Genomic DNA, 64,681 nt, shown 5'->3' with positions numbered 1-64,681 from the left:
AGGGAAGTGTCCATGACCACGACCCCACCACCTCTGCAGTTACACTATTCTGTGTATATATCAATTTTATTTTTTTATTTTTATTTTTATTTTATTTTTTGGGGGGGGAGGTTTCTTGTTGGAAGTGGTTTGTTAACGTGATGTGTTTTCCCTTAGGTTACTTCACAAATAAAAGTTGATTTTGCTTTTTAAATGTGTTTATTTAAAAAAAAAAAAAAAAAAAATCACAGACATAAACCAGAAAAACAAGACTTCACATTGCATACACATTAACATAAACACAATAAAATATATGGGTACAATTTAACTCCTTAAGGACCACAGGTTTTTTCATTTTTGCACTTTTTGTTTTTTCCTCTTCACCTTCTAAAAATCGTAACGATTTAAATTTTCCCCCTACAAACTCATATGAGGGTTTATTTTGGCGCCCTTAATTTTACTTTGTAATGACATCAATAATTTTACCACAAAATCTACAGAGAAACCAGAAATAAAATATTTATGGGGCTAAATTGAAGGGGAAAAAAATGCATTTTGTTTTGGTGGCTTCCGTTTCTACGCAGTGCACTTTTAGTTAAAAATGACACCTTATCTTTATTCTGTAGGTTCATATGATTAAAATTATACCCTACTTATATAGATTTGATTTTATTTTACTTCTGTTAAAAAATTATAACTTTTATGCACGAAAATTTGTAGCTTTAAAATTTCCTCTTCTGACCCTATAACTTTTTTTTTCCCCATATATATGGGACGGTATGAGGGCACAAGTTTTGCGCCATAATCTGATGTTTTCATAGGTGCTATTTTTGTTTTTGGGACTTTTTTTTTATCGGTTTTTATAAATTTTGAGTATACCAAGTGACCAAAAATACGCAATTTTGGGCTTTGGCATTTTTTTTTAAACGTATACACCATTGACCGTGCGGTTGAATTAGCATTATATTTTTATAGTTTTATAGTAGACATTAACGAATGCAGCGATACCACATGTTTTTTTTTAAATGTTTTTATATTTATTATATGGAATTTGGGTAAAAAAAGGGTGGTGATTTAAACTTTTAATAAGGAAGGGGTTAATGTGTGTGTGTGTGTGTGTTTTTATTAACTTTTATTAAACTTTTACACTTTTAGTTCCCTTAGGGAACTTTTAGGAGGAATCATTAGATTCCTCATACAGATCAATGTGGTTCCATAGAACCACATTGATCTGTGTGCTCTGCACTCATTTGATAAAGCCTGGTCCTTCAAGGCTTTATCATTCTCAGCACCACAGCCAGCATGGAAGGAGAGGTAAGCCCTCTGGCTACCTCAGCAGTGGATCCCCCCCCGTGATCATGCTGCGGGGGAGCGATCCACCCCACTGGACCACCAGGGAGCGTTTACAGGTTCCTTTAGACGCCGCTGTCAGCTTTGACAGTGGCGATCTAAAGAGTTAATAGCTGGCCACGACGGTCGCCCCATGTCGGCTGTTAATGCTGGCCCTCAGCTACAAGAATCAACAGAGGGTCGGCCGGTATGTTGGGGGTTCGAGTTGGGAGCCTGTGCCATACCCAGTTCATGGCACAAGGATGTGTAAACACGTCCTTGATCGTCAAGGGGTTAAAAAACAAACAAAACAAAAAAAAGCATTTTAAAATCAGATTTGGCCATTTTTGGTAACACCTACCTCTTCAACCAAAACCCATGATTCTCACTCGGAATTTTTTTTCTTTTTAGTATGTCCTAACCTGCGCCTACGAGACTCACCAATTTCTTGAGAGAGACCAGGTGTAGGAGAAGAAACATTCTGCGACATGATCTAATAATTAATATATTGAAATAATATCCTTACTATAAATGAAATAGCAAAACAGAGAGAAAGATCAAAGAACAATTATTTAAGCTGACTTAGGAAAAACCGACGTACCATTGAATAGAGCAAAATTATGCCTGATGAAACCGCGCAAGCGTGGTGAAACGTGTCGCATTGGATTAAAGCTGTTTGTTACCTACCTGGCTTCACTGGTCCCCTTCTTGATCAGCGCCTGTATTCCTGTACCCCTGAAGTTTTCGCCCTCACATCTCTATCGTTTCCAGGAAGGCTGCAGACCTAGTTCACTACAACAAAACGCATATCCTTGTTGTGTGGGAATTTGCACAACTTGGCAGGGTGAGCCTTCATTTTACCCTCCCTCCTCACACACCTGTGATCCCGTTGATTCTCCATAAGGGAGCGCCTGTTCTTCTTTTGTTTTACATATTGATGCAGGATAGACCTTTTTGACAATCTTGTGCATTATGGAAGAGTGGTTCAAGTTTGAAGTTTGCACCTAATTTATCATGAGGCTTGCACTAAAATGGTAAATTGCGCAAAATTTGCACACCTTGAAAATGTCCACAATATAGTCTAAAATACACCAACATTGATACATGTCCCCCACGGTGTATACACAAATTATATTTTTCTCATTTACCTATGTGGTAGAGGGTGTGAGATTCAGGGCAGATGAATTACCCTAGGGGCAGATGGCATTAATCCCTTGTATTTGTGACGCCAGGGCGTGGTTTCTCCTCAATACCACCCAAAGGTATACCGCTGGATCCTGGGCTAGGCACGGGGGCAATAATGACTCTGACGCCAAGTTACGGACAACAGTAGCTTCACTGAGGTTAGACAGGTGGAAAAGTCTATACAGTTCAGCCAGGACCCAAGGAGGTGAGCAGTGACTACAGAGACCATAAGGGCTTGCTGGGACTTGCAGTGGTTTTGGACAATTTAGTGCAGGCCACGTTGACTTGACAATAGATGACAGTGACTGACTTGACTGGAGACAGACTAAGCTGTGACTGTAGTTACTTGTAGACTTGTAGCTTGTGGCTGCAGACTTGACTTGAGGCTCCTATAACTCCAGACACACTCCTTGACGCGACTGCACCTCAGCAAAGCCTCCGGAACTAAGAGAGAGAAGAGACTCCTCCCAGGGCTTTTATGGTGGAGACTCTGGTGGAGTCCCATTGGTCACCCTTAAGTCACCTGGTCACTGATACCTCCTGGGTAACCATCACATGACAACTCACATGACAGCTGGTGATCACGTTAACCTTTCTTATAGATACAACATTCTTATATACATAACATAGGGGATAATATACAATTACAGTAGAACAGATACAGCCCAGGGGACACTGCAGGGAGGCTGCCTGACAGGACAGCAAGGGTATGGGGTAACCACTCCTGTACTGGGCCACCACACCTAAATAATTGATGTAAATAACAGTCAGCATAATACTCCATGTTATCAACTATTAAGAGTACAATTTACATTTTAATGAACAAACCTCCTAATAACAACAGTATTTTTTTTAAACATAATAAACTTACAATGCACTGTTCCAAATTACTTCACACATTGGCCCTTATTTACTAACAGGATCCCAACACTTTTTGTCGGGTTTTGCGCCAGAATTCTGTCTGCACCAGAATTTGCACCAGAATCTGGCGCACAACCCGACAAAATCAAAATCACTGAGTGAAAAAAAAAAAAAAAATACAAAAGGGGCGTTTTTCCCGACAAAAAGAGAAAAAACCCTCCGAGTGGGAAGAAAACTCACAGGAGTTTTGCTTCACAGAAACCTGACAGCTCAGAGCTGTCGGGAAATTACTCAAAATGGAGTAAATCCTGCTACCCCCAGCATGGAACAGGGTCTGTTCCATGTTGGGGTAGTAGTACAGGGGCTGAGGGATTGATCGCACCGGGTCTCACTTCTGAGACCCGATCAGATGTTATTAAGCAGGGGAGCGGGCGGCATGTTCCGATCCCCTACAATGTACTGTAAACTTTCATTTTTAAATTCCCCACCAGAGGCCCTGAATGGCCGGGACCGAGGAGCCAATCAGGGTTCCTGGCAGAGTTTTAATATAGAAGCGCTGTGGTGGGCAAAGATGTATAGAATCGCTGGGGAAGGGGGGGGGGGGGGTATATATCTGGCCCCTCCAGCGTTTCTATATATCTTTCCCCCTGCTGCGCTATATCAAACTTAGTGCCCGCTGCGCTTGAATAAATGTACTGCCCCCCAGCGCTATTATATATCTATACTGACCCCCGCTGCGCATATTTATACATATATATATATATATATATATATATATATATATATACTGCCCCCCCCCCCAAGCTGCGCATATTAATCTTCATGTTCTCCCTCCCCTGGCTGCCAATGAATGAAAACTCTATTAGCGGGAGAGCGGAGGGCTGCTACCCGCTCTCGCTGCTAAGAGTTTGTCATTCATAGCGCGCAGAAGCTGCATATCATGCTGTGGGGGTCAGACATATGGATATATGTCTGACCCTCACATCATACATATACAAATGCCGGCTCAACGCTATAAATGACAAGTAAGCTATTGGCAGCAGCAGCGCGATCCTCCGCTCCCTGCACTGCTTTACTTGTCAATCATAGCAGTGAGCCGGCACCTGTGTGTGTGTGTGTATGTGTGTGTATGTGTGTGTATGTATATATATATGTATATATATATATATATATATATATATATATATATATATATATATATATATATATATAAAATATATGCGGTAGGGGTCAGACATATGGATATATGTCTGACCCCCACAGCATGATATGCAGCTGCTGTCCGCTATGAATGACAAACTCTTAGCAGCGAGAGCGGGTAGCAGCCCTCCGCTCCCCCCGCTAATAGAGTTTTCATTCATTGGCAGCCAGGGGAGGGAGAACATGAAGATTAATATGCGCAGCTTGGGGGGGGGCGGGAGGCAGTATATATATAATATATAAATATGCGCAGCGGGGGTCAGTATAGATATATAATAGCGCTGGGGGGCAGTACATTTATTCAAGCGCAGCGGGCACTAAGTTTGATATAGCGCAGTAGGGGCAAAGATATATAGAGACGCTGGAGGGGCCAGATATTTACCCCCTCCCGAGCGATTCTATACATCTTTGCCCACCACAACGCTTCTATATTAAAACTCTGCCAGGAGCCCTGATTGGCTCCTCTGTCCCGGCCATTCAGGGCTCCTGGTGGACTGGTGGGGAATTTAAAAATGAAAGTTTACAGTACATTGCAGGGGATCGGAACATGCCGCCCGCTCCCCTGCTTAATAACATCTGATCGGGTCAGGTCTCAGAAGTGAGACCCGGTGCGATCAATGTTGAGACCTTGTTCCATGATGGGGGTAGTAGTACAAGCACTAATGTAGTCAGAATTTGCAGAGACTTTTTTCTGTCGCACAGAATACATTTTGTGCGACAGAAAAAAAACCTGCGACAGAAATAAAGGGAAATTGGGCGACAGATTCGTAAATCACTTGGAAAAAAAAGACGAGTACACTGAAAAAAAAAAACCTAACCAACACTCCAGTCTTTGTAAATGAGGGTCTGTGTTTCAAAACACTTTATTGTTTGTAAAGAACTGAAAATTGTAATTTGTTGTGTTTTCAGCTCATTTACTGAAATCAAAAGCTATTTCAATCAAACTTTTAACAACATTTTAACTTTTTAAACATTTCAACAGGTCACGTTACATTTTAACATCGGACCCCTTATTTGATAGCAGTTTCACAAGTCTTGCATCCATTGAACGTGTGAGTTTTTGGACCATTGCTGCTTAAATTTGCTTGCAAGATGTCAGAATAGCCTCCCAGAGCTGCTGTTTGGATGTAAACTGCCTCCCACCCTCATAGATCTTTTGCTGGAGGATGCTCCAAAGGTTCTCAATAGGATTGAGGTCAGGGGAGGATGGAGGCCACACCATGACTTTCTCTCCTTTTAACCCCATAGCAGCCATTGATGCAGAGATATTCTTTGCATTATGAGAGAGTGCATTGTCATGCATGAAGATGATTTTATTAAGGAAAACATAGCTCTTCCTTCTGTACCAGGGAAGAAAGTGGTCAGTCAGAAACTCCACATACTTTGCAGAGGTCATCTTTACACCTTCGGGGACCCCAAATGGGCTGACCAGCATTCTTCCCATGATTCCGGCCCAAAACATGACTCCACAAATCAGTGTTGTGCCTGCCCGCACAACACATTAAGGTGAGCGTAATTTACCTATACCTTACTAGCATCCCATATCATCTGGGATTAACCGCACTATAGCGCTGCTTCTTCTCTTTTTTTTCCCTCTCCCTTTTCTCTATTAATACCATACACCGACTGGATATATGTATATTACTATTAAGTTGTGGTAATGGGGTGTGTGTGTGTGTTTGAATGGAGTTAATCTAGATGTTTTTTGAAAAATGCTGAACGAACCTTTGTCATTTTTGTCAGCGGTGGTTTGTGCCTTGTAACTTTCCCATGGATTACCTTCTTCATGCACATTTTCCCCCATCTCATACACAGACTTAGGACCAAAGTCCAATCACAGGAAGTGCTGCCTGGAGTGCTGAGGGGGGTGTGTCCAGTCTCATCCAATCATAGCTCCTCTCACACTTAACTGCCATATGCTGTTGGTTGGACACACACCCTCAGCACTCCAGGCTGCACTTCCTGTATCAAGTTATTAAAAACGTATCGCCTATTTGCAGGATAGAGGTAAAGTGTCTGATCACAGGGGATCAGACTGCTGGATCTCCCCTACATCTTCAGAGCAGGGCCCAGTTCTCACCGTTGAGCGATCTGGCCCCTACTTTCCAAGATGTACTAGTCTTGGCAGTGTGGGCTCACTTGGCCAATCACCGGCTGAGGTGAGACAAGGAAAGTGGGGCCTTTAGATAGGAAATATGTTTTTAATAACTGAAAAACCCCTTCAATTGAGCAGGGCCGCCATGAGGGGGGTACAACTGGTACTCCAGTAAGGGGCCGGACCCCCAGGGTGGCCCGGCTGGTGGCCGGACCTGACACTTGCCCTAGCTATCACTATGCAAACATACAGTTAGTACTCTGTCCAGTCAGTCACAATATACGTCCTTAGGTTTCCTCTCATCTGGGGCTGGTGGGCTCTGCCACCCTAAAACAGCTGGTGGGCTCTGCCACCCTAAAACAGCAGTGGCCGCCGGGAGGTAAAGTAAAAAAAATAAATGTGCCACGCGCAGGCAAGTCCACTGTGCTATGCCCCAGATGCCTGATGTCACGCACCTCATAGCGGAGAAGAGGAGAGCGGCGTTGGCTGAGAATATGGGACTGGCTGCCAGTGCCTGACCGCAGGTAGTTAATAGTTAAAAATGTGTGACAGGGACAGAAGCATGATAATTAATAATTATACCTCCTTAATATTAACCTGTGGGACAGTCCTGCATTTCAGAGGTTGCCCGCTGTCCCGGGAGGTCTGCCTTAGGCCCCGCACACTGTGACTCAATTGTGGTGCTCCTCCCTTCCCGGCCTATGGCCTGTGGCCTGCTCCGCCCTAGGTGTCCGCTCCTTCATGAGCTCCGGCTGCTACATTACATAGCTCTGCACTCTGCAGATGACGGGTGAGGGGAGCAACAGATCGCACGGGAGTCGCTGTGTGTCGGAGCATAGTTAGTGACTAGTGTTGGGCGCAAATATTCGCATTTCGAATTCTTATCGCAAATTTGCGAATATTGCGAATGTATTCGCTATATATTTGAAATTGTGAATATTCCTTTTTCCACATATTCGCATATTCCTTCTTTTCACATGTGGGCCAATTAAAATGATGCAAATACACTTGTCAGAGGTTATCAACAACATCCCTAGCAACCAATAGTAAAGTTGCCCACCCCCTCACTGTTTTCTAACTCGAATATGCAAATATTCACATATGCGAATATTCGCGAATATAGGACGAATATTCGTTTATATATTCGAGAAATATCGCGAATTCGAATATGGCCAATGCCGCTCATCACTGTGATGGGAGGAGGTCACGGGGGAGCAGACACAGAAGAAGGGGAAACCTCAACCCGCCTGTAACACAAGCCCTAAATACAGTGGTCCCTCGACATACGATGGTAATCCGTTCCAAATGGACCATCGTTTGTTGAAACCATCGTATGTTGAGGGATCCGTGCAATGTAAAGTATAGGACAGTGGTCTACAACCTGCGGACCTCCAGATGTTGCAAAACTATAACACCCAGCATGCCCGGACAGCCAACGGCTGTCCGGGCATTCTGGGAGTTGTAGTTTTGCAACATCTGGAGGTTCGCAGGTTGAAGACCACTGGTAGAGGAAGTTGTACTCGCCTGTCCCTGCCGCTCCGGACCATCACCACTGCCCTGGATGTTGCCTTCCATCGCTGTCGCCGCGTCCCCGGGGTGTCCCCGATGCTCCGGCAAGGCCTCTGCTTCCCCGGCATCTCCTCTCTCCGTCGCCGCCATCACGTCGTTACGCACGCCGCTCCTATTGGATGACGGGACGGCATGCGCAGCAATGTGATGACGACGATGGAGAGCGCCGACGATGCAGAGGATCCCGAAGAGGACGCGCCGGAGCCCCGAGGACAGGTAAGTGATCGTCAGCGGACCACACGGGGCACCGTAAACGTTTATGCGATGGCCCCGACATACAAAAGCATCATATGTTGATGCTGCCTCTGAGAGGCCATCGTATGTTGAAATGATCGTATGTCGGGGCCATCGTAGCTCGGGGGGTCACTGTATGGGAGACCAGGAGACAGTGGAAGTCCTGGATTCTCCACAGATCTGTGACTCCTGGATCTGGGAATAGTTTACAGTGAGGTGCAGGAGAGAATCAGTGAGGGAAAAACAATCGTTCTAGTTTTCTGTGTTTTGGGCCTCTCAGCGGACACATTGGGGGTGATTTATAAAAACCTGTGAAGAAAAGTAGTGGAGTTGCCCAGAGCAACCAACTGGATCACTTCTTTCATTTGTTAAAAAAAATAAAAGCCGCCTACTTAGTTGCAATGGACAACTGCACTACTTTTCTTCTGCACGGGTTTTGATAAATCTTCCCATGTGATCATGGGGTATACTTACTTGTACATACATATTTGCTTTAATAGCCTGAACATAATTAAAGGGGTACTCCACTGGAATTATTATTATTTTTTTTTTTTATTCAACTGGTGCCAGAAAGTTAAACAAAATTGTAAATGTCTTCTATTTTAAAATCTGAACCCTTCCAGCTGCTGTATGTTCTTTTGGATTTCCTTTCTGTCTGACCACAGTGCTCTCTGCTGATCCCTCTGTCCATGTCAGGAACTGTCCAAAGTAGGAGCAAATCCCCATAGCAAACCTCTCCTGCTCCGGACAGTTCCTGACATGGACAGAGGTGTCAGCAGAGAGCACTGTGGTCGAACAGAAAGGAAATTTAAAAAGAAAAGAACTTCCTCTGTAGCATACAGCAGCTGATAAGTACTGGAAGGATTAATATTTTAAATAGAAGTAATTTACAATTCTGTTTTAACTTTATGGCACCAGTTGATTTTAAAAAGAAAAATGTTTTCCAGGGGAGTACCCCTTTAACCCCTTAAGGACCAAGCCCATTTTCACCTTTAAGGACCAGAGCAGTTTTTTGCACATCTGACCACTGTCACTTTAAGCATTAATAACTCTGGTATACTTTTACTTAGGAATTTCATTCTGAGATAGGTGAGGGCTATCACCAGAGGGCTTCAAAGTTCAGCAGCAATTTTCTAATTTTTCACAAAATTTTCAAAATTAAAATTTTTCAGGGACCAGTTCAGTTTTGAAGTGGATTTGAAGGGTCTTCATATTAGAAATGCCCCATAAATGACCCCATTATAAAAACTGCACCCCCAAAGTATTCAAAGTGACATTCAGTAAGTGTGTTAACCCTTTAGGTGTTACACAGGAATAGCAGCAAAGTGAAGGAGAAAATTAAAAATCTTCATTTTTTTACACTTACATGTTCTTGTAGACCCAGTTTTTTACAAGGGGTAATAGGAGAAAAAGCCCCCCAAAATTTGTTACCCAATTTCTCTCGAGTAAGGAAATACCTCATATGTGGATGTCAAGTGCTCTGTGGGTGCACTAGAGGGCACAGAAGGGAAGGAGCGACAATGGGATTTTGGAGAGTGAGTTTTTCTGAAATGGTTTTTGGGGGGCATGTCACATTTAGGAAGCCCCTATGGTGCCAGAACAGCACAACAACAACAACAAAAAAAGCACAAAAAAAAGCACATGGCATACTATTTTGGAAACTACACCCCTCAAGGCAATTTTTTTTATTTTTTTATTTTTTCACTAAAGTGCAGTTTATTTCCCGAATTTACCATTTTTACAAAAGGTGATGAGAGAAAATGCCCCCCAAAATTTGTAACTCAATCTCTTCAGTATGGAAATACCCCATGTTGGGACGTAAAATGCTCTGCGGGCAAACTACAATGCTCAGAAGAGGAGGAGTCACATTTGGCTTTTGGAAAGCAAATTTAGCTGAAATGGTTTTTGGGGGGGCATATCGCATTTAGGAAGCCCCTATGGTGCCACAACAGCAAAATAAAACAACATGGCATACTATTTTGGAAACTACACCCCTCAAGGCAACTTAACAAGTGGTCCAGTGAGCCTTAACACTTCACAGGGGTTTGACGACTTTTTGTTAAAGTCGGATGTGTAAATGAGAAAAAAGTTTCACTAAAATGCTGGTTTTTCCCCAAGTTTTACATTTTTACAATGGGTAATAGGAGAAAATTCCCCCCAAAATTTGTAACCCCATTTCTTCTGAGTATGGAAATACCCCATGTGTGGACATGAAGTGCTCTGCTGGCGAACTACAATGCTTAGAAGAGAAGGAGGGCCATTGAGCTTTTGGAGAGAGAATTTTTTTGGAATGGAAGTTGGGGGGCCATGTGCGTTTACAAAGTCCCCCGTGCTGCCAGAAGCGTGGACCCCCCCCCCCCCACCACATGTGAACCCATTTTGGAAGCTACACCCCTCACAGAATTTAATAAGGGGTGCAGTGAGTATTTACACCCACTGGCGTTTGACAGATCTTTGGAAAAGTGGGCTGTGCAAATTAAAAATTTTCATTTTTCATTTTGACGGACCCCTGTTCAAAAAATCTTTCAGACACCTGTGGGGTGTAAATGCTTACTGCCCTTATTACATTACATGAGGGGTGTAGTTTCCAAAATGGGGTCACATGTGTCGGGGGTCCATTGTTCTGGCACTATGGGGGCTTTGTAAACGCACGTGGCCTTCAATTTTGGACACATTTTCTCTTCAAAAGCCCAATGGCGCTCCTTCTCTTCTGAGCATTGTAGTTCGCCCGCGAGCACTTTACATCCACATATGGAGTATGTTCTTACTCAGAAGAAATGGGGTTACAAATATGGGGGGGCTTTTTTCCTATTGTCCCTTGTGAAAATGAAAAATTCGTCAAGCACCTGTGGGGTCTTAAGGTTCACTATACCCCTTGTTACGTTCCGTGAGGGGTGTAGTTTCCAAAATGGGGTCACACGTGGGTATTTACTTTTTTGCGTTTGTTAGAACCGCTGTAACGATCAGCCACCCCTGTGCAAATCACCAATTTAGGCCTCAAATGTACATGGTGCGCTCTCACTTTACACCCACATATGGGGTAGTTCTGTACTCAGGAGAAATTGTGTTACAAATTTTGGGGGTCTTTTCTTCCTTTTGCCTCTTGTGAAAATAAAAAGTATAGGGCAGCACCAGCATGTTAGTGTAAATTTTTTTTATTTTTTTACACTAACAGGCTGGTGTAGTCCCCAACTTTTACTTTTCATAAGGGGTAAAAGGAGAAAATGCCCCCTAAATTTGTAATGCAATTGCTTCCGAGTACGGAAATACCCCATATGTGGCCCTAAACTGTTTCCTTGAAATACGACAGTGAGAGAGCACATATGAGGACTAAATTTGGGATTGCATAGGGGTGGACATGAGGGTATTCTATGCCATTGATTCCCAAACAGGGTGCCTCCAGCTGTTGCTTAGTTTCCAGCATGCCTGGACAGTCAGTGGCTGTCCGGAAACGCAGGGAGTTTTTGTTTTGCAACAGCTGGAGGCTCCATTTTAGAAACACTGCCGTACGATACGTTTCTTTTTTTATTGGGGGGGGGAGGGGACAGTGTAAGGGGGTGTATATGTAGTGTTTTACCCTTTATTATGTGTAGTGTAGTGTAGTGTTTTTAGGGTACATTCACACTGGCTTGGAGTTTGAACTGCGGCGGAAATTTTGCCTCAGCTCAAACTTGAAGCAGGAAACTCACTGTAAAACCCGCCCATGTGAATGTACCTTGTACATTCCTATGGAGGGCAAACTTCCAGCTGTTTCAAAACTATAACTCCCAGCATGCACTGCCAGACCGTGCATGCTGGGAGTTGTACTTTTGCAACAGCTGGAGGCACACTGGTTGAAAAACCTTCAGTTTGGAAAATACTGAGTTAGGTAACAGAACCAAACTGAAGGTTTTTCAACCAGTGTGCCTCCAGCTGTCGCAAAACTACAACTCCCAGCATGTACTGTCCACAGAAGGGCATGCTGGGAGATGAAGGTATGCAACAGCTGAAGGTACGCAACTACAACTCCCTAGTATGCCGAGACAGCCGTTTTCTGTTCGTGCATGCTGGAAGTTGTAGTTTTGCAAGATCTGAAGGGCCACAGTTTAGAGAACGCTGCACAGTGATCTCCAAACTGTGGCCCTCCAGATGTTGCAAAACTAAAAATCACATCTTGCCCAGACAGCAAACTGCTGTGTGGGCATGCTGGGAGTTGTAGTTTTGCAAGATCTAGAGGGCCACAGTTTAGAGACCACCGGTAAGTGACCCTCCAGCGTCTATCACATCAGGATTCCCCTGCTCTGCCCGGACTACTTAAACCCCCATCTGCTATTGGTCGGTCGCTTCCGAACGACCAATAGCAGGGATAGGAGGGGTGGCACCCCTGCCACCTCACTCCTATCCCCCTTATTTTCCAGGTCACTGGAAACCTGTATGACCCGGAATCGCCGCAGATTGCCAGTCTGAATTTACATGGTGGCGTCCCCCCCCCCCCCCCCCCCCCCCCCCAGGCATTAGCACGGGGTGAATGCTGAATGATTTCAGCAGGTATTATGGTCCGGTCCCCACATGGTGAGCGGTGGGGAACAGAATATGCCCTTGGATTCTTAAGTACCAGGGAGCAAGGGCGTACCTGTACACCCTTGGTCCCCAAGTGGTTCAATTTCGGTCATTTCCTGCATGACAAAAGATACTTTTGAGTTCCATTAAATATACGTATGTGGGAAATGATCCAAATGTACTCACTAGTTAGTCACTAGTTGAGTACATCCTGGCCATTAGAGTCAATAGGAACCGTGCCAGTACACGCATGTATACATCATGATCACATTTTGACCGTCTGCCAGCATATACATGTAGCATATAGAAGAATTATGCCTCCCAACTGTCCTGGATTTTTAAGTGATGTCACACTGTCGCAGGACTTCCCCTACTTGTCTTGCATCTCACCCACAGTGCTAGCTGCACATTGAACTGTAAATGCATCCGAACGTCATTAATGGTTATAACTGCACTGCAATCACTTATTTAGCTTGACGAGGTAATGATAGTGGTTATGGTGTGGCTGTATTATTAAGGGGTATCACTGGATATAAATTTACTGTATTCACTCATATGATCTGTGGTGGTAATGAAAGTGATTGTTGTTAGTCTCTCAGTGTAGACTGGATCCGTATTTTACGCTGCAGATCCGCCAGTGACCCGACCCATGTTGTGCCTCCAGCTGTTGCCACCACCGTTCCCCCGCCTGCTCTCAGTGGCAATCCGCTGCTACAAGCAGCCACACAGGGGGCCTACGAGTCGGTGAGTCCATTTAGACATCACGGAGCAGGTGCGATTTCTGAGTACACTGCACAAGCACAGTATGCTCAGACATTGTGGCTGCTCTGCGATGTCCGAGTGCACTCGCCGACTCGCTGGCACCCTGTGTGGCTGCTCGTAGCGGCGGATTGCCACTGAGAGCAGGCGGGGGAACGGTGGTGGCAACAGCTGGAGGCACAAAATGGGTCGGGTTACCGGAGGATCTGCAGTATAAACTAAGCTGCAGATCTGTTACATGTGACCCTACCCTAGGAGGTCCTATTTACATGTACAGTACTCTGTGCATATTTGATGTTGCAGATTTCAAGCTGTGTTCAGGCATTTAGTTTACATCTGCAGCATCAACTACGTGCAGGTCACTGCACATGTGAATACACCCTGAAGGCCTGAAGGGGTATTCCCACAATTTTAAATAACTAGGTGATTGGTGGTGGTCTGATTGCTGGGACCCCGCCAATTATTAGAATGGAGATGAAATGTCCCTTAAAATAAAGGAAGTGGATCAGCGATCCATTTCTTATCTATAGAGAGAGGCATTGCCCAATAAACAATGAATGTAGTGTTGGCCGCACTTGAGCAATGTGTTATAAACAGCAGTGGGAAAATTATTGAATATTTGAAAAAGGAGATCTGGTGAATTTGGGTATGGTTGAGAATTCCACCGTTCCGGGGCTGCAGTCGGGATTAGGAACGAAGGGGAGTGATTGCAGCCCTGTGCACGGTGACTACTTGTTAACACTGCACCGCCCAGGGGACTACTTAATGAGAATTTACTTACAGTGCAGGACATTTATAAAGCTTAATTTCTCAAGATTACAGTTGTCATTCCAGGACATAAACATGGTAGAAACACTTATGTACAGCTACAGAATGTGTTGCTATTGGTTACAGGTTCCCTTTAACAGAGGGGCCTACACAAACTATATGGGGGGGGGGGGGTTCAGGCCTTGAGCTGTGTAAGGGTCCCCAATATTTCTGATGGCAGCCCTGCAAAGGATAGAGAAAAAGATGTCTGTTGGAGGGGATACCACCGCTGGGGCCCCCCGCGATCTCCAGGCCGGCAGCAGCAGCATTTGGAACACAGAAGCTTGAAGCTTTCACATTTGTGATGTCACACCACACCCCCTCCATTCATGTCTATGGGAGGGGGCCTGGCAGCTGTGTTCGACAGCCATCGGGTAGGGGTGCCAAAGTGGAGATCGCAGGGGTACCTTAGGATAGGGAAGACGTTTTCAGCGGAGTACCCCTTTAAGCCTCTGACAGTGTCTTGCTGGCAACTCAGAGCCTTAAAGTCTATTCACACGGCAGAATTTCCGCTCATCCGCCCTAATTCTGCTTCTGCTTTTGTGGATTTTGTATGGAATTGGTGTGGAATCAAAGTGGAAATTCTGTAGAAGTGTGTATGGGAGTGTGGATTCCTATAGAAGAGTATGGGGCTCATATTTGAGGAGGAATTCCTCAATCCGAATTCTGCTTGAGGAAATTCTGCCTTGTGAATAGACCCTTAGGCTAGATTTCCACTTGCTTTTTTGCCTGCGTTTTTTGGCCATAAAAACACACGAAAAAGATGCTACCACTGCATTTTCCTGCATTCTTGTTTTATTTTTTTTTGTTTTTTTCTAGCGTTTTTACTCTTGTGTGGAAATTGTGTTTTTTATCCTTTTTGGCAGCTTTTACTGTTCCTGTGTCCCTCCCATTTTTTTTAACTGTTAATTGAAAATAAGATGCAAAATGACAGAAAAAAACACCAATGCAAAACCTACAAAGACAAAGACACCACATGGGTAGGGCATTTTATAAATCCCTATTGACTAATAGCTAACTTCTGACTGCCACGTTTTTTCACCAGAAAAAAATGTCATGCGCCTAGGAAAAAAACAAGTGTAAACTTTAGTCTTAGCAATGTAAGACTTTCCAGACTGGAATATTATATCTGTATTTGGTTCTCTTTAATCTCTTTTATGGCATAATGTGAGCTTTTTGATAACCCATAGCTGCTTCACATTACCAGACAGGTTCTATTGAAGTAATGTTCCGATCCAACAAGTCGGACAGTGATCAGACCTTATAACTACTTTTCACATAGGGGGAGTAGAGCTGAACAGCATTTTCCATTAAAAATAATAATTTTAAACCTGATTTTTGTTGTTAATTTAGTTATATTTATCTATAATAAAAAGTAGTTGGTTCTTTTTTATTGTATTATATTTTATGTATTAAATATTTTTATAAACCTACAAATAAAAAGTTAGATAAGGACATTTTCAAGTAGGACAAATAAGCAAAAAATAGGAAGTAAATGAAAATTTTTTTTTTTTTAAACAGCACTGTATGTTAACGTTTTAGATCCGTGATAAAATTAACAAATTCTGTTGTCAACTGCAATTGGTAGGTTTGTAACCTGCACTGGAAATCCCACTGGACGCCCATAACACGCAGCCTGTAATGTTATCAATGTCAGCCAGCTGGGGCAAGGGTGTTCCCTCCATCAACTCCTCCTGCAACATTATCAAATGCAATGAAATGGTTCTCATATAGTTATTTACTTCGTTACATGTTTATAATGTAGATATATCTAACTCCTCCTATTACTCCATATAGCCCACCTATATCTCCTCCTATTACTCCATATAACCTCCCCTATATCCCCTCCTATTACTCCATATAACCTCCCTATATATCCTCCTATTACTCCATATAACCTCCCCATATCTCCTCCTATTACTCCATATAACCTCCTCTATATCTCCTCCTATTACTCCATATAACCTCTCCTATATCTCCTCCTATTACTCCATATAACCTCCTCTATATCTCCTCCTATTACTCCATATAATCTACCCTATATCTCCTCCTATTACTCCATATAACATCCCCTATATCTCCTCCTATTACTCCATATAACCTCCTCTATATCTCCTCCTATTACTCCATATAATCTACCCTATATCTCCTCCTATTACTCCATATAACCTCTCCTATATCTCCTCCTATTACTCCATATAACATCCCCTATATCTCCTCCTATTACTCCATATAACCTCCTCTATATCTCCTCCTATTACTCCATATAACCTCCCTATATCTCCTCCTATTACTCCATATAACCTCCTCTATATCTCCTCCTATTACTCCATATAACCTCCTCTATATCTCCTCCTATTACTCCATATAACCTCCTCTATATCTCCTCCTATTACTCCATATAACCTCCCCTATATATCCTCCTATTACTCCATATAACCTCCTCTATATCTCCTCCTATTTCTCCATATGATCTCTCCTATATCTCCTCCTATTACTCCATATAACCTCCCCTATATCTCCTCCTATTACTCCATATAACCTCCCCTATATCTCCTCCTATTACTCCATATAACCTCCTCTATATCTCCTCCTATTACTCCATATAACCTCCTCTATATCTCCTCCTATTACTCCATATAACCTCCCCTATATATCCTCCTATTACTCCATATAACCTCCCCTATATATCCTCCTATTACTCCATATGACCTCCTCTATATCTCCTCCTATTTCTCCATATAGCCTCTCCTATATCTCCTCCTATTTCTCCATATAACCTCCCTATATATCTTCTCCTATATCTCCTCCTATTACTCCATATAACCTCCTCTATATCTCCTCCTATTACTCCATATAACCTCCTCTATATCTCCTCCTATTACTCCATATAACCTCCCCTATATATCCTCCTATTACTCCATATAATCTCCTCCTATTTCTCCATATGATCTCTCCTATATCTCCTCCTATTACTCCATATAGCCTCTCCTATATCTCCTCCTATTACTCCATATAACCTCCCTATATATCTTCTCCTATATCTCCTACTATTACTCCATATAACCTCTCCTATATCTCCTCCTATTAATCCATATAACCTCCCTTATATCTCCTCCTATTACTTCATATAACTTCTCCTATATCTCCTCCTATTACTCCATATAATCCCCCCTATATCTCCTCCTATTACTCCATATAACCTCCCTATATATCTTCTCCTATATCTCCTCCTATTACTCCATATAACCTACCCTATATCTCCTCCTATTACTCCATATAACCTCTCATAACCTCTCCTATATCTCCTCCTATTACTCCATATAACCTCCCAATATCTCCTCCTATTACTCCATATAACCTCCCCTATATCTCCTCCTATTACTCCATATAACCTCCCCTATATCTCCTCCTATTACTCCATATAACCCCTCCTATATCTCCTCCTATTACTCCATATAACCTCCTCTATATCTCCTCCTATTACTCCATATAACCTCCTCTATATCTCCTCCTATTACTCCATATAACCTCTCCTATATCTCCTCATATTACTCCATATAACCTCCCCTATATCTCCTCCTATTACTCCATATAACCTCCCCTATATCTCCTCCTATTACGCCATATAACCCACCTATATCTCCTCCTATTACTCCATATAACCTCCCCTATATCTCCTCCTATTACTTCATATATCCTCCCCTATAATTCCTCCTATTACTCCATATAACCTCCTCTATATCTCCTCCTATTACTCCATATAACCTCCCTATATCTCCTCCTATTACTCCATATAACCTCCCTATATCTCCTCCTATTACTCCATATAACCTCCCTATATCTCCTCCTATTACTCCATATAACCTCTCCTATATCTCCTCCTATTACTCCATATAACCTCCCTATATCTCCTCCTATTACTCCATATAACCTCCTCTATATCTCCTCCTATTACTCCATATAACCTCCTCTTTATCTCCTCCTATTACTTCATATAACCTCCTCTATATCTCCTCCTATTACTCCATATAACCTCTCCTATATCTCCTCCTATTACTCCATATAACCTCCCTATATCTCCTCCTATTACTCCATATAACCTCCCCTATATCTTCTCCTATTACTCCATATAACCTCCCCTCGATCTCCTCCTATTACGCCATATAACCTCCCCTCTATCCCCTCCTATTACTCCATATAACCTCCCCTCTATCTCCTCCTATTACTCCATATAACCTCCCTTATATCTCCTTCTATTACTCCATATAACCTCTCCTATATCTCCTCTTATTACTCCATATAACCTCCTCTATATCTCCTCCTATTACTCCATATAGCCTCCCCTATATCTCCTCCTATTACTCCATATAACCTCCCCTATATCTCCTCCTATTACTCCATATAACCTCCCCTCTATCTCCTCCTATTACTCCATATAACCTCCCCTCTATCTCCTCCTATTACTCCATATAACCTCCCCTATATCTCCTCCTATTACTCCATATAACCTCCCTATATCTCCTCCTATTACTCCATATAACCTCCCCTATATCTCCTCTTATTATTTCATATAACCTCCCCTATATCTCCTCCTATTACTCCATATAACCTCCCTATATCTCCTCCTATTACTCCATATAACCTCCCCTATATCTCCTCCTATTACTCCATATAACCTCCCCTATATCTCCTCCTATTACTCCATATAACCTCTCCTATATCTCCTCCTATTACTCCATATAACCTCCCCTATATCTCCTCCTATTACTCCATATAACCTCCCTATATCTCCTCCTATTACTCTATATAACCTCCCCTATATCTCCTCCTATTACTCCATATAACCTCTCCTCTATCTCCTCCTATTACTCCATATAACCTCCCCTCTATCTCCTCCTATTACTCCATATAACCTCCCCTCTATCTCCTCCTATTACTCCATATAACCTCCCTATATCTCCTCCTATTACTCCATATAACCTCCCCTATATCTTCTCCTATTACTCCATATAACCTCCCCTCTATCTCCTCCTATTACTCCATATAACCTCCCCTCTATCTCCTTCTATTACTCCATATAACCTCCCCTATATCTCCTCCTATTACTCCATATAACCTCCCCTATATCTCCTCCTATTACTCCATATAACCTCCCCTCTATCTCCTCCTATTACTCCATATAACCTCCCCTATATCTCCTCCTATTACTCCATATAACCTCCTCTATATCTCCTCCTGTTACTCCATATAACCTCCTCTATATCTCCTCCTATTACTCCATATAACCTCCCCTATATCTCCTCCTATTACTCCATATAACCTCTTCTATATCTCCTCCTATTACTCCATATAACCTCCCCTCTATCTCCACCTATTACTCCATATAACCTCCCCTATATCTCCTCCTATTACTCCATATAACCTCCCCTATATCTCCTCCTATTACTACATATAACCTCACCTATATCTCCTCCTATTACTCCATATAACCTCTCCTATATCTCCTCCTATTACTCCATATGACCTCCCCTATATCTCCTCCTATTACTCCATATAATTTCCCTATATATATATATCCTATTACCCTCTCCTCAGTCACTGAGATACACCATCCATCCTCCATCCTCCATCCAGCAGTAACACCCAGGTTCTGATCCATGATGTATAGATATGTAATCCTGTCTCTGCTTATATCTGTATGGCGGGCGTTCCTCTGTACTGGTCTCTGCTCTCTCATTGCTGGCTCCATTGTGCTGTCCTTCCCCTCCATCCCTATAACCTGGGCTCTTCCCTCCCCCTTCTATCTTCCCAGGCTCGGTGACGTCACTGGCTCAGCTTCAGCACCACGGAGAGCAGCCTCTCCCCATCCTTCTCAGCTCTGCTCCATCCATCCTGCTAGCCCATAGGAGGGGGCAGAGAGCCACAGGCCTGCAGGAGGAGGTGGGGAGGGGTCCTGGCTGGTAGGGAGAAGCCTGCAGGCCTGCCGGTGGTCGGGAGAAGTCCTTTGTGGGAATAGGAAGCCTGGTTCTTCAGCTTTTGCATGGAACCAAGCTTCATTCAGTCGGCCATGGCTTTAGGCTTGCCATCTAAGAAGGCTTCTTCAAGGAACATTGCTGTGGAGAGGAAGAACCTTCTCACTGTGTGCAGGTTAGAGCTGGGGCTCCTGTGGGTTCTGTTTTGGGTTAATGCTTTAATGCAATATATTGATGGAGAAAATGTTTTTGGGGGAAAAAGATGAAGGTGTCAAAGGTTAACAAAAATGGTTATTGGGATTCACAAGGCTGGACGGTGAATTGGCAGTAGGAAATGTGGGCGACTAATCAGAAGGTGAAAGGCAAGAGGAAGGGTCCGACATAGACCATCTCATATGTATTGAGGGGTTTTGATAGTAAAGGGTTAACACCGTGTGATTGCAATGATTTCCACAGGATATCATGATTGAAGGGAAGGCATGGGGGACGCGGTCTATGGGAATGCATGGATGATGGTAACAGGAAGTGATATCACAGCTAAAGATGAGGGACTGAGTCACAAGGTGTGTGGCTGGTTATAAAGTCTAAGGATATTTATGGAGTGTGAACAGCGTCATTAACCATTACAGTGCAGTATTGCAAATGCGTGCATACCACATACCTGTGACACCATGCTAACCGTCACCTTATGTTAAGAATAAGCAATTGCAATCATGGTGATGGTCGCATGTACTGCTGTTTAGAATCAATGCTTTATATACAGGAAAGGTTAACCAGAGGTTAACTTGCTTTAACACAAGACATATGAGTGACAACCAATTCCAATTGGCTATGCAATGCTGTAGATTTGCTGTTTAGGGGTCTGGAACAGCAGTGTGACTACTGGTATCCATTCATGAAGACCACCTTTTGGAAATCCAAGATTTATTAAGATATCCCAGAATCTGCTGTTTAGGATTGGGTATACGTTTATTTGGGGCATCTTAATGGGGCCCCTGGCACTCCAACTAATTGACATTGCACTCCCCTCTGTCTATCTCAGCCGGATCACAGGAGCAAAATACAGACCCCTTGAACTGTGGATAGGGGGATTTTAAAATGATCACTTAAAGGCCCCTAATGTCTTAGAAGTGCCCTGAAGATGCCCATATTGAAAGTGGCATAGTTTTGCAATTTAAGGGGGCATTTCTTTTTAATGGCTCTGCTCATGGCTTTTCTACCAGGAATAGATTTCTTTATGCAAGTTAATGGTCATAGTTTTTATGGACCATTACTTGATCTTTTGGGTGTACAGCGACAACTGCACCCCCAGGGATGGCATTTTTTGAGACTTTAGGTAATAGCGGTCATGCCAGGGACAGATTCCCTTGTATGACTTTGATATTGATGAAGTATCACTACGATATGACATCAATATCTAACTGCAGGGCACCCCTGCTGAGTCCTATAATAAGTTGTCCGTGTTGCTGGGTAACTGCTGTGCCCCTTTTGAAGGGACAGGGTCTTGAGCAAGAAGACCCCCTTAAAAATTTGACTCCTTCTTCTGAACTAATAATTCTGTTATTATCGCTGACTCCCCTAATATTTTATTCATGTTCCCCCAGGTTTTCGGTAAAGACCCTCCTGGAAAAATATACAGCAGAGCCTATTGATGATTCCTCAGAGGAGTTTGTGAATTTCGCTGCAATTTTGGAACATATCCTGAGTCACCGCTTCAAAGGTGAGGACTGAGGAAAAGGGAGTGAGATGGATTATCGGAAGCAAAGGGAAAAAGGAGTGAGATGGATAAAACTGTTGGCGGGGTGGACATACCATCTTTGTCACCAGCGCAGGGATCCTGTGGGTAAGGGAGCCCCAAGGCATAACTTTATAGTCGCTTGGAACCCAATGCTATATCTGTAACAGGCCCCCACCAACCATGTGCCAGTCATAATACTGGCGTAAAACAAAGGAAAGTGCTCCACAGTGTGATAACATAGGTGCAAATAAAGATGAACACAAATTAAAAGTGCTCACCTTCGGTGGTTGTACTGGACCAAGTACAACAATGGAAAAACATGTAAGTGATCAATCATGGATCCACTAGCCGCTCCTGGGATATACAGCAAACACAAAAGGACCTCCAAGACACTCAGGATCAAGTGGGGGCGCATGGAACTCAGATGAGGTAAGAAAGGTTTATTACCCACAATGCAACGCGTTTCGCGGAAAACCGCTTCATCAGGCATATGCCTGATGAAGCGGTTTTCCGCGAAACACGTTGCATTTTGGGTAATAAACCTTTCTTACCTCATCTGGGTTCAATGCGCCCTGCTTGATCCTGAGTGTCTTGGAGGTCCTTTTGTATATTACTGGCATGGCAGGGGAACAGATGCGACTGCTACCTCTGTACCCAATTTAGCTTTGCCACTGCTTAAAGGGGTATTTACTGGATAGGGGATAACAAGCTAACTAGTGAGCGTCAGTGCTCTATTTATTCATTCCTTAGGGCAGAGTTTCCCAACCAGGATGCCTCCAGCTAATGCAAAACTACAACTCCAACTCCAAGCATGCCCGGAGTTGTAGTTTTGCAACAACTGGAGCCATCCTGGTTGGGAAACACTGGCTTAGGGGTTTACAAACAATAGCTGTTAAGGCAGGATAGGAGTTGTAGTTATGCAACAGCTGGAAAGCCACAAATTAAGAAACCACTAGTTTAAAGGGATCGTGCAAAAAAGAAAAAGGTACTTTTTTCTGTTCCAAATTTTTTTTGTGTGTGTGTATATGTGTATGTATGTATGTATGTATGTATATGTGTGTGTATATAATATATAAATACAGCAACAGAAGAATGCAGCAGCACACTGTCAGCACAAGGATATAGGTGAGACATGAACATGCAGATAAAACATGGAGAGCTATACAGCTATGGTGTAATAGATGCAAATGTGAAACTATGAGATAGTGAGGCACTTAGCTTGCAAATTTGTCTCCGCTGGCGGTCAAATAGCTTGGACCGTCCCACCGCGATAAGGTGGCCTCATTGGGACGGACCCTACACTGTGAATATGCCTCTGTGTGAACAGTTCAGTAAGCATGGCAGGGTCTGGAACATCCAAGACACCTTATATACACACCTGATAGAGGTGGGTGGGGTGCAAGGCCAACATGGAGGTAGCCACTCCCCCGTATGTGCAATACAGACAAAGAATAAGTCAGCCAGCACTTTAGTTGATACCAAACTATTATATGGACATGGCCTGCAGGTGCACGCTACTAGGCTAAATATAGGCCACCTTATCGTGGTGGGACGGTCCAAGCTATTTGACCGCCGGCGGAGACAAATTTGCGAGATAAGTGCCTCACTATCTCGTAGTTTCACATTTGCATGTTTTATCTGCATGTTCATGTTTCACCTATATCCTTGTGCTGGCAGTGTGCTGTTGCATTCTTCTGTTGCTGTATATCTAGCCTAGTAGCGTGCACCTGCAGGCCAGGTCCATATAATAGTTTGGTATCAACTAAAGTGCTGGCGGACTTATTCTTTGTTTGTGTGTGTGTGTGTGTGTATATGTATGTATGTATATATATATATATATATCTATATCTCTCTCTAAAGGGCCCTCATCTCAGCCAAGCCACATCACCCTGCTCTGTACTGACGAGGGGCAAGAACCCCGAAACAGCTGTCTGCAGATGGGTAGAAACTTCCCTTTTGGGGAGTAAGTCTGACTTGGCATTAATCCCGATCAGCTTTTTATATTCCTTAACTGGAGCTAAGCTGACACCAGGGAACATTGCCTGAGAAGGTGATGTAATGAGCTGCTTTGCATATTCCCCTATATATATATATACATATATATAATGGAGATAGAGATATATATTAGATAGAGATTAGATATATATATATATATATACACACACACACATATATATATATATATATATATATATATATATATATATGTGTGTATGTATATATATGTATATATGTGTGTGTGTATATGTATATATATATATATATATATATATATATATATATATATATATATATACATATTAGTCTTAATGGAGGCTGACTATGCAAGTGAAAATCATTATTGCCTTTTGATACATAAACAAGTGTTTTATTTGTGACTGTATTTTTATTTTTTTATTCCACTATTTTACAGGCCATGTTAGCTGGTTTAGCACAGATGGCCAGAGAGGGTTTTGGGACTACATTCGCATTGCTTGCAGCAAAGTGCCCAATAACTGCATTAGCAGCATTGAGAATATGGAGAACATTAGCACATCAAGAGCAAAGGTCAGTAGTTGTGTAAAGGTGCATTACCACATTTTAGCGATCTGGCGGGGACATTTCAGAACCAACTGCAGCCATATTCCTGCCGAATCTTGTACATTTAAATGCGCCGACAAGAGTCAGATGGTGACCCCGGTCGGCTCATTTTTGCCCCGTATCCGGTTTTGTGGCCAGACTGGAAAAAAAATCATGGTATGCCACGGTTTTCAGTCCAGCCACAAAACCGGATATGGTGAAAAAATTAGCCGACCGGACTCACTATCTGACTCCGGTCGGCGCATATAAATGAATGAGATTTGGCGGGGGTACTGCTGCTACCGGTTTTGACATTTCCCCACCAGATCCGGCAACCGGATCGCTAAAACGTGCTATGAATGCACCCTAACAATGTCATTGGGTGGACTTGTAACCTTTTTGTGTAGATCAATGTGTCATTGAAGCCACTAGAGAGAGCTCTCTGCATACAACGTATGCATTGAACGCCATCATAAAACTGTATTCACTGAACTCCCAAGCTCCCCTAGTGGTTGCAGGCAGGCAGTATTTTATCACTTATAGAGGTTGTGCCACAGGATAGGGGATAAATATCTGCTTGTGGGGGTCCGATGGCTGGGACTTTTTGTTCGAATAGGATAGAAGACTGAATGTTGATTGGCTGGGGTCCCAGTGGTCAGACTCTCACTAATCCTCTTGCCTATGGATCCAAAAAATTGAGGAAAATTGTCCCCTAAATTAGGCACTCTGCAATGGTTGGAAGCCACATAATGAATTAATGGAGTGCTGGCTGCGCTAAGCTACATTTATTTGACTATTTTCCTCCATTTTTTGAATCATTGCTGATATGAGCGGTCAGACGCCTACTGTCCAGCTTCTTATCCTCTATCCTGTGGACAGACAACAACTTTGGGAGTTACCCCTATAAAGCTAAGCATGGAATCTGGAAACTAAATGATGATAAAAGTTGGGACATTTACTATCCGTAATTACTGTATTTTATATGCTGCGTTTTGTTGTAGGGCCGGGCCTGGATACGCCTTGCGCTCATGGAGAAGAGACTTTCGGAATACATAGTGACCGCATTAAGAGACACTAGGACCACCAGGTGAGCAACAAACTCCATTTTGGTCAATTTCAATTGGTGTATAATACAGATACATTTAGGTGTATAATACAGATACATTTAGGTGTATAATACAGATACATTTAGGTGTATAATACAGATACATTTAGGTGTATAATACAGATACATTTAGGTGTATAATACAGATACATTTAGGTGTATAATACAGATACATTTAGGTGTATAATACAGATACATTTAGGTGTATAACACAGATACATTTAGGTGTATAACACAGATACATTTAGGTGTATAATACAGATACATTTAGGTGTATAATACAGATACATTTAGGTGTTTAACCCCTTAAGGACTCAGGGTTTTTCCGTTTTTGCACTTTCGTTTTTTCCTCCTTACCTTTTAAAAATCATAACCCTTTCAATTTTCCACCTAAAAATCCATATTATGGCTTATTTTTTGCGTCGCCAATTCTACTTTGCAGTGACATTAGTCATTTAACCCAAAAATGCACGGCGAAACGGAAAAAAAAATCATTGTGCGACAAAATCGAAAAAAAAACGCCATTTTGTAACTTTTGGGGGCTTTCGTTTCTACGCAGTGCATATTTCGGTAAAAATTACACCTTATCATTATTCTGTAGGTCCATACGGTTAAAATGATCCCCTACTTATATAGGTTTGATTTTGTCGCACTTCTGGAAAAAATCATAACTACATGCAGGAAAATTTATACGTTTAAAAATGTCATCTTCTGACCCCTATAACTTTTTTATTTTTCCATGTATGGGGTGGTATGAGGACTCATTTTTTGCGCCGTGATCTGAAGTTTTTATCGGTATGATTTTTGTTTTGATCGGACTTTTTGATCACTTTTTATTCATTTTTTAATGATATAAAAAGTGACCAAAATACGCTTTTTTGGACTTTGGAATTTTTTTGCGCGTACGCCATTGACCGTACGGCTTAATTAATGATATATTTTTATAGTTCGGACATTTACGCACGCGGCGATACCACATATGTTTATTTTTAATTTTTTTTACACTGTTTTATTTTTTTTATGGGAAAAGGGGGGTGATTCAAACTTTTATTAGGGAAGGGGTTAAATGACCTTTATTAACACTTTTTTTTTACATTTTTTTTGCAGTGTTATAGGTCCCATAGGGACCTATAACACTGCACACACTGATCTCTAATGCTGATCACTGGCGTGCATTAACACGCCTGTGATCAGCATTATCGGCGCTTGACTGCTCCTGCCTGGATCTCAGGCACGGAGCAGTCATTCGTCGATCGGACACTGGGGAGGCAGGTAAGAGCCCTCCCGGTGTCCGATCAGCTGTTCGGGACGCCGCGATTTCACCGCGGCGGTCCCGAACAGCCCGACTGAGCAGCCGGGTCACTTTCACTTTCACTTTAGAAGCGGCGGTCAGCTTTGACCGCCGCTTCTAAAGGGTTAATACCGCACATCGCCGCGATCGGCGATGTGTGGTATTAGCCGCGGGTCCCGGCCGTTGATTAGCGCCGGGACCGACGCGATATGATGCGGGATCGCGGCGCGATCCCGCTTCATATCGCGGGAGCCGGCGCAGGACGTAAATATACGTCCTGCGTCGTTAAGGGGTTAACACAGATACATTTAGGTGTATAATACAGATACATTTAGGTGTATAATACAGATACATTTAGGTGTATAATACAGATACATTTAGGTGTATAATACAGATACATTTAGGTGTATAATACAGATACATTTAGGTGTATAATACAGATACATTTAGGTGTATAATACAGATACATTTAGGTGTATAATACAGATACATTTAGGTGTATAACACAGATACATTTAGGTGTATAATACAGATACATTTAGGTGTATAATACAGATACATTTAGGTGTATAACACAGATACATTTAGGTGTATAACACAGATACATTTAGGTGTATAACACAGATACATTTAGGTGTATAATACAGATACATTTAGGTGTATAATACAGATACATTTAGGTGTATAACACAGATACATTTAGGTGTATAATACAGATACATTTAGGTGTATAACACAGATACATTTAGGTGTATAACACAGATACATTTAGGTGTATAATACAGATACATTTTCGTCCCAACCTCTATCTGACTTTTGAGACTTTTGGGCCAGGATGTTTGACTGTATTATGCGTAACATAGAACAATGCATTTGTATTACACTTATCTGAAGGACTTTCTTTAGACCTCCTTTTTTTGTCTTAAATTTTTTTCGTAAAAATGCCATTTTCTTTTTCCGTTTCATGCAGCTAAAACGGTTACTGTCTAAAAATGCTAAACATTTATTTATTGGCTCAGGCTGTTTAATAAATTTGTTGCACGCACAGTTTATGGTTCATATATTCAATTTAAAGAGTACTAAGAACTAAGAGCTGTTGACAGGTACCGGCACAGCTCTCACAGGCTTCAGTGACGTTGCGCCGGCTGGGGAACTCCCACTTTCTCCTGACACAATGTGAGCAAGGGCAAAGGTACGAAACACCGCTTTTTAAAGTTCGGAAAAAAATTTGAGGGCAGGAGGGGTGTTAGGTGTAGTTAGGGAAAATAATCTGAGTTAGTTTAGAAAATATGGTTTGATGACAGGTACTCTTTAAAGAAAACTGCAGTTTTTAGGTTTTTTTTATGTTGTAAAAAGAATGGCAGAAATTTTCACCAGTTTTTCTGCCTTTTGGTTTGATTTTTGAGCATTTTTTTGTAATTTTTAAAACCTTAACTTTTTTTTTCTTGCCAAAGCAAATGCTGTTTTGCAGTTTGCGAACTAGCAGTTTTTTCTTAATGTGAAATTGGCCCTCAAACATATAAAAAAAAAAACAAAAAAAACAGTGCCCTCATTTTTATGGCGATATAATTACAGCTGTAACACTTTACGGAATGTGAATTCTATTAGGTATAGTAGAACAGAATTGAAAAACAGCCAATTTTTGAGGGGTGAAACGGCTGTTCTGCAGCTCAAAAAAATGGCTTAAATACTGTGAGTGCGAAGTAAATATGTCACTCCCTCACGACTCGTGCTCAAGTAGGAATCCCAATCCTTTTATACTTATTCAAGAAAGACTTGGCACTCCAATTTATGATGCAATGGGTCTTATTTACACAATCCTTAAATTAAATTAATGTTTCGGCCCTACCAGGACCTTCATCAGAATATTACAGGACTGGTGCGGAGAACAGAGAAGTCAGTCAAGAGCCGTGTAGTGAGGTAAGTAGTAGCGTGGCTACAAGCCACGAGAGTGGTGTCGCCGCTCTTGTGGCTTGTAGCCATGCTACTACTTACCTCCCTACATGGCTCTTGACTGACTTCTCTGTTCTCCGCACCAGTCCTGTAATATTCTGATGAAGGTCCTGGTAGGGCCGAAACGTTAAAGGGGTTATCCAGGAAAAAACTTTATTTTTTATTTTTTTTATATATCAACTGGCTCCAGAAAGTTAAACAAATTTGTAAATTACTTCTATTAACAAATCTTAATCCTTTCAGTACTTATGAGCTTCTGAAGTTTAGGTTGTTCTTTTCTGTCTAAGTAATCTCTGATGACACGTGTCTCGGGAACCGCCCAGTTTAGAAGAGGTTTGCTATGGGAATTTGCTTCTAAACTGGGCGGTTCCCGAGACACGTGTCATCAGAGATTACTTAGACAGAAAAGAACAACCTTAACTTCAGAAGCTCATAAGTACTGAAAGGATTAAGATTTTTTAATAGAAGTAATTTACAAATTTGTTTAACTTTCTGGAACCAGTTGATATATAAAAAAAAGTTTTTTTCCTGGAATACCCCTTTAATTTAATTTAAGGATTGTGTAAGTAAGACCCATTGCATCATAAATTGGAGTGCCAAGTCTTTCTTGATTAAATACTGTGAGAACATAGCCTGAGATTGGCTACGTTTAGACCACCTATTAGTTGGCTTACTTTACTCCAAAACGTTACGCCAAAGTTTTGGTTCATTGCGCCACAATCTTCCAGTGAAGCCACACCTCCCTTATCGAGCAAGTGTTTTGGACTCCTAATAAATGTGGTGCGAGTCACGTAAACCAGTTTTGTGTGGCTGCTTTCGCACCAGAATATTTGGCCCATTGGCAATAGTAAATCTGCTCCAGTGTGTTTTAAGCACATATGATTTTGGTGGTGGTTCCCTTCTGTGGTCATAGATCATGTGATGCAAAACGGCAAAAAAATAAATAAATAATGGAGCAAAAAAACTACAAACTAGCTACAGCCCCCAAAGTGATGAAAAACACCACAGAAAAAAGGCATTGGTCCATATTTATTAACCTGTCTGAAACAATAATGTGCCTGTGTTGCCCATAGCAACCAATCAAAGCTCAGCTTACATTTTACCACAACAGTATGATAAATGAAAGTTGAGCTGTGATTGGTTGCTATGGAAAAATTTGGGCACATTTTTGTCTTTATAAATATGGGTCAGGGTGTTTTTATAGCTCCCTATCTCCTACCTACCCAATGGTCTGGGACAGTGGTCTTCAACCTGCAGACCTCCAGATGTTGCAAAACTACAACTCCCAGCATGCCCGGACAGCCGTTGGCTGTCCGGGCATGCTGGGAGTTGTAGTTTTGCAACATCTGGAGGTCCGCAAGTTGAAGACCACTGGTCTAGGATATAGGCTGCTGTATGTGGGGGTGTCCTTACACCACTCTTTCCCAAACATTGTGCCTCCAGCTGTTGCAAATCTATAACTCCCATCATGCCCGGACAGCCGAAGGCTGTCCGGGCATGCTGGGTGTTGTAGTTTTGCAACAGCTGGAGGCACTCTGCTTGGAAAACACTATCTTACACTGTAGAGCTACCTATGCCTGTTGGTCATCATTGAAGGTTACCTCTAAATTTGGCGCATGAATGGGGTGCCATGCTCCCTGTCCTATAGAACTATGCATTATGATAAGGAGCTTTTTGCTCCATTTACACAGCACCCGTGATTAAAAAAAAAAAAAAAAAAAGACTATGTACCACATGTTTTCCCCCGCTGATCATTTGGGGTCTCACCACCCAGTGGTCGAACCCCCCCCACTGATGGACAGCGGATACATCTTCTGATGGAAACACCACTTTAAAGGGCTAATCCAGGTTTAGAAAAACAGAGATGGTTTCTTCACAAAACAGCACCACACGTGTCCTCAGGTTGTGTGTGGTATTGCAGCTCAGTTCCATTGTGGTGTTACAACTTGACTCCATTCACTTCACACAACCTGAGGACACGTGTGGTGCTATTTTTTGGAAATAAGCTTTGTTTTTCTAGTCCTGGATAACCCCTTTTAACCCCAAATTACAATGCCACTGCAGGTTAAAGGCGTCAAATCCTATGTGATTGACCTTGCAAATGTACAAAAAAAGTCCTTAGTAACCCACCTTCTATCTTAATGTCATGGTCAGAAACAGTGTCTGTAATTTAGCTCCTTAGGCCGGGTTCACACTACGGAATCAGAGTGTGGCCAGCACAGATTGAATCAGCCGGCACTAGGACCACGAAGACATTGCAGCCCTTAAATAGATGTGTGGTGTCCCGGTACCATATAGTATACCGTACCTTGTATGGTGGTCCCCAAAGCCAGAGTTACTTCATTCCAGTAGCATCCTCCTGGTGGGATACCCCCTAGTCACCTCTTCCTCCTTTAATTTTATGATGCTTACATGTAATTATATATTTAACGTTGTGTATAGTGTCGCAGGACCTTAGGTCATGTGACTAATGTTAATTCTATTAGAGTATGTTAAAGGACCTTCCTAGGTCACATGGGTGGTCACATGTCTAGACCATAATTCCTTGTAAAGTGATTGACAGATGGTATGGACCAATGAGCTCAAGGCCATATAAGGGAGCTGCCGGCCAATCCTCGCTCTCTTTGGTTCCGGACTAGCAGAGAGAAGTGATCCATGCAACTTACAAAGAAGAGACCAGGCCGAAGCCTGATAATACTAAACCGTGCGTTACAATACAACTCCCCGCTAAAGTTCGCGTGACTGCTGAACCTAAACTTAATCCCCTAAATCCAGCGTAACAGCGCATATAAATCTACTGAGCTTAAAACTCACAAGGTCCCAACCAACTGTCAGGATCCTCATAGACTCTGATTGTACAAAGACTGTTCCTGTTTGTTTCTGCATAAAACCTGCAGTAAAAGTTCCGACAGTTTTCTGAAACCTCCGGTTGTGGACAATCATTTATTATACCTCCCTATCGCTCTTGGGACGGGTGGCGATAGGACAAGTATATACAGAGGAGCCCTGACCATGGCGTCACGACAGTCAAGGGTTAAACAAGCACCCTTTAGTTACCGCACAGCTACACCCCATATACCCTACACCCCCAAGCTACCACAGATGGCAGATGGAATTTTTTTCAGGGGATTTTCTGGGTGGAAAGTCTGCCTGGAAAACTCCACACTGTGCAGTGGAATCCAATTGCCAGCAATGGGACTCTGCTGCACCGAAATTGTCGAGTGGAATCTCAAAATGAAATTCTGCTTGGTAATTCTGTAGTGTGAACCTGGCCGAAGTATGAGGAGGATCATGCTCATGGCACCTCAGATCTTACCTTCTCAGTTTAGTACATTTACCCTAAATATATGTAACTCTCCATAATAAAGACTGTGTGATCGTCCATGGCAGATGAGGGTCTTGACAATGATTCCTATGTTTTTGCAGGAGGTTTTATGATGATGGCGCCATCTTGCTGCGCGAGGAGTCGTCTGTACTCACGGGAATGCTGATAGGCTTAAGCGCCATTGACTTCAGGTAAAGATTACTGGGAGGACTTAACGCTGGTCATACATTCCTCCAGTACCTAACGCTGGGTCATACATGCCTCCAGTACCTAACGCCGGTCATACATGTCTCCAGTACCTAACGCCGGTCATACATGTCTCCAGTACCTAACGCTGGTCATACATGCCTCCAGTACCTAACGCTGGTCATACATGCCTCCAGTACCTAACGCTGGGTCATACATGCCTCCAGTACCTAACGCTGGTCATACATGCCTCCAGTACCTAACGCTGGTCATACATGCCTCCAGTACCTAACGCTGGTCATACATGCCTCCAGTACCTAACGCTGGTCATACATGCCTCCAGTACCTAACGCTGGTCATACATGCCTCCAGTACCTAACGCTGGTCATACGTGCCTCCAGTACCTAACGCTGGTCATACGTGCCTCCAGTACCTAACGCTGGTCATACGTGCCTCCAGTACCTAACGCTGGTCATACATGCCTCCAGTACCTAACGCTGGTCATACATGCCTCCAGTACCTAACGCTGGTCATACATGCCTCCAGTACCTAACGCTGGTCATACATGCCTCCAGTACCTAACGCTGGTCATACATGCCTCCAGTACCTAACGCTGGGTCATACATGCCTCCAGTACCTAACGCTGGGTCATACATGCCTCCAGTACCTAACGCTGGTCATACGTGCCTCCAGTACCTAACGCTGGTCATACGTGCCTCCAGTACCTAACGCTGGTCATACGTGCCTCCAGTACCTAACGCTGGTCATACATGCCTCCAGTACCTAACGCTGGTCATACATGCCTCCAGTACCTAACGCTGGTCATACATGCCTCCAGTACCTAACGCTGGTCATACATGCCTCCAGTACCTAACGCTGGGTCATACATGCCTCCAGTACCTAACGCTGGTCATACATGCCTCCAGTACCTAACGCTGGTCATACGTGCCTCCAGTACCTAACGCTGGTCATACGTGCCTCCAGTACCTAACGCTGGTCATACATGCCTCCAGTACCTAACGCTGGTCATACATGCCTCCAGTACCTAACGCTGGTCATACATGCCTCCAGTACCTAACGCTGGTCATACATGCCTCCAGTACCTACCGCTGGTCATACATGCCTCCAGTACCTAACGCTGGTCATACATGCCTCCAGTACCTAACGCTGGTCATACATGCCTCCAGTACCTAACGCTGGTCATACGTGCCTCCAGTACCTAACGCTGGTCATACGTGCCTCCAGTACCTAACGCCGGTCATACATGCCTCCAGTACCTAACGCTGGTCATACATGCCTCCAGTACCTAACGCTGGTCATACATGCCTCCAGTACCTAACGCTGGTCATACATGCCTCCAGTACCTAACGCTGGTCATACGTGCCTCCAGTACCTAACGCTGGTCATACGTGCCTCCAGTACCTAACGCTGGTCATACGTGCCTCCAGTACCTAACGCTGGTCATACATGCCTCCAGTACCTACCACTGGTCATACATGCCTCCAGTACCTAACGCTGGTCATACGTGCCTCCAGTACCTAACGCTGGTCATACGTGCCTCCAGTACCTAACGCTGGTCATACATGCCTCCAGTACCTAACGCTGGTCATACATGCCTCCAGTACCTAACGCTGGTCATACATTCCTCCAGTTCACTCCTCAGTCTTTTGGATTACATTGCCTTAATCTTATATTTTGCCTCTTTGCAGCTTTTGTTTGAAAGGGGAAGGCATTGACGGGAAGACCCCAGCGGTCATAGATTACACCCCATACTTGAAGTTCACCCAGAGGTGAGTATAAGAGTATTAGATTTGTTAGATGAAGTTGTAAGTATGTACTTCCTCCTGCTAACTTGTATGACTAAACAAAAAAACATGGCTGCTTTCTTTTAGCCAATTTTGTCTGTAGGCTATACAATGTATTGCAGCTAATCCGCTTTCATTTAAAGGGGTACTCCGGTCCTAAGACGTCTTATCCCCTATCCAAAGGATAGGGGATAAGATGCCTGATCGCGGGGGTCCCGCCGCTGGGGACCCCCGTGATCTTGCACCCCGTTATAATCAGTCCCCGAGCGTGTTCGCTCCGAGTCTGATTACTGGCGATCACGGTGATGGAGCGTTGTGACATCACGGCTCTGCCCCCACGGCTCAATGTAAGCCTATGTGAGGGGGCGTGGCAGCGAACACGCTCCAGGGACCGATTATAACGGGTGCTGTGTGCAAGATCACAGGGGTTCCCAGGGGCGGGACCCCCGTGATCAGGCATCTTATCCCCTATCCTTTGGATAGGGGATAAGATTTCTTGGCGCCGGAGTACCCCTTTAAGTGGGGCTTAGCTGCAATACCAGATACAGCCATTGGGAATGCAGTTTATAATTTTATACATTTTCGGCAGACACTCCAGAACACTACTACTTTGTTTACAGCAATATAACTGAGGCATGATGCACCTCATGCCTCCTAGCTCAGACATAGGAGTCTTATTATTATCTCCTTATTACATTGTAAATTAGACTGCGCGGTGTGTAAACACTGGCCCTTATTTAGTAAGGTTTTTCAGTGTAGATTTTGTAGGGTTTTTTGTGTCGCATCTGTCGTGCACAAGAGTTTCCCACTAAAAATCCACAAAAAAAAACCCTACTAGCTCTCCACTTTACTAATACAAATTTACTAATGTTCCCACATTAAAATGTGGTAGATTTTAGCTCTGGAAAAACTGACAGCTCAGAGCAAAAAAAAAAAAAAAAAAAATTAAAATTTTAAAAAGCCAAAATGTAAGGAAAAAAAAAATCACTAAATACAAGATATAATAGTAAATACCATGGAAAAATACAGCTCCACTTTTAGTAAATAAGGGCCAATGTTTCTTCTTTGTCCCACACCTACTATTCTCAGCTATGATTACCTGAGTGAGGAAGAAGATCGAGAGAGTGTGGGGGGCAGCAGCAGTGAAGACAGCTCCCCAGAGCACCCCTATCTGCCCCTTCTCACAGATGAGGAGAGCTGGTACAGCAAGTGGCGTAAGATGGAGCAGAAATTTCGCATTGTCTATGCACAAAAGGTAGGTGATATTTAATAATGCATAATGGTCAGCGACCAATTCCCCCCCCCCCAAAAAAAAAAGTGCTATAACACTAGGACCCTATGGGGCCTAACTAGGGTTGCCACCTGGCCAGTATTTTGCTGGCACAGCCGGTATTTGGCCACCCTGCCGGTATCTTTATACAGTGGTCCCTCAAGTTACAATATGAATTGGTTCCAGGACGACCATTGTATGTTGAAACCTTTGTATGTTGAGACCAGAACTCTATGGAAACCTGGTAATTGGTTCTAATGGCACCAAAATGTCATCCAAAAATAGGAAAAAAGTGAGGATTAAAGAAAAATAAATAGATAACTAATATAGATAAAGTCCTTACATAGAAAGTAAGAAAGATCTGCTGGGAGCTGTAAATCACTGTCGATGTCAGTGATTCCCAACCAGGGTGCATCCAGCTGTTGCAAAACTACAACTCCCAGCATGCCCGGACAGCCAAAGGATGTCCGGGCATGCTGGGAGTTGTAGTTTTGCAACAGCTGGAGGCACCCTGGTTGGGAAACGCTGGTCTATGTACAGGACAGGAGCTTCTTCGGGGTCCTGTACAGTACACACAATGTCCTAAAAAAGTAACATGGAGTCGCCCTCACCTGGTGTGCAAATGAGCAGCTAACCCTGGTACAGGTAAAGAGTACAGAACATGTAATACCTCCCTGTACTGTAGGGGGCACTACCAGACAGCCAGTCAGTGCATGCACTTCAGTAATACAGGGGTTTTACCAGTGAATGTCCATTCTGATTGGTCAGTTCTTCCAGCAATTGACAGGTTTCACAGATTTGGACTGACTGCATTGAACACACCTTCCCTCTACAAAACCTTTTGCCCTCCCCCCGCTCAGTAAATAACAACAGACACCGTGTTTCTCTTTTAGTGGGCTGAGGTGGTGGTCACAGCTCCAATTTATTAAGTAATGAACAGCACTATAGCGTGCAACTCTAAATCAACACTACATAGCAGTAACCATATAACAAAAAACGGTGATATTGACCTGTTCCACAGCCGTAGAGGAATGCCAACCGTCGGATCCCCGACGGGCATGACTGCCCACGGCATCTTCCATCTTCTAAGGTCATACCATTCCATGCCAGCTGTGACTAAAAGGAAGACAAAAAGAACAAGAAAAACACAATACAGAAATAAGTACAAGAAGCAGAAAAATCGTAAACACCACGGGAGTAGACAAGCCTACAGTACGGTCTCTGAAACGTAAATCACCTTTTTTTTTTTTTTTTTTTTTTATCAATATTTCAAATTATTATAATTTTTTATTTATTTTTTTTCCTTTTTTTTTTTTTTTTTTTTTTTTTTTTTTAAAAGGGGTGAACAAGCAAGCCCACACGCCGAACAACTGGAGCGTGGGCCAAAATAGACATAATTACAAGAAAACATTACAAATCATAACAAACCAAAAGGGGAGGGAGGGCGGGACGTCTCTCGTTGCTGGTGAGGTAAGAGGAGGGGAGGAAGCAGGAGAGTCTCCTATATCCCTTATGGGCGTAACTATACACCCAGTTCCCACCCCGACCTGTGGGAGGGCCCCAACCTTGTTCGGCACATGTTAACCCCCCAGTGTCCATACAGTCAGTGGGACCTATTCCTATTATCGGACAGGTCCCATACAGACTGCATTGAACACACCTTCCCTCTACAAAACCTTTTGCCCTCCCCCCGCTCAGTAAATAACAACAGACACCGTGTTTCTCTTTTAGTGGGCTGAGGTGGTGGTCACAGCTCCAATTTATTAAGTAATAAACAGCACTATAGCGTGCAACTCTAAATCAACACTGCATAGCAGTAACCATATAACAAAAAACGGTGATATTGACCTGTTCCACAGCCGTAGAGGAATGCCAACCGTCGGATCCCCGACGGGCATGACTGCCCACGGCATCTTCCATCTTCTAAGGTCATACCATTCCATGCCACTAGGAGCCCGTGTATCCCTACACGGAGCTCCGACCGCCACTTAACAGGAACAGGGCCTGCTCCAGACCATCCTGCAGGCCCGATAGAAAAATGTCCAGCCCAATATCATTGAGGTGGACCCCGTCTGCGATCATGAATCGTCTGTTGTCACCCTCCAGCTCGCGGTGACGGACCACCACCCCGCCCTTGGACCGGACAAAACGAGCCATCCTAGCATTGACCAGGCGGCGAGACCGCTCAATGGCCTCAGCATCCCTGGCCCCTTGCCACTTGACCCAAGGAACAATTTCCGACCATACCAAAACCAGCTCCGTAAAGAAGCCAGATAACCTCTCCACATCAACTTTCATGACGGTGATAAGCTCTGGAAAATGGGTAAAACAAAGGTCGTTCCCACCGGCATGAACGACCAAAATCACCGGAGAGCGAACCATACCGGCAATAACCACCGCTTCCGAAAGAATTTGGTGCCACCGCATGCCCGGAATCCCACGCCAGTGGGCATCAATGTTCGGAACCCCCAACGATCTTCCGCCAGGACGGCAACTCGCCCTTTGGGCTGCCCGGTGGATATATGAATGCCCCAAAAAGAACACGGAAGCCACCGGAGACTCTGAAACAGAAAAACAAGTTAAAGAAGCAGTTCTGGACGAACGTATCCCGCATAACATGCCGAGCGCCATCTCCCAATGCGCTGAATGTCCGCTACAGCCAGCCCGGCACGCGACGCCTCCGTAGCCGCACCAATCCGAAAGGAATGTGTGCCAAATTCAGCCACCGGGGCACCAAGGCACCGCTTAAAAACCGCCTGGAACTGATAGCGCGTCAGAGGGGAGCCGTCAGCATGCGCGAAAAAATGCTCACCACCCGCGCAAACCGCCAAATAACCCAAAAAGGCCCGAACAGGACACACCTCCCCGTCCACAGACCGCAAACTAACCCATGCCCCTTGGCCCATCTGATCCGTCTTGGACCTGCGTATACGTAACTGCAATACGCCGTTCGAGCAAACTACATCCTCAAACAACAAACCACCCACGCCCGACTTAGACGCGGGAACCATCTCACCGACCCGAAAAGCGCCAAAAAACGCGGCGCAAAAAGCAGCAGAAAAAAGCAACGACTCAAACTGAGAAGGACAACACTCCTCCGTAGCCGACAACAGAGCCACCAACAAAGTATAGGAAACCGGGCGCCTGCGCTCGCGCCTAACGTGGGTCTTCTGCCAACCCTTCATCGCCTGCTGAATTAAAAAACGCTTCGTCACATCTTCCCAACCCAAAAGTTTAAAGTAAAAACTCACACCCGCCAGCCTCCGGCGGGCCACCACAGCGGAAACAGCAGTTGCGCGCAAAGATAACAAACAGTCAATGGTTACCGATAAGCGGGACTCCCCACAGACTTCCACCGGGCGTCCAGCAACCATGCCCCACCAAGCAGCCCACGCCTTACCATGTCCTGTCCAAGTAGCAGCCGCTACCGATGATTGGATAAGGGGCATCAATCGACCGTCACCAAGTCCCACACCAACCGGGGGCAAGGAGTGCCCTCCTGGGCCGCGTCCGGACACATCTTCCGAAAGGCCTGAAACTGAAAACGGGACAAAGCATCAGCAATCCCATTGTCGACCCCAGGGACGTGGCGGGCCCGGAACCAAATATTCAGCTCCAGACAGCGAAGCACCAGATGACGAAGCAGAGACAACACAGGAAGCGAAGAGGACGTAAGACCGTTAACACAATGAACCACACTCACATTGTCAGACCAGAAAACAACCCGGCGGTTACTAAAAAGAGAGCCCCAAAGTTCCACCGCAACCACAATGGGAAAAAGTTCCCTCCAAACCAAAACATCAGCTCGCAGCTGCCGGAAAATGCGGATCCTGTGGTCTGGATACCGCGCCCCTCGCGTGGACAAAGACAGCCTCCGAGAAAAAACCCGCCCCATGGGCATAACTCTGCACGCAAAGACAAGGTGACCCAACAACACCTGCATTTGCCGCAACGTGACCTTCTTAACCTCACAAAAAACTTCCACCAAACCCAACAAAGATTCCAACTTCTCACTCGGCAGGCGAAAAACCATGGCAACCGAATCAATCTCAATGCCCAAGAACGACATCACAGTAGCAGGACCCTCCGTCTTATCCGCCGACAAAGGAACACCAAATTTACGCATAAAGAAACAAAAAGAATCCAACAAAAAACGACATCTGGAGGACCCGGCTGGGGCAACAAACAAAAAATCATCCAAGTAATGAATAATAGAGGAACTGCCTGTTTCCACCCGAACCACCCATTCCAAAAAGGAACTGAACAACTCAAAGTAGTGGCACGAGATGGAACAGCCCATAGGTAAACAGACATCAAAATAAAACAACCCGTCAACCCGACACCCCAGCAGGTGGTGACATTCCGGATGAACCGGCAACAACCTGAAAGCCGACTCAATGTCGGATTTCGCCATCAAGGCCCCAGCTCCCGCACTCCTAACCAGGGCAACTGCCCTATCAAAAGAAACATAGGACACAGACGCATCCTCCTTGGGAATTCCGTCATTCACCGAGGAACCCTTCGGGTACGATAGGTGATGGATGAGCCAGAACTTCCTTGCCTCCTTCTTGGGCACCACACCCAAAGGGGACACCCGCAGGTTGTGAAAAGGCGGGACGGAAAAGGGGCCCATAAACCTACCCAACGCCACCTCCTTGCCAATCTTGTCCCGGAGCACTTCAGGACGCTCACGAGCCGATTTCAAGTTATCCGGAAAAACACCACCAACCGTATTCAAAACAAACGGAATAAAGAAACCACATTCAAAACCATCTGTCAGAACCAAAGCGGCTTCCCTAATGGGGTACTGCTCTAACCACGGGCGCATCGCGGCCACCCTCACCGGGGTCCTTCCCTCCGGCAGCAGACGCCGGGCGGGCGTTTTTGCAGCCCTAGGACATCGCACTGCGGCATGTCCCCCGCCGCAGGAGGAACACTCATGCTTGTACTTGCACAAGCTGAGAAATCGGCAGTGGCCCTCATTGAAGAGCCAACAAGCCCCGGGCCTTCGCACGGCCACTGACCCCGTAGCCCCGGGATGACCAGCGGCCCCTGACTGAAAGGACGGCCCCTTTTGGGCCATCATTAGGCGCAACCAGACATCAGTCGCCTTGACACCCCAACCAACCTCCGGCTGCAACGCCAGCCGTCGACGAAATTCTTCGTCATAACGCCACCAGGCAGAACCCCCATGAGCCTTGTAGGCATTGTAAACAGAATCCATATAAATAAAAAGTTCCGAACAGCGTTCGGGATGCCTCTCCCCCATAACACACCCCAAGACAGCAAAAGCCTGTAACCAGTTACCCATGGACTTGGCAACCTTAGGCCTGAAGGGGCCCGCCTTCTCAGACTGAGGTCTCCGCTCCTTATCTATGGTATGTTGGTCCACAGAAACCAGGGACCACACATCCACATATGCATTTCCCCAAATCTTCTCCTTAACCGCTTCGTCCACATGCACCCCCAAAGGGCTAAGCCCACAAAAAATTGCCTCCTTGTGTACGCCCGCTCTAACCGGGGACACACGACGGGCTGGTGTAGCCAGTTTTTCACCTGGCGGCCCTTCCAACTTGGAAAGAACAGCCTTCAAAACAGACAAAACATCAGCAGACCCACCCCCAGTACCCCAAGCCCCCGCAAAGTCGAACTCACCAGTCCGCGCAGGAGCACCAGAAGAAGTCGATGGACCACTGGAGGAAGCATCAGGCACTGGATCTGAAACCGGAGCAGGAGGAGGAGCAGGATCCGGATTCGGAGCTGGAGCCGCGCTGGGCCGCTCGCATCCACGCGAAGACCTCCTAGGGGACCTGGAACGTCGCCGACGACTGCCACGCCGGCGAGCCCTCCTGTCCGGGCTCGCCGAGCTCCAAGAGCTGTCTCTCGAAGAAGATGGCGATCGCCAGCGGGACGAGCGGGACCTCCCCGATCTCGCTCTGCATCTGTGGTCCCGGCGACAACTGCGGTGTGACCGAGCCCGAGACTCAGCAGCCCTGCACCGCCGAGAGCGGCCAGAACCCCGGGAGGATGACCTGGAAAAACGCCTGCGTACACTCCTCACAGACCCCCTTGAATCCCGGTCACGCGGGGGCTGGCTGACCCGCTGCTCAAACACCTGACCCCCAGCAAGAGACTGTGAAGGGCCGGTGATAGGGGGGGGAGGGAGAGGTGGGGGCGCTACCTGAGGGACAGTCAGAGAAGAGGGGCCCGCAGCATCATCCCCGGGGCCCATGCTATCTTGGACATCCTCAAATAAAGGGTCCTCCTCCCCCAAATCTACAGGCAGGGGTTGGGACACAGCCAGCCCACCACCATGTGGCAGGCTGACCGCGGATACCCGCGCCGGCGGCGTGTCCGGAACCTCGTCAGCCGACGAGGAGGCATGATGATTCCCCATTACCCCGGAACTCACACTGCACTGCCCGGGGACCGCCGCCACTACCGAAGATGTGCGCGCTACTACCGGAAGCGCACGTGCAGGAAGGGGAGGAGCCATCCCCCGCAACCCGGCACCAGCAGCAGCAGGCCCAGGCCCGGATGCAGAGGCCAAAGCCTGCGCCACAGCACGTCCCCGCCGCCCGCCGGTATTAACCCGCGGCGGGCTGGGACTCAACCTAGAAGGGGGGCGGGATTGCCTACCCGTCCGGCGGCTCGCTGCAGGCACCGAAACCGCCGCCGATGACAAGGACCGGGCCGAGGAGGGAACCCCCGTGGAGGCCATATCGGGAAGGAGCCGTGAGAGAAGCCCAGGATCAGCCAGCAACCGCTCCCGTATCGCCAACCACACAGCCTCGTCAGCCATAGCGAGCACCTACGTCTCTCGTTGCTGGTGAGGTAAGAGGAGGGGAGGAAGCAGGAGAGTCTCCTATATCCCTTATGGGCGTAACTATACACCCAGTTCCCACCCCGACCTGTGGGAGGGCCCCAACCTTGTTCGGCACATGTTAACCCCCCAGTGTCCATACAGTCAGTGGGACCTATTCCTATTATCGGACAGGTCCCATACAGTCTGTACATTGTATGTTGAGTCTGGTTTCAAGTTACAATAGTCCAGAAAAGACCATTGTATGTTGAAACTATTGTATGTTGAGGCCATTGTAAGTTGAGGTATCACTGTATTAAAAATACCGACAATGCAATGACTGGTATTTATCCAGCCAATCCTCCAACTCTCGGAATGTTTCACCATAAATTATACCAGTGTTTCCCAGCCAGAGCACCTCCAGCTGTTGCAAAACTACAACTCCCAGCATGCTGGGAGTTGTAGTTTTGCAACAGCTGGAGGTGCTCTGGCTGGGAAACACTGACCTATACTATATATTACTATATAGTCCAACATGCTGGGAGTTGTAGTTTTCTTTGGGGCAGCTGCTGAGCCACAGGCTGTATCAGGGCATGCTGGGAGTTGTAGTTAGTAACTAACTGCAACTTCCGAATTTAACTAAAAAAAAAAAGCGATCAAAAAGTCACATTGAAACAAAAATGGTACTGTTAAAGGGGTATTCCAGGAAAAAACTTTTTTATATATATCAACTGGCTCCAGAAAGTTAAACAGATTTGTAAATTACTTCTATTAAAAAATCTTAATCCTTTCAGTACTTATGAGCTTCTGAAGTTAAGGTTGTTCTTTTCTGTCTAAGTGCTCTCTGATGACACCTGTCTCTGGAAACGCCCAGTTTAGAAGCAAATCCCCATAGCAAACCTCTTCTAAACTGGGCATTTCCCGAGACACGTGTCATCAGAGAGGACTTAGACAGAAAAGAACAACTCAACGTCAGAAGCTCATAAGTACTGAAAGGATTAAGATTTTTTAATAGAAGTAATTTACAAATCTGTTTAACTTTCTGGAGCCAGTTGAGATATATAAAAAAGTTTTTTCCTGGTTAACCCCTTTAACCCCTTAACGACGCAGGAGGTATATTTACGTCCTGCGCCGGCTCCCGCGATATGAAGCGGGATCGCGCCGCGATCCCGCATCATATCGCGTCGGTCCCGGCGCTAATCAACGGCCGGGACCCGCGGCTAATACCACACATCGCCGATCGCGGCGATGTGCGGTATTAACCCTTTAGAAGCGGCGGTCAAAGCTGACCGCCGCTTCTAAAGTGAAAGTGAAAGTGACCCGGCTGCTCAGTCGGGCTGTTCGGGACCGCCGCGGTGAAATCGCGGCGTCCCGAACAGCTGATCGGACACCGGGAGGGCCCTTACCTGCCTCCTCGGTGTCCGATCGACGAATGACTGCTCCGTGCCTGAGATCCAGGCAGGAGCAGTCAAGCGCCGATAATGCTGATCACAGGCGTGTTAATGCACGCCAGTGATCAGCATTAGAGATCAGTGTGTGCAGTGTTATAGGTCCCTATGGGACCTATAACACTGCAAAAAAAATGTAAAAAAAAAGTGTTAATAAAGGTCATTTAACCCCTTCCCTAATAAAAGTTTGAATCACCCCCCTTTTCCCATAAAAAAAATAAAACAGTGTAAAAAAAATAAAAAATAAACATATGTGGTATCGCCGCGTGCGTAAATGTCCGAACTATAAAAATATATCATTAATTAAGCCGTACGGTCAATGGCGTACGCGCAAAAAAATTCCAAAGTCCAAAAAAGCGTATTTTGGTCACTTTTTATATCATTAAAAAATGAATAAAAAGTGATCAAAAAGTCCGATCAAAACAAAAATCTTACCGATAAAAACTTCAGATCACGGCGCAAAAAATGAGCACTCATACCACCCCATACATGGAAAAATAAAAAAGTTATAGGGGTCAGAAGATGACATTTTTAAACGTATAAATTTTCCTGCATGTAGTTATGATTTTTTCCAGAAGTGCGACAAAATCAAACCTATATAAGTAGGGTATCATTTTAACCGTATGGACCTACAGAATAATGATAAGGTGTAATTTTTACCGAAATATGCACTGCGTAGAAACGAAAGCCCCCAAAAGTTACAAAATGGCATTTTTTTTTCGATTTTGTCGCACAATGATTTTTTTTTCCGTTTCGCCGTGCATTTTTGGGTAAAATGACTAATGTCACTGCAAAGTAGAATTGGCGACGCAAAAAATAAGCCATAATATGGATTTTTAGGTGGAAAATTGAAAGGGTTATGATTTTTAAAAGGTAAGGAGGAAAAAACGAAAGTGCAAAAACGGAAAAACCCTGAGTCCTTAAGGGGTTAAATACTACAGATCAGGGCGCAAGAAATGAGCCCTCATACAGTCCCGTATAAGGAGAAATAAAAAAGTTATAGGGGTCAGAATAGGAGAAAATGCAGTGGGCCACATGGTTCCTTACCATACCTCATACATGCAGGGATGGTCTGAATGGGTGAAGACAAATCTTTTTCAAATTCTCTACTATTGCATACAGAGTAGGTCACCTACCCTGACTAAGAAAAGGCAGCACCTACTCTGTCAGACTTGTCCCCCTATATGATTTTCCTGCCACTGGGGAAATCCATGGGTGTTCCACATATCACCACATACCAGGATCATCCCACAAGTTCTAACCCAGTTGTCTAGACATCACTATTTGTCCCTTTTCAGATCCTTACATTTTCCCATTTTTCCTGCTCTCAACTTTTTTTTTAAATCATCTGGTGCCAGAAAGTTAAACAGATTTGTAAATTACTTCTATTAAAATTTTTTAATCCTTCCAGTACTTTTTAGGGGCTGTATGCTAAAGAGAAATCCAAAAAAGAAATGCATTTTCTCTGATGTCACGACCACAGTGCTCTCTGCTGACCTCTGCTGTCCATTTTAGGAACTGTCCAGAGAAGGAGAAATCCCCATAGCAAACATATGCTTCTCTGGACAGTTCCTAAAATGGGCAGCAGAGATCAGCAGAGAGCACTGTGGTCATGACATCAGAGGAAATGCATTTCTTTTTTGGATTTCTCTTTAGTATACAGCCCCCAAAAAGTACTGGAAGGATTTAGATTTTTTTTTAATAGAAGTGCTTTACAAATCTGTTTAACTTTCTGGCACCAGTTGATTTAAAAAAAAAAAAGTTTTCTACGGGAGTACCCCTTTAACCTCGGGAACTGACTGGTCACTTGCTTTCTAATATTTGCCATCCCTTGACAGGTGTGATTGTCACCAGATATCCATGTTGTTTCCTTTACCTGTCAGTGGCTCTGGTATTATAGATGATCAATGTCTTGAATACACTCATGTTACCTTTTTTGCTATTTATGTTTATGGATTTTCTGAATTTTTTATGAACTTTTTCATTCTACCTTTTCTTATTCAGTAGCTGCCGGTCTGATCTGTTACTCTTTACTTTTCCATCTTATTATGTGATCAATAAAGACTTGAGTTAATATGTTAGGATTGAGATCAATGAGGAAACGCGATGTGGTGTCTTGTCTGGAAGATGATCTCATCATCTGGTCCTCTCATAACTGGAAATGTATCTATACATAAGGGTGACGGATGCTTTTTCCTAGAACATGGCTCCTGGCCCTTTCTTTATGCATCTATTGCGTAGAGTAGTCAGTGATGCTGTTGGTATATGCATCACTCTCTATAAAACATTTACCTTTTTCATTATTATAATGTGATTACTTCATACAGTTAGGATATGCCTTGTTCTTTCTATTCATCCATAGTCATCCCTAGATGTGGGGCCATAACACCCATATTACTACAACATGTCACCGCTCCTTTTAAAATGCCAAATAAATACAGATGACAGTCTAACATATTCCATTCCTGTGAATGGGATAAACTGCAGCACCAGGTACAGCCAGTACCGTATATACATCGCAGTGCCTGGTAGAAAGCATGGAGGCTACAAAGCTTCCATGTGCTTGGCTGGGGTGTTAGGATTTCGACCCCCGCCAATCTGATTCATAGGCCATTAAAGGGTTACTCCACTAGAAGAAAAAAATTTTTAAATCAACTAGTGCCAGAAAGTTAAACAGATTTGTAAATTACTTCTATAAAAAAAAAAAAAAAATCTTAATCCTTCCAGTTGTTAGGATTCGGCAGGCTGGATGTGGATCCTCTGTGTCAGCGAGGGATTGGCGTGGACCGTACCGGTGGACCGGTTCTAAGCTGCTACTGGTATTCACCAGAGCCCGCCGCAAAGCGGGATGGTCTTGCTGCGGCGGTAGCAAACAGGTCGTATCCACCGGTAACGGCTCAACCTCGCTGACTGCTGAGAAGGCGTGGGACAGAAGGACTAGACAGAGGCGAGGTCAGACGTAGCAGAAGGTCGGGGCAGGCGGCAAGGTTCGTAGTCAATGGTAACGGCAGAAGGTCTGGAAACACTGGTATGGCAATCACAGGAAACGCTTTCACTAGGCACAAGGGCAACAAGATCCGGCAATGCTGGGAAGGGGAAGTGAGGTTATAAAGACGTGGAGCAGGTGGGAGCTAATTACACTGATTGGGCCAGGTACCAATTAGTGGTGCACTGGCCCTTTACATCTTAGAGAGCTGGCGCGCGCGCGCGCCAGGACGTGACAGCCGGGGACCGGGACAGGTAAGTGGATTGGGATGCGATCCGCGAGCGGGCGCGTCCCGCTATGCGAATCGCATCCCTGTCGGCAGTGTCAGTGCAGCGCTCCCGGTCAGCGGGTCTGACCGGGGCGCTGCAGAGAGGAGAACGCCGCGAGCGATCCGGGGAGGAGCAGGGACCCGGAGCGCTAGGCGTAACACCAGTACTTATCAGCTGCAGTATGATCCACAGGAATTTCTTTGCTTTTTGAGTTTCCTTTCTGTCTGACCACAGTGCTCTCTGCTGACACTATTTTTATTAGAAAAATATAAAACTTATCAAATACAAAACACAAAGCAAGCTTAAAGAGGTACTCCGCCCCTGGCATCTTATAAGATAAGATGTTACATCGCTGCGGTCCCGCTGCTGGGGACCCCGGGGATCGCCGCTGCGGCACCCCGCCATCATTACTGACGTAATGACGGGCGATACAGGGGCCGTAGCAGCGTGACGTCATGGCTCCGCCCCTCATGACATCACGGCCTGTTCCCTTAATGCAAGTCTATGGCAGGGGGCGTGGCGACCGCCACGCCCCCTCCCATAGACTTGTATTGACGGGGGCGGACTGTGACATCACGAGGGGCGGAGCCGTGACGCAACGATGCTCCACCCCCTGTATTGCCCGTCATTACGTACAGAGCGATCTCGCTCTGCGCAATAATGATAGCGGGGTCCCGCAGCAGCGATCCCCGGGGTCCCCAGCAGCGGGACCCCGGCGATCTGACATCTTATCCCCTATGCTTTGGATAGGGGATAAGATGTCTAGGGGCGGAGTACCCCTTTAACCAGCTATAACATAAATAAGAAATACTCCTAGAACCAAAAATAAAACCCTGCCTAACCGGCCAGCCCAGATTTACTAAGATGCTAAAATACTAAGATATTAAAATATGCCCAAAATATCTAATCAAACACTCACACGCTTACCGAAAATGAACATAAAAAAAAAAACACAACTTGGCTTCTCAAAATATAAACATAAAAGTTATCATTACCCGACTATAACTCAAAACCGTCCATACTTGGGAACACACAACAAGAAAACTAAACAGAAACGTAGCAAGCACACCTCAGGAAAAAAAAAAGGTGTATATATATTTTTTTTTCATTTTTTTTTTTAATATTTACATTTTTTTTTTGTTTATATATATTTTTTTATATAAATAAAAATAATAATAATCAAAATAATCATATCACACATACATTCACTTCCAAACGACCAAATTAACTGAATCCTCTATCCGGGACTAATGAAAATACCAAAGAAAACATAACAAAACAGACCAAATAACTGAAATAAACAAAATAAACCACATATCAACACAACAACTGGTCCGGCTACCATAACGCTATAACATGAAACAATATGAAACAATATAGATATAACACAATATAGGTAGAAAATCACTAAATATACTATATAAATAAAATATAATATAAACAAAATATATGCACTACAGAAAACACCTACAAAATCAATACAAAACCCTAGGAAAATCCCTACACTAAAGCTGTACCCTCACCCACACCACTCCTCCTGTACATGGGGTCAGAGTCCATACCGTTCTTACAGTTCACAAAGTCCAGTCCTTAACTGACCCATGTCAGGTCCCCCAAAGATGAACACCACCACCCACAAGCACACCCTCCCCACCTACCACTCCTCCCAACCAACTTATACACAAACTTATACACACTGAACCACAACCCACTTTAGGCCCAAGTTTGGTCACCTGTAAGCCCTTCATACCATATCAGCTTAAAAACAAAACAAAAAGCTAGCGTGCACATGCATTAGCCCACCACCGGGAAGAAGGATGGCAGACTTGATACATTCAAAATAATTTTACACTCTTTCCCTAACTCCCCCTACAATTCTCCCTAATTCTATCCCTCCATTCAAACTAACCCTGTTCTCATCCTATCTCTATCCCTATAACACTGTCCCTAACCAAAATAAAGGTACTCTACCCAAAAGGTCTAGTACCTAGGGCACATCAAAAGAAAACCCTCTCCATAGGAGAGAAGCCCTACTGTTACCAAGACTGCCATACTCCAAAGACCTGATCTTCCCGAGGTCACCGGTGATGTTCCTACAGACCTCCACCTCGGAGAGGATTTTCTGTTGGGTGGACACTAAACACCGTGCATTCCACGTGTAGTACCTAACCACTAAACTAACTAAGAATAAAGTGCCCCGGTCTCGGCCACCCAGGGTCCTGAATGCCCTATAAGCCCACTCCGGATAGGTAAGGCCGGCAAGTTGACTCCAGCCGATGGAAGCACCCACCCTGTTGTAAACCCCTATATTAAAGAGACAATGAAGCAGGAAATGGTCCATGCTTTCCAGCGTGTCCCCGCACTCTTCTCGGGGACATCCCCGGTCATCAGAGTTCCTACACTTCAAATTGTCCCTCACATATAGCTTCCCCTCAAAGCAGCGCCAGGCCAAGTCCCAAAATTTCTGGGGGATCCTTTTCATGTTTAAAAGGTACAACCCCACCCTCAGATCCCGACCTGGGCAGTCCCTGAGCGCCAGAGGCTTCTGGAAGTGGGTCAACAGAACCCGTTTGTCAAGGAACTGCCTTGACTGGGTCCTGATCTCCCACACTCCCAGACCCCACCGACGTATCGCTTTCAGAGTCGGGGTAGCATAAGCCGGAAGATATCCATGGGGCGTACGGAGGTCCTTCACTCGCCCTCCTGTCTCCCATTCCTGGAAGAAAGGCCGAAACCATTCCCTGCAGGAGAGTACCCACGGAGAAGCCCTCCCTGACCAGAGGTTTGAGATGTTAGCTTTCAAGAAGGTGTTGGTTAAGAACACCACAGGGTTTACCATAGATAAACCCCCTAGTCTCCTCGTGCAATAGTCTCCTCGTGCGATACGTAACCTCCCTCTTGACTAGGTTCATCCTGTTCCCCCATAACAGTAGGAAAAACATGCTGTAGATCCTAGTATAGTAAGCCTCTGGCAAGATACATACACTGCCCAGATAGATAAACAAGGGGATCAGGTACGATATGATCAGGTGTACCCTTTCCCTGAGGGTCATAGACCAACCCTTCCACTGGTCCACCTTCTGAGCGGCATCCTGGAGCTTACCATCCCAGTTTTTGGTGGGATAATCATCCTGGCCACGTATAAAAGCGGGCTCAAAGGACAACCCTGACGGACTCTGGACCCCACCTCAAACGAGCAGCCAGACCACCCGTTCACCAGAGGGAAACTCTCTGCCCCTGCATACAAGATCATAAGCCAATTAACAAAAGTACTCGGTAAGCCATATCTCAGGAGAACGGACCAGAGGTACTCGTGGTTCACCCGATCAAACGCTTTGGCCTGATCCAGGGACAGCAAGTACCCCTTCCAGAAACCCGCACTACTCCGCTCCACTGCCTCCCTGACACTGAGGACAGCACTTAAGGTGCTTCGGCCTGGAACAGAGCAGTGCTGAGCCCCCGAAAGGAGCCGGGGTGCAAACTTCACCAGCTGATTAAACAGTATCTTGGCCAGAAGCTTCCTGTCCGTATTGAGAAGAGCTATGGGCCTCCAATTCTCAATACGGCTGGGATCTTTACCCTTTGCCAAATTCAATGAGGTCAGCCCGTATTTCTTCTGTCAGAGTGCCCGAGGAGAGACACTCATTGAATACCTCAGTCAAGAGAGGAGCTAAAAACTCCTTAAAGGTCCTGTACCACTTGGATGTTAAGCCATCTGGACCTGGCGACTTCTTAGGGGCAAGCCCCTCGATCGCCAGTCTCACTTCCTCTTCCCTGATTTCTTCTGCCAAAATATCAAGAGAGGGGTCTACCCCTGGCTCAGGAATAGTTTCAGCCAAAAAAGCCGACCTCTTGTCTCGATCTAGATCCTTCCTCCCCAAGAGGTGAGAGTAGAAGGATCTGACGACCTCCAGGATCCCTGATCTGGACCGATTCAGAGATCCTGTACTATCAATCAGTCCTGAAATGACTTTACTACTCACTGACCTCTTACAGTTTCTGTAAGGGTCGGGCGAGCGGTACTTCCCGAAATCCCTCTCAAAAACCAAAGATGCGTGCCTATCGTACTGACACCCCATCAGCAAGGATTTCACTCTGGAAATATCCTCCCGGCTATCTCCAGTCAAGACGAGAAGCTAGATTTTCCTCCTCAGACCCTGATACAAGCGATACCTGTTCAGGGACCTGAGGCTCGAGAGCTGGCGGAAGACCCCCGCAACCCACTTGTTGAATATCTCCCACCACTCTGACTTACTACTACATAAGCCCAGTAACGGTACCTGACTCTGAAGAAAATCCTCAAAGGACTGTCTTATCTCCGCTTCCTCCAGGAGGGACGAATTCAGCTTCCAATAACCTTTTCCCATCCGGGGGGGGGTCTCTGAAACATTCAGGGAAAACAAAATCATACAGTGATCGGAGAACTCCACCTCAACCACGGACACTGCGGAAGAGACTGCTTCCTCCTTTAAATAAAACCAATCTATCCTAGACCTGCGACTACCTTGATGATAGGTGAAACCCGCGTGGCCTGAGGGGCTCCGGATGTGGGCGTCCTCTAGGCGAGCTTCTCTAGCTATGCTAATCAGTGCCACACTATCGCAAGTCAGCGAACCATTGGAGCCTCTCCTATCTTGGGATCTCGTGACAGTTTTGAAGTTCCCTCCAAAGATCACTTGCCGACTCGTAAAAAGAAAGGGTTTAATCCTCATAAAGAGATCTTTACGGCCCGGTTAGTTTGCGGGGCGTAGATGTTAATGAGCCGGAGCTCTTGTCCCTTCATGAAGACATCTAAGATCAGGCGCCTCCCCATTTCTAACTCAATAACCCGTCTGCATTCAACAGGAGAGGTAAAAAGGACCGAGACCCCACTATACGGCTCAGCCGCAAGAGACCAGTGGGAGGGCCTGCGCTCCACTCTCTCCTGGCTTTTACCAGGGAGGCTAGATCTGACAACCTGGTCTCTTGTAAAAAGAAAATGTCAGCTTCAACACGGCCGAGAAAATCAAAGGCTGCAAATCTAGCCGAATCAGACTTTATGCTGGCACAATTAATGGATGCCAAGGTCAGTGGGGTGAGTGCCGCCATCCTGGATGATTGAGTTAGATGGCCTCACCCCTTAAACTTTCTTCCTCTCCTTCCCTCCACCCCCCTCTGAATCGGAGAAAGACCCTTTGCCTCTTTTTAAACTCGGGGATATATCCATCCCAGGATCTTTCCCTCCGGCATCTGGTGTTACCTCCGCCCCTGAGGAAACTGCCCCAAAGGAGGCTCGGCACCTCCTGGAGGCCGCACTGCCTCCTGACCCTCGAGAAGAGGAGGGGAGATAGTATCCCCAAGGGTCTCATATCTATTTGAAAGGACGATCAGAGGGTCGGAGACTGAGTTGTTCCTTCTATGGTCTGAGGTTACAACTGAAGAGGAGGACGGCGCCGCCTTACTCTTACCCTTCTTCCTCCTCTTCTTCTTTTTCTGGCCACCATTTACTGTCTGGTGTGCCCCTCCTTCTCCTCCTCATCCACAGTTTCGGATTCAGAGGCATGACTGGAGGAAGGAGCATCTTGACCTTCTTCCCTACACAGTCTCCCTATCTCCTCATCCAGTTTGGCCCCACCCAAAGCCTCAGAGTTATTCTGCCCTCCTTCTGAGCCAGTGTCTGGAGTGGGACCCCAAGCCACCCCTGGCACCTGGGCATTCTCAAGGGCCCTCTCCAACCTGTGCTTCTCCTCTCGCCTCCGCATAGAGGGGTCTTATGTTTTTCCTTCACTGGCTTTGGTGCCCCCTCTCCTCCAATAGTCCCCACCCCTTCCGGGGCAACCGTTAGGCTCTTCCCAGCCGGGGCGGTCACAGTGTTAGAGAACGAGCGTGGACACCGGCTGAACGGGTGACCTATGTCACCACACAAGTTACACCGAATCTGCCCACAGGTGGCCACCAGGTGACCCACCCTACAGCAGAGGGCGCATATCTGCTGAGTGCAGTTGGCACTAAAGTGGTTTGGGTCACCACACCTGTGACACAGCTTCGGCTGCCCCTGGTAGAAGATCTGAATCCTGTTGCGTCCCAGGAAGGCGGCCGAAGGGATGTGGGTGACCGTGTTCCCTGAAGGCCTGAGACAAACGGAAAAACGTCCAGGCCCCAGACCATATATTGTGCTTGTCAAAGTTCTTCCGGAGGACATCAGTCACCTCCCCAGCCAGGTCCTAATGTCATAACAAGAAAGTGACTCGTTACGGGTCAAAACTGTCACTTTCTTTACCATACTCTGGCGAGATACCGCTTTTACAGCGAAATCTCGCCATCCGGGCTCATTTTTCATCAGCTCATAATTAGACAAAAAGAGATCTAGTCCCTCCGGCCTAACAAAGCTAACGTCAAAATCTGAGGAGCCAAAGGGGTGAATCAGGGCAAAGATGTCACCAGCCCTGAAACCCATCTGGAGAAGAAGCTCCACCACCTTGCCCCTTTAGGGGCACGCATCTTCGCCTTTCCAGACCAAACGGGCCACATTCCTGTGACCTACCTCCTGCCCGGGTGTCTGGAGGGACCATACTGTCTCCCCATTCCTTTCTCGGAACGCTCCCAGACCATGTCTCTCCACCCAAAAAGACAGGTCCATCTCCTTTCCCTCTACCTGGAGCATCCTTTCTCCTCTCTTTTGTGCCTCCAGGAGGCGCCGTTGCAACTGACCATCACCAGATGCAGGAGGTAAAGATCCTACTGAACCCCCAGCCGCCACACTTGCATAACTCCTGGCGACCGGGGGGGGCAGCTGGACCAGACACCGTCCCTACATCCCCGCCTAGGCCACCTGTACTGCCACAAAAGCCACTCTTATTCCTACCATCCACACCACTACTACTACTCTCATTCACACCACTACTCCTCCCAACCGCACCACTACCACTCCTCTTATTCACACCACTATCACCCCTCCTATTCACTCCACTATCACCACTCTTTTTCACTTCACTGCCACTCCTCCCGATCACTCCACTACCACTCCTCTCATTCACTCCACTACCACTCCTCCCATCTACACCACTACCACTCCTCCCATCTACACCACTACCACTCCTCCCATCTGCACCACTACCACTCCTCCCATTTACATCACTACCACTGCCACATTCACCCCTCTCATCCACAGCATTACCACTCCCATCTTTCACACACCTTATATTAACATTGCTTTTATTGACAGTATTTTTGGGATCAACAGCTGCTTCACCCACTACCTCTGGGCTGGCATGGACATGCTTTAGCTTGGCCTTCTTGTACATTCTCAGATCACTGGCAGCTGCCATTGTCGGCGACGCTGACTCCTCCTCCATTCGAGATGTTACAGCCGACATCACCTCCCGAAGCTTAGGCTGCCCCTCCGGGCGCACCTTCACCCCTCCTCCTGCCATTGATGTGAAGGGACTCCCCTCTCTCACAGGGGAGATCCCTGCAGTGCCCGCGCCACACACTGCGCCCAACCGCACAGGCTCAGCAGCAGGTTCTGACACTTGGATGCTTTCCCCCCCCCCCCCCCTCCTCACAGGGGAGTGCCCCGCAGCACCGACACTACTAGCAGTGCCCAGGGGACCGCCCCCCAAGCAGAAGATCTCACCACACACCTCAGGTGCCTGGACACTTCCCACTTCCCCCCTCCCCCCCCCCCCCCCCCTCTCTCAGGGAAGTGCCCCGCAGGGCTGGTAACATTGCCCACAATACATGGGGAACCGCTCCCCTTGCACACTGCCGCATAACTATTGCCCACCATTAGCCCGTCCTGCTCTTCCCTACCAGCAGGACGCATGACCGTAGCACCAGCGGCCATGTTGGATGCAGCATTGTACCCCCCTTGCTGGTCCCGTTCCACAGCAGAAGCGGGATCTGGCAGGGTGGGGGGCCCAGCAGCCTGAACCAACTTTTCAGGTGGCCCAGACTGCTGGATAGGAGAGAAAACAAACTTTATCTGCTCCTCAGCCTTTTTCTTCTTCTTCTTTTTCTTCCTCTTACTCTCCTCAGGGCCCAGGTCCTGGCCAAAACTGAAATTTTCCAGACTGGTGGGTGACTCCTGCATCACTATGGCCCGCAGGAGCCCCCCACCGACCGGTCCACTGTCACCGCCATCACTGTCACTTTCCTCAGAGGTGGCTGGTAAGGTGACTTGGGCAGGGTTGATGTAATCCGCACTCGGGGTGACAGAGGTCTTAGGGGTACACGGGGTATCACACACATCCCCCTCACTCTCATCACCCTCACTGCCGCCATCTCCCTCACCACCTTCCTTCATCTTCTCCTCCGTGACACACAGGCACTCTTCCTCCCCCTGACTATCCTCTTCCTCCTTCACAGGGGTCCGCATGGTTTTATAGCAGCCTTCATTCTTTAATTTTTCTTTAAACATGCCCGCTCCCTCTATAATCAGCATTCGGGCTCTCACCACCTCCTGCTCCTCTGCCTTCAGCTCACACCCTGGCAGCAAACCTTGCCCTCATGGCTTTGGCAGAGTTACCGTATTTACCCAAATATCCATGGTAAAATGAGGGTGCGTGTGTGTGCATGCGTATACCCCGATACACCCCCAGGAAAGGCAGCGGGAGAGAGGCCGTCGCTGCCCGCTTCTCTCCCCCTGCCTTTCCTGGGGTCTAGAGCCCTGCTGCCGCCACTTCTCTCCCGCTGGCTATCGGTGCCGCTGCCCGTTCTCTCCCCCTGACTATTGGTGACGAGTGACGTCATTGCACCGTGCAGCGCATAGCAACGACGCAGGGGACGCACACCGGAGGCCTGAAGCAGCGCGGACCCGACCCCGGCAACAGGTAATTATGCAACCGGGGATGGGGGGAGGCAACGGGGCAGCGGCGCCGGCAATGGGTGCAGCTGCCCCTTCTCTCCCCCTGTCTGTCGGCGCCGCTGGCCCATTGCGGGCGCCGCTTCTCTCCGTCTGGCTATTGGCACCGGCAATGGGGCGCCGGCACCGATAGTCAGGGGGAGAGAACGGGCAGTGGCGCCGATAGCCATGGGGAGAGAAGGGCCGGCAGCAGGGCTCTAGACCCCAGGGCAGGCAGTGGCAGAGAAGCCGGCAGCGCTGGCGGTCTCTGCACCTGCAAAGCCGCTGCAGTTTATTGATTTAAAGCGCCCGCTTTAAATCATTGAACTGCAGCGGCTTATTGGCGTATAACACGCAGGTAGACTTTAGGCTAAAAATTTTAGCCTAAAAAGTGCGTGTTATACGCCGATAAATACGGTATCTGTTTGGTAGCGGGCAAACTTCAGGTCTTCCCTTATGATTTTCAGCTTTTTCCCCAGCTGCTCATATTCCACCAGCTTTGCCTGCATGCGGGAACCGAAATTGCTGGGGTTCCATAATATCAGACACAGTCCCCGAAGACATAACCATAAGCTTCTTACCGGACGCCTTGCGGTTTCCAGCGACGGACGGGGGAGTGGGCTCCACATTACTGCGGAGCCTGCTGGATCTTCTCACCCCGTCCTGGGAATCGGCCGTAGCTCTCTCACTCCCACCCCCCGCCGGCCTAGTTGGAAGGGTGGAAGTCTGGGGCTCCATAGCAGGAGGCTCTCCCAAGGAAGCTGCCACCCTCCTGGGGAAAAGGCTGTAGGAAACACTGCTTCAATTCTCTCTCTCTGGAAAACTCTGGAAGTCAGACACACCCAACAGCTCCTGTGTTCCACAGGAAGTGCTCTCTGCTGACACCTCTGTCCATGTCAGGAACTGTCCAGAAAAGAATAGGTGTTCTATGGGGATTTTCTCCTACTCTGGACAGTTCCTAAAATGGACAGAGGTGTCAGCAGAGAGCACTGTGGTCGGACAGAAAGAAAATTCAAAAAGAAAATAACTTCCTGTGGATCATACAGCAGCTGATAAGTACTGGAAGGATTAAGATTGTTTTAATAGAAGTAATTTGCTCATCTGTTTAACTTTCTGGCACCAGTTGATTTAAAAAAAAATGTTTTCCAGTGGAGTACCCCTTTAATATAAAAGTCCTGAAAAACCACTTTAACACTTTAGATGCTCTTCCTAGCGCCCTGGTTATCTAATCTTTTAAAGTTTCTGATGCCCAAGCTGGGTATACACATGAGAAAGGTCAGCTGGACTCCCCAACATAAATTGTTTGTCTACCACTGGGGGCAAAAGAGTCTGATCCAAAGAGAAATGCTGGATTTTATGCTGCTGCCAGTGGGGTCTGGCAGCAAGTTATTCATTCATCACTTTGAGGGATCAGGTTATATGCTGCCCATAAAGTCTATGGAGAGGGGGAAAGAATGTGAATGTCTGGAGCAAGGCAGAGGCTTTTTACTTTGTGTGTTTGCAGTGGAGACATTGTAGAGGCTAGGCTGCACCCAGTAACTCAGAGACAACTGATAGGGAGAAAACTGGTTTAAAATAAAAAAAGGCATGTACAAGTTATATAATGTCCAGAATTAGTGTTGGGTTGGGCTCCACTTTGAAACTCTGTCAGAAATGGGATTCTGCTGCATCAGAATTTCTGAACAAAGGGATTCTGCTGCACAGTGCACATGACAGAATTATAGTGGCAGCAATGTGTGGCGGCCACCCTCGGAATCTCCAGCTGGAATATTTCCATCCGGAGATTCCGTAATGTGAACCCAGCCTTATTTCACATGTACACAGGACAGCTTATCCTGAAAAATTACCTAAAAAGGGCAAGCATGTTTTAAAAAATTAGAAGCGGTATTCAATGAGTTTCCCAGAAATTTGTAGGATCTTAAGTCTACTTGTGATGTCTGATTTTGTGTTCTTCTGTTTTGGGGTTCAGACTTTGACAGTTTTTGTCTAAGCAGTTTTCTATTCTCCCTGGCTAGGGAATAGCTAATGCTCTGAGCCAATTGCAACTCGGGTGTGGCTATTTACACCTGAGCGCTCCTGCACTCTGTGCTGGTTATTTGGGCATCTGTGCTTCTCTGTCTGTTTTAGACTGTCTGTTAATATCTGAGTTTTACCATGGTTTAATATTCCTGTTGGATATAGATTTTAGACTGTTTGGTTTTTAGTACTTTTGTCGGTTTTTAGGATTATGTATGTCCGTTCTGTTTTACCTTTTGATATCTGTCTGTGTTCACACTCAGTTTTGTGCTTGTATTCCTGTTTAGAGTCCTGACCTGTATTCCTCCATGTTTTGGAATTTGGCTTTTGTGGAGTGTTCAGATTCATCCGGTTCTCTGTCTAGTATTCTGTGTATTTATATTTCTGTTTCCTTCTAGGCCAGTATCCTGATTACACGGTGTAGTATGCCCGCTGGCTAGAAGTCTATTTGGAGTTATTATTGCTGTCTACTCCTTTTTTTGGAGTGGGGTGTCCAGTGTGTTTCTGTTCTGTGTCCCAGTGTGAACAGTGTTCTATGTTTACCTGACCTTTTGTAGTGATTTACATTCAGTTCTTCTGTTCATCCCCTGCATATCCTGGTTTATGCTGTTTACTGATTATATACCTTGTCTTGTTCATTATTTCATGTCTGCTGTTTATCTTGGTTACTGAACTGTGTTAGTACACTACATCCTGCCCTGTTTGCTTGTTTATATTCTGTCTGGTATATTCGGTTGTTTGGTAGTTTTCCCATTTTATGTTTCTGGCCTTTGACCGACTATATTATATTATGACCAGCACAGTGCTTGTCAATCCACAGTTTAGGGCGGATGGGCAAGTAGGCAGGGAAAGTGTCCTAGGGACAGCTTAGGGCTCAATCTCCCTGTCCACCCAGTCTGTCATGACACTACTCTTGCAGCCTAGGCCACCATATTGTGTCTTCACTGTTGTGATATTTCCTTAGGGTTACCTGGAAGAGCTGGTCCGTTTGAGAGAGTCTCAGCTGAAGAATCTGGAAGCGGAGAATAAGAGGCTGACTCAAAGACTCAACGAACAGGCGGAACAGGGTCTTCAGGAGAAGCATCAGCTGGAGGGAGTTATCCTGGAACTGCAGGAACAGCTGTGAGTGAGACAAAGCACATGGACATCATCCAAGTCGATATGTCATTGTATAAGGCTAGTTTCATACTGCGTTGAGTCTCTATAACGGGTATCTGTCGGCAGCTATGGGGGAGAGTAGCCAGACTGAAAAGTGTGGTCTGCTGCATTATTCAGTCCTGTTAAAATAGCATATATGGCCTGAAATGAGACGGTAGGTGATTCCTATTGGGTCATTTATATGAATGGCATCTGATGCTCTCTGCCCACAGTATATATAGGCATCCCTCTCTTGGCAGAATGCCGACACACATCTATGACTGAGGGTCAAAATGCAGTATGAACCTAGCCTTAGTGAGAAACATACGTTCTATAGGGAAAATCTGTTTGAGTATAGACTGTAGCCTTCTCCAAATGCTCCTCAGAAATCTCAGGCACCATCTAACACAGCACTTATCTTTTGGAAGTCTCGTTTATTAGACATTTGTTCATGGGATATATTCATAGCAACCTCTGGTTGGCCATGTACGTCTGAAATGGCACCGATTCATCTTGTCTTAACACTCCTACATGTCTGTCCTACGCACGGACCTTCCATACACATGTCCTCCACAAGTACATGCCCTTTTACCCAGAAACCATGCTCTGATCATGCATCGAAACCCATCACTAAACTCTCATTGAACATACCCTCACCAAACAGGAGCATGCAAACGTAAAGTGCATGAATTTACAGTAGGTAAAAAAAAAAGCCACATAAACCTAAAAAAATGAAAGATTTAACCACCATAGGATTGTCTGATGTGGGTTGTTCCTGGGAGGGGGTGGGAAGATCTAATTAACATGGGCTCCGTCGTAGGTCACATCATGCTATAGGGCCTACATTCTGATGACTGCAACCTTTGCCAGTCATACCCATCATGCACTGTGGCATTTCATAACTAGAGCATTCTCTCCCTGTAATTCTAGCACTGGGCTACTCCCTTCTGAAAATGCCCCCATCAAACAGTTCAACTCCAGCATTGGGGCCCCTCTGGTAAACCAGTGGCCCTCCCTGGGCGCCCTTAATGATAACGAGACATCTGTTAAGCCCTCGCTGTACAGGAGGTAAGACACACACCACAAGCCACCTTTAGTCTGATCGTTCTTATGTCCTAATGTTAACTCATCACAAACTGACTCATTATGAAGGAATTGTCCACTTTTTGTTTTTTTATGTCTGTTGTCTGTGATTGTGAAAATAGTATGATACCGTATTTCTGTGGAATCAAACTTCATTTAGGTTTTCATATTCTCTCCTCTTACTGCTATTGTCCATTTTGCTTCACACAGGGGGTGCCCCAGTGACCCCATGTCTGGTACTCCTACCAATCAGACGTGTATGATGTATCTAAAGCTGGCCACACGCTTATCGACTGATTTCCCCCCTATATACGCGCACGTTCAGCATAGTTGAGCGTCCATATGTGTCAAATTGACTCCCTTCTTGAATTGGCCTTTCTCCTTGAGAACAATTTTTTTTAAAAATTAAACATACTCCATTCTTCTCTTCCAGATGTCTACCATCAGAAGGGACAAAACCCAAACCTGACAGTGCAGGGGGTCCAGTCCTAAACTTCCCTTTCCAGAGTCCTAGTTATGCCTAGTCTTAATCCTTAGTTGTTGTTAGTATCATGCTGATCATTTTCAGAAGTGATCCATTATTAAAGGGGTACTCCGGCCCTGAGAACTCTTATCCCCTATCCAAAGGATAGGGGATAAGATGTCTGACTGCTGGGGACCCCCACATTCTTGCATTCGGTGGTGTGCAGCTCAAACTGCAGGGTGCCAACCACGGGGCCGGAGTATCGTAACTTCATGACTCCGCCCCCGTGTGACGTCACGCCCCACCCCCGGCTATGCAAGTCTATGGGTGCCGTGGTCCCCCCCCCCCCCCCCCCCCCCCCATAGACTTGCATAGCGGGGCGTGACATCACGATACTCCGGCCCCATGGTCGGCACCCGGCAGTTTGTGAGCTGGCAGCGCGGCGTGCAGCTCAAAGGGGTAGGTGCCGAATGCAAGATTGCAGGGGTCCCCAGCGGCGCGACCCTCGTGCTCAGACATCTTATCCCCTATCCTTTAGATGGGGATAAGACATCTTAGGGCCGGAGAACCCCTTTAAAGCCAGGAGGGAGTGAAAATTAACCCTTTCTCACATCGCATGAAGGGGGAGATTTATCAAAACCTGTCCAGAGGAAAAGTTGCCCATAGCAACCAATCAGATCGCTTCTTTCATTTTGCAGAGGCCTTGTTAAAAATGAAAGTAGCGATCTGATTGGTTGCTATGGGCAACTTTTCCTTTGGACCGGTTGTGATAAATCTCCCCCATATTCCACTGTGCCACAGGCTTCACATAGATATTCAAAAAAAAGCGATTGTTTAGTATGGATGACCACATTGTGTTCAGGAAAACGGATGGCCGACAATAAGGAGGTATCTGCAGAGCACAGAATAGGGGTAAGCCTAAAACAATTGTGGAAAGTCCATTGACTCACTGTCTACATAGCAACGACGGTCTCCATCGCTGATGTAATGTACGTTGTTCTTCTCCACAGACACAGCTATCTGAGCACAGAACATCTTTCCGCTGAGCTCAGCCTGAGCTCCGAATCCCAAAGGGGGGAAGCAAAACAGGATGGGGAACCATGGGGTCCTATTGGTAAGAAGGGTTATTCTAGCCTCTTCAGAAGGATGGAGTATGAATTTCGCAACAGTCTAGTATAGAGACTAAGGCAGATACAGTGGCCCCTCAACATACGATGGTAATCCGTTCCAAATGGACCATCGTTTGTTGAAACCATCGTATGTCGAGGGATCCGTGCAATGTAAAGTATAGGACAGTGGTCTACAACCTGCGGACCTCCAGATGTTGCAAAACTACAATTCCCATCATGCCCAGACAGCCAACGGCTGTCCGGGCATGCTGGGAGTTGTAGTTTTGCAACCCAGTTTGAAGACCACTGGTATTGGAGGTTATACTCCCCGGCATCCTCGCTCTCCGTCGCCGCCATCACGTCGCTACGCACGCCGCTCCTATTGGATGACGGGACGGCATGCGCAGTGACGTGATGACGACGATAGAGAGCGCCGACGATGCAGGGGATCCTGAAGAGGACGCGCCGGAGCCCCGAGGACAGGTAAGTGATCGTCAACGGACCACACGGGGCACCGTAAACGGCTATCCGGGGGCAGCTGAAGCAGTCTGCACTGCCTGATAGCCGTTTATGCGATGGCCCCGACATACAAAAGCATCGTATGTTGATGCTACCTCTGAGAGGCCATCGTATGTTGAAATGATCGTATGTCGGGGCCATGGTAGGTCGGGGGGGTCAGCCGTTGGGCCGTTGGCTGTCCGGGCATGCTGGGAGTTGTAGTTTTGCAACAGCTGGGGGCACCCTGGTTGGGAAACACTGCCCTATAGCTATACTATACCTATTCAGCTGGAAAGCGACCTATTGAGAAACACTGGGTTGCATAATGTGTATGCTTGATTAGAAGTTGTATTTGGCTAACCTAAAGTTTTTGTTTCCAGGTAAGGACCCCACTCCATCAATGTTGGGCCTGTGTGGATCTTTGGCATCTATTCCCAGCTGTAAATCTTTGCCAAGCCTGAAATCCAATGAATGCCTTGTCAGTAATAGCAGTGAGACAAGTCCTGCCGGGAGCCCCAGCTGAAGCTTTTTTTTGCTAGACATTTCTACCATGTTAAGTCCTGGCTGCAAGATAAGAAGCCCACTCCGACTGAATATACCATTACATGTTCCCATGTATATGCACGGGCACGGCTAGGACCTCCAACCTTTATCATGCCACTTTCTGACAAAAGAATATTAATCATATATGAGAGATCTATAGAATAGCACACAACTTCTGATCCAAAACCCAACAGAAGACTAAGAAAGTCAAGGATGACCAGTTCTTCGCACCTTTACTTGTGACCGATCGCGACCCCTGATGGAGACTCTATAAATCAAACTATTTTATCATTTCGGTCCAACATGATACAAGTGAACGAGTTCCTTAACTTCATCCACCTTTTCAAACAATTGACTCCATATTTTTCCCCATGACTGTCATGGACCAACTGGAGACCTTCAACTCATGAACCCTAGGGCAGAAGTTGGCTCCATTCCATCTTCATCATCATCGTATGTTGTGTATTTTACCACTGATACAAAACTGTGGTTGTCATGAAAACTGCCTTTTCCAGAGGATGCTGTGCAACTCTGTCCATTAAACTGATAAACTGTGAGCGTTTGTAATTGGTCAGTGTGTAGGGGGCGAGGGGGTCAAACCTATGAAGCAGGATTTTGGTTAAAGGGGTACTCCGGCACTAAGACATCTTATCCCCTATCCAAAGGCTGTCATGCCCCCTCCCATAGGCTTGTATTGAGGGGGCGGAGCGTGATTTCACAAGGGGGCGGGGCCGTGATGTCACAATGCTCCTGCCCCCGTTTTCGCCAGTAATCAGACCCGGAGCGAACATGCTCCGAGGACTAATAACGGGGTGCTGTGTGCATGATCACGGGGGTCCCCAGCAGCGGGACTCCCGCGATCAGGCATCTTATCCCCTAGCCGGAGTACCCCTTTAAGGATACAGACCAATTGATGCATTTAGTGTTGGGCCTTTTTTCTATTCGTAGACAATGTAAGAAACTGTCCCTGGATATGCTGGGAGACATGTTAGTTTTAGCCTTTAAAGGGGTATTCTGGTGTAATTTTTTTATTTTATTTTTTTTTTAAATCAACTGGTGCCAGAAAGTTAAACAGATTTGTAAATTACTTCTATTAAAAAACTTTAATCCTTCCAGTACTTATTAGCTGCTGAATACAAGGAAATTCTTTTCTTTTTGGAACACAGAGCTCTTTGCTGACAATCATGAGCACAGTGCTCTCTACTGACATCTCTGTCCATTTTAGGAACTGTCCAGAGCAGCATATGTTTGGCCATTTTAAGAACTGTCCAGAGTAGGAGAAAATCCCCATAGCAGAGATGTCAGCAGAGAGCACTGTGCCTGTGATTCAGCAGAGAGCTCTGTGTTCCAAATAGAAAATAATTTCCTCTGTAGTATTCAGCAGCTAATAAGTACTGGAAGTATTAACATTTTTTATTAGAAGTAATTTACAAATCTGTTTAACTTTCTGGCACCAGTTGATTTAAAAAAATAAAAGTTTTCCACCAGAGTACCCCAACATCTGATATAACAGACAGGGGATAAGGGTAGGGGATAAGATGTCTGCTTGTGGGGGGTCCCACCACTAGGACCCCGCGATCTCTCTGCAACACCCAGCATTCATTTAGAATGCTGGGTGCGGGTGGCTGGAATTGTGACGTCACGGCCACACCCCCTCAATTCAAGTCTATGGGAGGGGACGTGGCGGCTGTGACCTCACGAGAAGCGTGGCCGTTACGTCACAACCCCAGCCGCCCATTCCG

General features: G+C 45.8%; 1 protein-coding gene across 2 annotated transcripts; it reads left to right on the top strand.

The window, feature by feature from the left end:
* Window positions 1–20,324: 20,324 nt before the first annotated feature.
* Window positions 20,325–63,496, top strand: RUNDC3A (RUN domain containing 3A). 2 transcript variants are annotated; one of them, XM_056547561.1, is made up of 11 exons: window positions 20,325–20,707; window positions 22,137–22,252; window positions 24,684–24,817; window positions 25,831–25,916; window positions 32,605–32,694; window positions 34,399–34,479; window positions 35,584–35,749; window positions 59,071–59,228; window positions 60,174–60,311; window positions 61,800–61,903; window positions 62,777–63,496. In XM_056547561.1, the coding sequence occupies exons 1-11, from the start codon at window positions 20,601–20,603 to the stop codon at window positions 62,917–62,919; spliced, it is 1,323 nt and encodes a 440-aa protein (XP_056403536.1). In that variant the 5' UTR covers window positions 20,325–20,600; the 3' UTR covers window positions 62,920–63,496. The 2 variants fall into 2 exon arrangements, with proteins under 2 accessions (XP_056403536.1, XP_056403537.1); XM_056547562.1 differs by lacking the exon at window positions 60,174–60,311 and having other exon boundaries at window positions 20,327–20,707.
* The last annotated feature ends 1,185 nt before the right edge of the window (window positions 63,497–64,681 follow it).

Source organism: Hyla sarda, chromosome 12 (genome assembly GCF_029499605.1).
Source record: "Hyla sarda isolate aHylSar1 chromosome 12, aHylSar1.hap1, whole genome shotgun sequence".
Classification (NCBI taxonomy): Eukaryota; Metazoa; Chordata; class Amphibia; order Anura; family Hylidae; genus Hyla; species Hyla sarda.
The sequence above is the reverse complement of the archived record's forward strand: the minus strand, read 5'-3'. Positions and strand labels throughout refer to the sequence as shown.

Excerpts from the sequence above, each read along its gene's own strand:
- RUNDC3A (XM_056547561.1), top strand. The coding sequence starts at position 20,601 with ATGGAACCAAGCTTCATTCAGTCGGCCATGGCTTTAGGCTTGCCATCT. Across the intron at positions 25,917-32,604 it reads AGAGACACTAGGACCACCAG|GAGGTTTTATGATGATGGCG; the intron begins GTGAGCAACAAA and ends ATGTTTTTGCAG. Across the intron at positions 32,695-34,398 it reads TTAAGCGCCATTGACTTCAG|CTTTTGTTTGAAAGGGGAAG; the intron begins GTAAAGATTACT and ends GCCTCTTTGCAG.